The following is a 72,089-nucleotide window of genomic DNA, read 5'->3' on the forward strand; positions in this document are numbered from 1 at the left end:
GGATTGGTAGAAAAAAAGTAGGGAAACGACAAAAGACGGAGACGTACAAAAGCACAGTTCGCAATATGGGATCAGAAAATTTGGGCGTTGTAGTTCATAGTGTTTTTTTTCCATTGTTTAACCTAGGTAGGAGGATATTAGGCAGTATAGTAGCAAGAGCTTTGTGGCGCAACCCACCGCCCCGTTCCAAAGTCGACGCTCATAACATCCATCCATCCATCAATATACATGGCTGAAAAACTGTGTTTATCTCAACTTCTTATTGGGTGAACCTGTGGCCACAAAAGCAAGTTACACTCGAAGTAAAACGATAGCGACGAATACAGTCGGCAGTAGTCGAATTCTGATCTGCAGCGCAAGAGCGTCGGCTTTTACGCAACTGCCTGATTTTCGTTCCCAAAGATACGTTGGATGTCCGTAGAAAATTCGGAGCTAAAGGAAAGTTGCCGAAGCTCACGTTCTGAGTACAAGGAACTGTTCTGGAAAACGAATGTTAACGGCTTGGGGTCGATCACAGTGTAAAAGGTGTAGCCTTCAAGAAACAAAAAACGGAAATACTTGAGAGCGCATTAGATGGCCAACATCTTCCTCCCAAAGGTGATGTAGCGAGCTTCTGTGGGTTTGAGGAGCTTCGAAAAGAAGCCCAGCGTCCTCTACACTGTGCCATCGTGTTGCTGCAGTACTGCACCCACTGCCGTGGTCGACGCGTCTGCCATAAAGCGAGTTGGGTCGTCGGGTAACGGATTAATTAGCAACACTGCAGTCGCCAACCGTGTTTTGGCTTCCTGGAAGAAGTGTTCGTGCTCCGAGGACCAGTGGAAGGTAGGCAGTTTTTTGGAGTCGCGACGCAGGAGGTTAGTAAGTGGCTGAAGAACTTGCGCACACGATGATATGAAGCGCATGTGAAAATTTATGAGCCCCAGAAGCTCGCGCAACTTTCGAAAAGAGGCTGGAGAGGTAAAGTACTCGATTTCCAGCACCCGTGATTCCAGTGGCTTGATACCGCGCGGCTGTGGTGGCACCCTTGTCGGGCTGCCAGCTCACCTCCAAGAAAGAGAAGGGGGCAATGGACCTTACGCGGAGGCCAAACGAGGTATCTGGACTTCCCAGAAGCGGGGACAACATGTAGTGACGGACGGTTACTACAACTACATTACGAAGTGACATACCAAGTTACGTCGCTACAACTCCAGAACTCTCGAGAACCTACCAAGCAACGTTCGACTCTTTATGCCGACTTCTGTACCTGGACGTCGGGGGTGAAATGGCTTCCGCTTCGCGCTCGGCTTCAGAAGGTGGCCAAATCGACATCATGCTACCTTCGCAAACAAGGACTGGAGGTGACGTGAGAAAAGTGCGCAGCGGGGGCGTTTACCCGGAGGCCTATGTCTGCATACGGAGTGTCAGTCAACGGAGAAGTGATATCGTCCAGCAGAAGTCACAGGTTCTTGGGGGAAGTGACTGACAGGGATTTGTCCTGCACTTCTCACGTGAACCACGTGAAAAAGTGACGTATTGCTATTTGTCATCTGTTCACGTTCCTTGCAAAAAAACAACTGGGTACTGTCCACATCATCGATGTTACAGATGTACAGTATGTTGTTTGTTGGATTCCTCCGGTACAGCCTGCCGGTTTAATCCAAAACCTGCGAATCTAATTTGTGCAAGATTCCGAGCATTCAGGTCCAAGCTCTGAGCATATACCTTAGAATACCGCGCACAGCGCATAGGGCTGACACTGTTGTCATTGCTCAAGATTATTCAACCACGGCACAAATAGCGGTCGAGACAATGCGTGCACGTCAGGCACACTGCCCGAACCCCTTGCTACTACCTCGCTGCACTCACTGTGGGAGACCCCGCATGTCTTATATTACAACTGTCAGTGAATATCGTGCCTCACTTACATTGGGGTACAGGCCTGTGGCCAGGCTGGTGTCTCCTCCATGGTGTGTTTACCTTGTTGAAGTGCACCTCAGAATTCCAGGACTTCAGGAAAAGCCAAAACTAGAAAAATATACACTAAAACAATGCAGTTTACTCCAGTTGTACGGAGGATACTGTAGCAACGTACACGTCAATTTTGACTGATCGACTCTATCGACCAGTTCTGGTCGTGGTGTGTGTTTTTTATACCGACTAGAGGAATAACACTGCGATTCAAGGTGTCACATGTCATGGCATCCATGACTGCAGAACTCATGGCTTTTTGTTGATAGAGAGAGTCCGGGTACATGGGCCGTGTTTTCTGACTCGAGACAGGCCTTACAGTCAGTTCCCCGACGTGGAGCTCGCGAACAGCTAACGTACGAAATTGTCAAACTTCACCACGACGTCAAACAGAAAGGCCAAGGAATTATTTTCCATTGGCTACCTGGCTATTGCGGGATCAGTGGAAATGATCACGCAGACAAACCTACCCGAGAGTCCCATCAAAAACACAGCGTTGGCATTCCTCTTTCCAGGGCAGACGGTGCTACGCAGCTTTGTCACCTGGCACGCAAGTTCTCTTTAACAGAGCGGAATACCCCAAATATAAGGCGCACCAGGTTGTATCAACTGATCCCTTCGCTTGAACTCCAACCTCAACCCGGGCTTCACCGAAGTGAGGCATTGCTTCTTTGCCGGCTATGGTTGGGAGTGGCTGTCACGAAGGCTTGCACTGCTTTGGAATGACCGACAGTGCTGCGCGCGATGTCTGCGACGGCGAAGAGAACATAGAAAATTTCTTGTGCCACTCTGATTTCAGTCGGAAAGTTAAACATTATCGATCGTATTGCGACTACTCGACGGCCGGCCATTGTCTATGCAGCTGCTACTTGAAGACCGTCCCCATAGCTTTGATCAGTTTATTAAAAGGGATCGCCCGAACTGACACTGCCTCATGGGACGCCTCAAGCATAATGTGTCGTCAAGCTACAGACTTGCCTGCGGCTATCGCTACACCGCCGGGGGCGTTAGCCTCGTCAGGGTGTTTTTGGAAGAAGGTGCAATTACGAAGAAAGTTTGTAGCTGTAGGTTCCGGATGTGTCTGTCGAACACACAGCATCTTTAGATTATGCTTCTGTAGCAGTTATCTAATATCGTCGAGGTTAAAAATAAGTCCTCAAATATTCCGCTGTAGTATTTGTGTCTCCAGAACGACCAAGGTGTTTGCGTTGCGTGTTTAAGACATGAGAATATTTCGCGGTGCCCTTTCCAGGCGCCGTGACGCGATGTTTGTCTTTCTTAGAGCGGTTGAGAGATTTCCGCCGCTCTTCTGGCAATGACTGTGGCGTCTCAATGGGTGTTATGTAGATCGCGTATTGTGGGATCTACACAATGAGAGATTGTGTAGATCCCACAATACCAGGGTGCACAATACCACAATACCACAACGCCAGAGTCTCATCTTGAGACATGAGACCCTGGCGAATACCTAACCGTAGGTCGATGGACCTTCTTACACTGACGGTGAAGCAGCGCTGGCTGCTTTTGCCAAGCGGACTGGTGGCACAGCCTTAGCCACACTCTCTCTGGGCCGAGCCAACGCCGGAATCTGCGGCGACATGCCAACAACCCTGAGGTAGGAAAAAAAATCACATTTACACGCTTCTTGGAACGAGATATTTTCTTTTATTTTCAATGCGATTATATATTTTTCCTTTTTCCATGTGGGCCAAGTTCTAGCATACGCTGGGTGTCCACCGTCCCAGCTTGGACAGTGGAGCGTGTCACTACAGTTTTTGAATGCGTGTTCGTGTTCGCCTGATTTCGCACTGGTCATTCGGCCTCGGTAACTTTGCGAATTATGGCCCTACCTCTTATACTTGAAGTATCTTGGGGGATTTGGAAAGTAAGGTCTTCCTAGAATTTGGTGTATCCTGTTTCTACGGTTTCCAGTAGCTAACTTGACGCAAACGCGACAGTCAGATGTTTAGTTCTAATATCCTGGTTGTCTCGCTTGATCTTCATTCTTTCTACTTGAGTCACATCGTGTTCTTTCCAGCCCACCAGAAGCTCTTCCTCGCTTAGGCTCAACAGATAACCATCGCAGATGACTACTTTACTTGTGTTGAGTGATCGATGTGGGTCACAGTTAGAATGCTAAAATGATAGAATGGTCACAATGCTAGAAGCTTCGATAGTTTGCTGTGTTGAGTATCGCTCACCTCAAGCAGGAGGCGGGCGTTTCTCATTTTTGACACTTTGTAGCCAGCACGTAGTGTTTCAGTTAGACATTTAGGCACAATGAAAGGCAAAATAGTTCGAATGGTATTTTCTGGATCTTGAATATGTATAAAATGGAACGTGGAAGCGTGGGAATGTTTCTTTGCGCTGTCTGAAGAGTTCGAAAGTGTTTTGGTGCGACCTCTTTTGGAAAGAGAATGAGTGGGAAGAGCGGTGAACGTCTTAGACATACAGAATTCATTTCATTCCGGCAGCTACGCCAGCCGCCCAATAGCGAGCCCAACAAGGGGACGCTACGAGTCCCGAAGGAGGTGCAAATTCCAGCTACCTCATGAGGCTACCTAATACAAAATACCCAAGGTTGGTTAGGCTGCCCCAGGTTAAGCTTTGCTGCCTGTGAAATTGGAAGTAAAAAGAAGTGAAGAGCAGACAGGAAATAGGGAAAATTACAGAAAAAGAGAAAGGTTGGATGGAAAGACAGGAAAAGGCAACTACAGAGTAGGCCCGGGTGGGTCAGTCCGGGGGTGCTATCGACGTGAAGCGGAGGCGAAATAGGTATGCTGCCTCTGCCGAGGGCGCATGACCGGCCATACCTTGAGCAATGGCTGAACCCCCAGGATCTCCTTTTCTGCGGACGCGGCTAAGCCGCGACGGTGGCAAGCGCGAGGGTCCAACGCCCGTGTGCTCGGGTCCGCGGTGTCGCACCAAGCACACCAAACACTTGCTAAAGCAGACGCCCCTGCCTGGGGCGGCGCGAGGATTATGATGTAACCTCGACCATGGCATGACCACGAAAGAATTACCGTAGCAGCGTGATGTTGAAAGCATGCCAACGACTGAATGATTACGACTGAGTGACAAGAGCATGATAAATGAGTGACGATGACGAGGTAACCAAGGCGTCATAAGACTAATAATGAATGACGACGACGGGATGGCGTGAACGTAGTCAGGACGAATGACTATATCAAGTAGTGGTCGACAACCGGATAATGAAACAATGACGGCAACGACGTTGCAACGAAAGTCGAAAGCGCATACTCAGTGTACAATTATGCATAGTTGTGTACTAGGCTGAGCAGCAACAGCCAGCCCCACAAATGACTAAAGAAAAAGAATCCTCTATGTGGCTTGCATAACACCGCGTAAGATTGAACCGCGTATGAGACGCCCGCCGTATGCCGCACCCTTGCCGACCAGTTCCTCTATGGCAATGAAGTCCCCTCGGTGGCGAAGCTAAACCTCTTGGGCAGACGTGCTGTTAACGTGATTTTAAGCATGAAATGTTTTTAGCTCCTGTTGTCGGCGACCTTCAAGTCCCGTTGAGCCAGAGCCGTTATCCGGGCACTCAAAGGAGAACATGCGCGCAAGTTGCGAGAACAAAAATTCGCAGTTCCGCCGGAAAGGCGGAGCACCGATTGCAATAACAAATTAGTAGATAGCTGTATGAACTAAAGATAGTAGTTTTATCAGCCGTATAAACTTGTAAACATTCGTTTATTAACTAAATTATGAATGATAGGATATGTAAGCGCGACTCGACGAGGACGTAGAATGAAACACTCACAGAGACAGCGTTGTCCTTCTGTGTCTGCTTCTTTCTACGTCCTTGTTCAGTCGCACTTACACATTCTATCATAGATTCAAACCAACTAGCCCGTCAACGTGTTTTAACTAAATTAACCAGCATCGTGTCACGCGCGCACAGGTAAACATGAACACACATCGCTCAATGACAGCGAAAACTGTCCGTGAAAACGCTGGAGTTAGGAATCGCGGCAGGAGCCGCGAGCCAATGGACCTCCGAGCATCTGTCGCCTCAACGCGTAGGAAACGTTGAAAGCACAGCACATACGAAGCTACCGGCATTACGCGCACTCTGCAAATATCGCAGATCGAGGCCCACGCGGGGTCTCACTTTAGCCACGTCGCAGACCGCTTTCAAGGCATACGAGCGCCAGCAACGCGTCCCTGTGGCATCCGCGATTCGCGTGGCCAACGCCGTAGAAGACGCCGCGGTTGTCTCCACTCTGTACGGAGCTTGGGCGAGGAGGACGTCGAGACACCGTATCAGCCGTCGCTGAAGACCTCCTCTCTTCCCTTGCCTCACTGTTGCTTCGCGCGCCACAGGAGAGGGCACTCAACCGGGCCGCGTTCTTCGCTCGCGCACGCCAGGTTGAACCGCGTTCGCCGGTTCACCCTCACACGGTTTCACTCATACGGAACCTGACGGCAGAAATGCGCCTGAGGTGCCCATGTAATTGCTATCGCAATCAAACGACATCATCCGGGCAGCCAGTGAAGACATTAAAAAATGCGCTCTCTGTCCCCCAAGCTTTTGTGCCGGATCGCATTACATACGCTAGTTAATGCCAAACAAGTTATAACAAACATTGCCTCTTAGTTCGTCCTAATGTTTGTTCAAAATGTCGCTCAAGCTCTAACTGATGAACGCTGAAGTTTTATTTGTGATTAACAATAGCGACGTTCAAAAGGCAGATACAGGGCATTACACATTTCATCGTCATCTTTTGGCGCTGAGCGCTGAACGCCAGCGGCCCGAGAGTTCTGCGGCGCGGGTATTGTGTCACCTCGAGAGGTGGCGCCGTGGTGCGTGGCGCCTGTTTCAGGAGCTTCTACCTGCCGCTGTGCCTTGGTGTTGCGCTGCTAAGTACAAGGTCGCTGGATAAAATCCCGACCGCGACGCCCGAATTTCGATGGAGGCGAAATGAAAAAACACCCGTGACTCATGAATTCGGGCCACATTAAAGATCCCCTGGTGGTCAAAATTAATCCGGATCCCCCGCTACGGCGTGCCTCAATCAAATGGTGGTTTTGGCACGTAGAACCCCAGAATTCAATTCATTCTTCTTCTAGCTGGGCAGTGCGCTGAGTCCCTGGCGTCTTTCGCTGCCTGTCCTGCCGCATTCAGCCGGTTTTTTTTTTTTTACATTTAGCTAGGCATCGTCCACATGGACCAGTGCATAGTGGCGAAGTTCGGTGTGGTGTGGTGGGGTATGTCGTTGCGAACATGCACTACACGCATTTTAAGATTATGGCTAGTATCATCCCCAACCAAGCGGCTTTGTCGGTTGGGATTTCATGCTTACTCTCAATTACGGGAGAGTGAGCAGTTTTTTTTTGTGCGTGCGTGTGTGGGCGCGCGCGCGCGTGCGTGCGTGCGTGCGTGCGTGCGTGCGCGCGCGCGCAAGGCACATGTTACAGGACATTTGCGCGTCAGTTGACTAGTGCGCATCGAATTAGGTCGTGAGAACACGGTCTTGTCCATCAGGTTACGTCAAGCAATTTGTTCCATGTACCGTGGTGGTCCTGTACAGGATAGCCTTGTCGTGCGATAAAGTGTGAACAGGACAAACAGGCAGATGCGTTAACTAGAGCTTGCGGGAGCACTGCGCGTTTTTTTCAAAAGCAGTTCTAGCTCGCCCGTGGCTTCGTCGTGAGAAAAAGGTTAAATGCAGCCGTACACATGAATTCAGCGAAAGTGCAATATTGTATAAAAGCAGGGACCGAACAACCTGTAAAATAACAGAGGCTCGTTTCATTAAGAAACATAAAGGCACTTGCGTCAGCCAGGGATCGCTAAACTTACACCATACAGAATAACATAAACACTGATTAATCGCTATAGACCGTGTGCCCATTGACAGTTCCCCACGTGTGATTTTGTTGGCTCTTATCTTCACTGGACCCACCGTGGTTGCTCAGTGGCTATGGTGCTAGGCTGCTGAGCACGAGGTCGCGGGATCGAATCCCGACCACGGCGGCCGCATTTCGATGGGGGCGAAATGCGAAAACACCCGTGTACTTAGATTTAGGTGCACGTTAAAGAACCCCAGGTGGTCAAAATTTCCGGAGTCCCCCACTACGGCGTGCCTCATAATCAGAAAGTGGTTTTGGCACGTAAAACCCCATATATTATTATTGTTATCTTCATTGCGGCTAGGCTTTCTTTCTATTCTACGCCATTGTAGTTGACTATTTTATTGTTTCTGTATGTGTATACATTCCGGGTAGATACAAATAATGTACGAGTGCTCGTGTCGTTCTTTTCCTTCTTCCCCGCGTGTGCTATCGCTGTGTTTACGGCCATCAAGCTCCCTCCACCTCGGAAAGTAGCGACGCTCGCTTCGTCGAGCGCATGATTTCCTCCCCTCCAGAGTGCTGCGCACGGCACGCTTTGCCCTGCCTGCGGCCATCGTGCGCCTCCGGAAGAGTCAACACGCGCGCTCGTTGTTTTGACTGTTCGAAGAGTTATTGCGGGATTATCAGCTCTTGACGCGGTTACGACGTTGTCAAGGTGCCAACATTTTGTTCGCAGGAGTGCTTTTCAACCGAGGTTTTCTTTATGAGCCCTCACCCACTCACCTGGCCGTGGCTGCTGGCTCGCCGGGTGCTACTGCTGCTGTATCGCCGAATAGCTCACACAAAAATAAAGAAGTAAAAGGCAAAATGAACTACGTGTTCATTCTTGCCTTGGTTCCCAATGTAAAAGGATCTAGGTAACGGTACCGAAATTTCACTGTCACACACGTCCAGTCGCAGCCGTTTCCTTGGGACATTGCTCAAATATTATTTTGAATAACACAAGCTTGAAGAACGGCACGGCGCAGTCAACTTCCTTCATATGTTTATTTATTTATTTATTTACATGTACCTTACAGGCCTTCGAGAAGGCAATGTGTAAGGAGGGAAATATGGGAACATATTCGTATGGAATCGGGAAAAAAGACATCTTTACAATAAAAGGAATATTTACGCAACATGCAAAATTAATATGGCATTAGCAAATACAATATGAAGAGCAATAACAAAAATAGTAAATACAATTACATAATAGCATGATAACATTATAAACGCCTCTGCGTGTTTACAGTAATAAGTATAATGAAGGATTTGGATCACTGAAACTCTTTTATTAACTCGTAGAAAAATGCAGGAAAAAATTTAAAGAAGGCAAGCCATGTCAAACGGCTGAAACGGCATATTGATCGATTAGAAGACTTAGAAATGCACTGTGTTTCGATCGTCAAGCGATGTTATCTGTTATAGCGTTCCATAAACGGACCGCACGGGGCAAAGCTGAAGAATGCAAAACGTCTGTATTGCCATAAATTCAGGTGTAGCTGAACTAATTGTTCAGTCTGTGACGCCGAGGATGCTGTTTTAAGGTTTGATAAAGATAGGCCAACTATGTGAATGAATCTATGAAATATTAATACAAGAGAAATATCACGGCGGGTATTTACCGGTTACAACAACATATCGACTTTTATTTGGGTTACACTTGGCTGGTTACTATAATTTTTTGAAATTATAGTTGGAATCGGTTGGCACAGCACAGGGGCAATTGGAGATCACAGACCTTCGTCCTGCAGTGAACATAAAGCAGGCTGATGATGATGATGATTCAAGATAAGAATATATGTGGGATGCGTAATGTGTTTTAGCATTTTGCAGCAAATGCACGTTGGTGGTATAGGTAGGTAATTTTCGCTAGAACTCCTGCTGCCTTTCTTAAAGACAGGCACTACTTTTGCTATAATCCAGTCTGTGGGAAACATACCAGCTGTAAGGGATTGGATAAATAGGTGTAGCAGACTACTGTACGATGCTCGTATTATGGTTTTAGTATTTTAGAATTTATACCATCTATGCCAGCGGATGAAGGCATCTTAAGGTTATCTATAAGATCGACTACGCCTTTCATACTTCTGAACATGATAAAACTGACATGACATGGCACGAACTAAACTCCTGAAAATGATAGTGCACGTTCCATCGATCTTGCTGTCGCGCATCTTTCAACATTGGTTAGACTGCGGGAGCATCCCCGATTACTGGAAAATGGCTCATGCGATTCCGATATTCAAATCTAGTAATAGCAGAAGTCCTAATAATTACCGACCAATATCACTGACCTTTATTTGCAGCAAACTTTTAAAACACATTCTTTTCTCACACATTATGACACATTTAAATACAAATAACTTTCAGACAGGCAGAATTGCTTCAGGCACAAACAAATCTTGTGAAACACAATTGTTCGAACTAGTTACTGACCTTCACGACTACATACACGAGCAAACATACACAGACGCAATATTCATTGATTTTAGAAAAGCCTTTGATCGTGTTGCGCATAACCGATTGATTAAGATGGTCGATAACCTAGGATTAGATTCTAACACAACCCGTTGGATTGCCGAATTCCTAACTAATCGATATCAACGAGTTGTTCTTAAGGAACATACATCTGGAACCACGCATGCAATCTCAGGAGTAACACAAGGGTCAGTTCTGGGAATATTGCTTCTACTCATCTATATTACTGATATAACTGATAACACAGGTTGCCAAACGAAACTTTTTCGAATGACTGTGTCATTTACAGGCAGATATTAACTTCCGAGGATGTCACTGGCTTAGAAACGCACCTAGTACAACTCAGCCAGTGCTGTAAGGTCTGGCATATGGAGATAAACGTAGAAAAAAAAACAAAGCTTGTAACATTTTCTACACCAATAATACCCCTCTAAAGGTTTACACAACAAACGATACAGGTATAAAGATAGTGCAAAATGTCAAGTACCTGGGCGTCTATTTAACCACAGACCCAACTTGGGAGACACACATAGAATATATAACCCAGAAGGCAGTTAAGAAACTAGGATTAATCAAACATCGTTTGTATCCTGCCAACTCGGAAACGAAGCTCCACGCTGACACATCTCTCATCCGGCCTGTGATAGAATACGCATTTATAGTATGGCACCCAGGTACTATTACATTGAGGAACCGCATCGAGTCAGTACAGAATAAGCTGATAATGCTTTCAATAAGCTACAGAATGCTTTCCTCACATTCACCCTATATGAGCGTATCATTCTGAAAAAGCAGCATCAACAATTCCACTCTGAACACCTGACGCAAATATTCCCGTTTAACCTCCTTGCATTCTTTATACTACGGCAGGTCAACATTTGCAACCAATCGCATTAAACCGGCACACAACATTTCATCCAGGCGGGATCATGAACACAAAGTGCAACTCATATTTGCTCGTACACTAAGGTACCTATGTTCGCCAGTGCAATCCATAAACGAATGGAACGGGTTACCAGAAAGCATTGTCGCTTGCACTGATGCAGCTAGTTTTCAAATGAATGTTCTGGAGCATCTCCGTGAATAATGGCTATTTTCGTTTTTGTGTGTCTCTTAGAATTATATAATTTTTTTTGTTTACCCGTGCACATTTAAATTTATATGTATCACTCAACATTTATATTATACTAAAGTGCTTACCAATTCCGAGATTCATTTCCGTGTTCCTGTTATTTATGCGCATTCAAAATTGTCTAATATTTCTCTTGTTGCGCCTGATTTAAATATATATAGCATCCTGAAAGGCTCGTTAAACTTCCTTTATACCACGGTGTTTTCCTTTTACCCAACTCGTACCTTTCTTTTTCTTCGTGTTTGTTCAGGTGTTTCTACATTTCACACAATGGTGTCGTATTGCACTCTGCCTCTCCCCCCCCCCCCCCCCCCTATGCGATGTCCTTCGGGGCCTTTAGGGTAGATAAATAAATAAATCAATCAATAAAGTGATAGTGACGGGAGCCATGTACCAGAAATCAAAATCGGGTACAAAAAGTATGTCAGAACTCTGTATCTTCGCTTGTAAAGACGGATGTGAAAAATGCGTTGAATGCTGTCGGTCACTGACTGCCAGGAATAGGTGAGCTGTTTTTATCCTGCAATAAAATATTACTGCACTTGTTACTAGGGTTAACTATGTTCCAGAATTTTCTTGGATTACTTGTGAGGATTCCTGGTAGATCTATTGAGAAATATTTATCCTTGGCGATCAATAAAGCTCTGCAGTACTCTTTTCTGTAGTTTTTGTGTTTATCCCAAGCCAATGTTTGTACGCGCTTTGCGTTTTCATACAGGCATTTGTTCTTGTTTCACATTCTGTGAACAGTTTTAGTAAACCATGGATTAGAAGTATGGTTAGTTATATACCCTATCAATGGTGCCAGAAATATTGTTTGTAGCCACAAACATGTCGGGCAGCTTCTTGCCCATTGTCACCCAACACACAGTGCCCAAAAAAGGATGATCTAACTTCCCGGAATAATATAAATCCGTTGACCAGTTTATGCACAAATAGATGACAAAGTTGCCCCGTCCTTGATCTGCCGGAAGAAGTTCGCCCAGCTACACCTCTCCTAAATGGAGGCCCACACAAACGGTTGAATTGTTTAATGTTTAGCCGAAAACAACATACTATTCGCGTCGCATACTAAAACTTAATTATCAAATAAAACATACACTGTTGCTATGGCGAATACAAAAATGCAAGCCGCCTTCCATTTGTCAACCCTTTCACGTAGCTCTTACGCCTGTTGTTGGCAGTACCGATACCCATTTCGTGTTGGCAACATTTACCTGTAGTCGAAGGCAGCTGTCCGTGGCAATACCGTTGGTACTTTTCGCAATGAACAGGACTTTCAGAGATTTCAACGATTAGCTTAACAACCATTACTACTTCAAAGACAATTTCTTTGTTGACACAGAAAAGAGCTACGTAGTCTGCATACGTTAAGATTTTACCTTCTGAGAAGTGCAGCATAAACCGTTGAATAATATCAATGTGCAATACAGAGACACAGTGCGTGCCAAAGCACACACGAAACAACAACAACAACAACAAAAGCTGAGGGAGCAGCCCTCGCCTACTGTACCATCCCTGATTACGCCGTCGACGTTCATGTAATGCAGAATAGCAGCATGATAGGAATAAAAACAGAATGCCGACCAAAATGGGGTTGTCTAAAGTGCTTAAATGTTTCGGCTTCCACACGGAAGCCTTGTTCACTAAGCTGAGAGGCATAAAAACTTCAGATTTTAATTAAGAATAGCAAACAGAATCTCGGGAGAAACACAATCGAACGCTTTTGCAAGGTTTATTTGGAGTATTGCGGCACAACCTCGCGTAGCATTGCAGGCTTCGCAGCACTCGAGAACAGGCCTAGCCTTATGAATGTTGTTCACTCTGGAACGCCGTTTATTGCCACATGTTTGGTTGGCGGCGACCATTTGTCGCTCAACAGTCTGAAACCTGGCAGCAAGACTCTTCATTAAAGCTTTTAAAGCAAGGCTTTCATTGTCTCACTGCTTAGTCCGTGAACGCCGAAAACGCAGTGTAGGAAAGCCACCTTACACCCATCTGCGTACAACACTACAGTTTACATTCGCAGTGCCACGCCAGCGTCGACTGGCCGGCCGCTCATTGCCTGATAACGGCGCGAAGCGACGAGCTTAGCGAGAGTAGCGCATGCGCACGAAGTTCAATTGAAGCACAAGTTGCGTTTGCTAGGTATGACACCACTCCTGTGGCAATTAACTGAGTTTCCCTGCATGTCGGAGACAGCAAGTGCGCGAAAACACGGGCTCGTCTTGGGATCAGGAAAAAAAATACCCTATCTTAAAAAAGGTAATTCAACGCCACGCTACACTCTACACTTATAGAAAAATTTGCACCCTTCGGGGTTTATCTTGTCCCACAACAATAATCTTCATCTGTCTTGCCCGCGTTTCCTTCCTTAACGCTGCGAGCCTGGTACTTCCCAGTCACGAATGGCATGCGCGTTATCAGCGTGACGCATCATTCTCGACAGGAAAGTAGCGAGCGCCGAGTTTTCAGGAAAGGGAACGCAAGCAAGCCAGATGACGATTATTGTTGTGGGACAAATATACACCCCAAAAGGTGCAACCGTTTTAAGAGTGTAAGAAAAGTTTCCACCCTTTGAGTCGTATCTTGCCACACAACAATAAACGTAATCTGTCTTGCTCGCATTTCCTTTCTCTAACGCTGCGAGCCCGGTACTTCCCAGTAACGAACGGCATGCGCGTTATCAGCATGACATAGCAACCCCGACAGGAAAGTAGTGGACGCAGCGTTTTCAAGAGAGGAGGCGCAAGCAAGGCAGATGACGATTATCGTTGTGTGGCAGATATACACTCCAAAGGGTGCAGCCGCTTTAAGAGTGTTACACTCTTAGAAACATTTACACCCTTTGGGGCGTATCTTGTCCCACAACAATTATCGTCATCTGTCTTGCCTGCGCTTCCTTTCTTTAACGCTGCGAACCTGGTACTTTACAGTCACAAACGGCATGCGCGTTATCAGTGTGACGCAGCATTCTCGACAGGAAAGTAGCGAGCGCCGAGTTTTCAAGAAAGGAAACGCAAGCAGGGCAGATGACGATTGCTGTTGTGGGACAAATATACACCCCAAGGGGTGCAACCGTTTTAAGAGTGTAGACAAAGTTGCACCCTTTTGGGTGCATATCTGCCATCAACGATAATCGTCATCTGCCTTGCTTGCGCCTCCTTTCTCGAAAACGCTGCGGCCGCTACTTTACTGTCGGGGATGCTATGTCATGCTGATAACGCGCATGCCTTTCGTTACTGGGAAGCATCGGGCTCGCAGCGTTAAAGAAAGGAAATGCGAGCAAGACAGATGACGATTATTGTTGTGGGGCAGGATACGAGCCAAAGGGTGTAATTTTGTTTTAGAGTTTATATGTATGAATTGTATTACGGCGCGGCGCGCAATGCATTCCCGGCCGTCGCCATGGGTAGGCCGCGGGTGCAGAAGGCAGAAGGCGGCCGTACGCGAACGAAAGCGCGAGCGCGATCGTGCCCGTAAGGCCGATCCCGTGTGTCGGCAACGGCATCCAGAAGCCATGTGAGAGACGCTTGTGCAGTCGAGATGCCTACTGGTCTTGTGATCGTCAGCGTGTACATTAGACCGAACACGTCTCGTTGTGACGTGGAAGCGTTCCTGGCAGAAACGATGAAGGCCTTAAAGCCACATAGTACGCTGATCCTCGTGTGCGATGATTTTAACATCGATATGGCGGAAGAGCACGGGAAATGGATCGAGAGTTTCGCGCTAGATCGCTACTCGTTGAAACTGAAGACCCTACAGAGGCGTACGACGCAACACCGTTCCTGCATTGATCTCACGTTTGCAAGCAGGCTGTGTCACGTTAGGACGGCAGAGCCTCTGACCGTCCACCACAGTGATCACAAGGCAGTACTGTGCAAGTGTATAGTCGTCCGTGAAGGTGTCAGCGTGTGCGTGTAATCAACGATTTCATGATGTAAAATTATTGTTACGTAACTTAATCCGTCATCATTCAACTTCAAGGTTCAAAAAATACAATCCTAGACAAGAAATCAAATCACATATGCATAGCATCTAGTCTCTCAGCATTTCTTGGGTTCGTTGCAAGGTCGTTGGCCTTGGACTTTGATTGAGTTTGCATGGGGGGAAAGCTTCGCGTTCCCCCCATGTATTCGACGTTTGGTAATCAGACGGGCATGTAGCACGTGAGCAGTATTAACTTTTTCCATTTGGTCCGATTTAGTTTTTAGGGCGGTACGAGATGTGCTAGACGACTGTAGCAGAGCTTTCAGTTTCGCAATAACGAATGGCGGATGTTGTTTACGTATACGCCGAACGAAAACATTATGCCACTATCGCACGTAGACCTATATTGTGCCAACGCCAAATAGTTGTTTGAGATGATCGCCGCGTCTTTATTACGATGGTGATTCCTATACTACGACCCTTACCCACAACAAGAAATTCGCCAAAAGCTGGTGGTACTTCTAGAGTAAAAATGAAGAAATACAAGGCAATAAAAAGGTTCCGCATTGATTAGCACGTATGCGATAAAGCACATGCGCGGGCACCAGTTTTCTTCACTCCAAGGACGCAGAAAGGAAATGCGCACTTTTGTGGCATTTCATTAACGATTCGCGAAAGATTCGCTTCATGCAGATTCCGAAATTCACGTTGGATCTGAACAATTTTCTTTTTCAAAAAGGCTAAGAGATAAACCTGTAAACGTACTTTAAGAATGGGTTATTGAGGAGTGGTTAAGCAGCGTGCTCTTCCTGGGACTCTAATATCTATTCTAATCTGTTGTGCTTCCAGTCTGATAACGTGAAATTTCGGTAACCGTCGACGTATATAAGCATCGGGCGGTGACCTGCAGAGTTTGCTTTCAAAGGGAATATCGTTACCCATCTTGGCAAGCGTGTGCATATATCTTTTTTTTTGTCTAATGGCTGACAAGAGGCTAGAAGCACGCAGAAATGGGGAAGGGTTTCGGTTGGGGACAAGCTAGCGCAGTTAGAGTAGATAACCGGATGATGAGGGTGCTGCCGGGTCTGCGATTGGCCCGATTCCGCTTGCTTAGCTTGCAGTAACTGGTCGAAAACAGCGACGGCGTGCAAGGGAAGTGTAAAAGTGCCAGGAAAACCGGTCCTCAAAGAAAGAGAGTTGGCAGAGCGGCGTTGTATACGTGCGGAAGGGCCTCAACGACGTTATACTGTCACGTAAAACTTTTTATTACAGGCAAGTAAATTCATTGTTCCCGGCAGCTCCAAGTTCAAGTGCCAGAGCGAACGGTAGGTGTACAGCTTCTATCCTTTCGAAAGGGGGTAGGCTGCCGCTATTAAACATATTCGGTTTTGTTTCCCCTATTAATGCGTGTTTAATCCGCAAGCATCACTTTCACGGGTTGAGTTTTCGCGGTCATGTCGCGTGACCCAAAGGCGAAGTGGGCGCATGCAGCCCGCAAACATATCACTAATAGTGGGTGGCTAAAGGCGAAAACGGCGTTGAATCAGTAAGAACTCTCTTCTTTTGCTCGGGCTGATAATGCGTAATCAGTGGGTTCACGTCTTACCACATGGGCGAGTTTCCGCAGTTCTCCTGACGTCGCGTGACAGACAGGCGAAGTGGGCGCCACTGGGAAAATTTTCGACCAATTGTGGTGGTCATTGCAGAAACGGAATAGAAACAGCTTGGAATAGATTTGCGGTATAGCGCTCCTGGTGGCTCTTTGTATTTCTTTAGGCCGTCTCTAGCGAAACGAAATGCATATTCATCCCACGCATGCGTTGTATACTCGCGGTAAAAAAACGAGGACCTACAGAAAGGAAGCAAGAACATAATTCACAGTATTCTGACAGTGAGTCATTCTTTATCCAGTTGCGCCGATGTCATTGCGCCAAGCACAAGCTGGGTACCAGTGGCGTAGCCAGAAATTTCGTTCGGGGGGGCTGACGTTCCATGTCGGCCTCCTCCTTATACAATTTGTCGAGGGATAAAATACGTGAATAATAACTGCATTGCGACTGCCAAAGATGCTGCAAACGAACTCTTGAACGCGGTGCACTGTCAAGACAAGTAAAATATGTATTTTTTCATAAAAGAATGTACTCGTATGTCTCAAAAATTGTGCCCGAAATAACTGATATCAATGCTTCCTTAATTGCTGTCTATTTAGTAAATAAAGATAATATCACGCGAACTTTAGAACTATATCAGTTGGAAACCAGCAGCAAAGCAGTGCATATTCCGCTGATATGGAAAATGTAAAGGCTATGAAATGAGCAAGTTGAGGACGAATATTCTAATGAAACTTTGTCCTTCAAGAACTTTGTTTACAATTTTGTACATATGACACGGCCAGGGAAAAATCTCAATGACACTGTCCCTTGTTCCAGTTTATAGCGCAGGAGGAGCTATCACCGGTCGTGTATTGTGCGCTATTGCACCGGAATTATAGTCGCAAGAGAGAGCACATAGAAAGAGCAGGAGTTCTGCAATATATACAAGGGCGAGTAAAATGAAAGTGAGCGAATGCGAATATATGACAAACGGCCAGTACTATATTAAAAAGTGGTCTCCATGAACATTTATACGTTTGTACCACTGACTAACGAGTCGCGTGATTCCCCTGTCATAAAGCTCTGTGGGTTGCTGCTTGAAAAATTATGTAACTTACACTTTCAAGTCATCGTCCGACACGAATCTGGTTCCCTTGAGGTGTTTTCTTCGATGCCTTAAAATGTGGAAGTCCCAAGGCGACAGGTTTGGGCTGTATGGCGGATGTTGCGTCGTTTCGCTCTTGAACTTTGCCAGTTTATGTTAACCACATCAGCGACTTGGGAAAGGGCATTGTCGTAGCGCAAGATTACCTCATTCCTGAATTTTCCACGTCGTTTGTTCTTGATTGCGACACGCAGCCGATCCGGCGTTTCAACATATCGGAAACGATTGATAGTCTCTCAAGGTTTAGCACATTCGAGCAGTAATAGGCCCTGACGATCGAAAAAAAGGTCAACAACACCTTTCCGGCGGAAATGAGAGCCTTTGCTTTCTTTGGGGGCGGTGAATTGGAATGGTTCCACTGTAATCTTGGCCGTCGTGTTTCAGGCTCGTAGTAGTGGCACTATGATTCGTTCCCGATCATAAGTGCAGACAAGAAGTCGTCGCCCTCATTGTGACACCGGATCAGATGAGTCAAAGCACCGCCGAACTTCTCCGCCTTCTGGCGGTGGTTCAAAATGCTGGGCGTCCATTGCGCGCACAAGAGCCGATAATCGAGATGTTAATGAATCATGGTGTGAACCGAACCGTGACTTATGCTCACACGCTTTGCCAGTTCATCAATGCTTATCATCCGTTATTAGCTCATCAACCTTCGCAACTCTGTTGGGGGCGATTGCACGGTGGCTTTGGCCCAGTCTTCGATCGTCCTTGCAAATTTCAGGTGCTTCTTTGAACCGTTTGCTCCAACGCTTCACAGTGGCCAATGAAATGCGATGTTCAATTTACACGGCAGCCATACGGCGACTAATTTATTTTTAGTAAACAACTTCAGTTGTCAAGAGCCTCACGACACCACGGTGTTCAACTTTTGGAGTGTCCACTATTTCACGCAACCATGTTGAACCCAGTGAATGAGAGCATTAAAAAACCTTTATCCTCACACCTGCGTGTCACTTTTGTAAATGAGAGATGCCCCTGCGCTACGCGGATGCCTCACACATAAAGTACCGAACCATTATTGCGTGGGGTGGGTTAGCTCATTTGCATGACTCGTCCTCGTACATCAGAAATTAGAAGATACAATGGAATATACAAATGTGAAGATACAGCTTGATAAAGGGCAAAGGAGTGTCACGTGTAACGTGACACTCCTGTATACGTGTAACTTCACGTATACAGAAAACCTCGCAACAAGATAATTAATTCTATGCATAAATCTCCAGTTAATCTATCTATCTAAGAAAAAGTCACTGTGTATAATGCGTCAAACAAGGCAAGTAAACATGTAGCAAAATCAGGGATACAAAGATCACAGGACCCCCTCCTTCCACTCTCCTTGATGTATCGCGCGTGACAAAAGGCGGCGCGCTTCACCCCCGCTTTTCTCTCTTGCGCACACACGACTGAGCCACCATCGTCAGGTCACCCATGCCACCCCCCTGCCCTAGCTTTCACTCGCACGTACAGCATGCGGCGCGCGGTCACGATGCTATCGCCCTTGGACTGTATACGGAACATGACGGCGATGGCAGGAATGCGCCTGGAGTGTCCATATAACTGCTATCACAGCAATATGATAAGAGTGTCTGGCAACTGAACCGTCCCGGGGCCCATTACTTTCCGCAAAAGAAGAAGTAACAAAATCGAACTTTCACCATGCGACAATTTGTGGCACCGCAAGAATGTATCTTTTTTTTCTTTTGTGGGGGCGGGGGCACGGAAATAAAAAGCGCAAATGAAAGCATGTTGGCCACAATCGAATGCCTAATTTGGGAACCTAAATTGGCTACCAAAGGAATATCGAAGAAAACGTGAGACGCTTTGTCCACAGAGGCCCATGCGCATACTGCTCGGTATCCTACACCGGCGAGAGAAAATTGTATGGAGAGGTTGCGCTCAAGTGAACGCGTTGCATGCCTCGAGTCTCCGCAGTGATGGTGGTGAGCGACCATTGTTTGTTTTAGAGCGCAGCTCTTTGGCGTCCGTTCCTGGGTTTCGCGTCGTCGTCGGCGTTGTCGTCGGCCTCGTAACCAGCTCCGCCCCCCTTTCATCCCCCCAGCGCTAGCAGCGACCGACTGATACCGCTGGATGCCGCTGACGCCGCTAGAGAGTCAAGATAACGTGACTGCATAGAACACCGTCGCCGCCATGCAGAAAGAGGAGGAAAGGATCCCCCCCCCCCCTGTTCTTGTGTGGCGGATAGGGTGCTCTTCAGTTGCCGACGCGCCGGTTATTTCACGTAGGCCCCGGCACGTCGACGAATACGTGACCACCTTCCCACGGCTAGACCTGGTTCTTAGCGCTGCGGAAGCGAGGGTATCATATTGTTTGTGTCGGCATCGGCGGCGTTGTCCCTGAAACCAACTCCGCAGCTGGGGTTGACTCACTATCGGCGTCAGCGGCATCAGTCAGTCGCTGCTATCTCTTCCCTCCTCCCTTTATCGTGTTGTCCGCTTGCTGCGCGCGCTTCTGCCCCCATCGTTTGCCGCTGGGTGTACACGCCGCCCCCCTCCCCCCTCTTCCTGCGAGTCTCCGGTTGTCAAAGCGCCGGCTCGAACTTAATTCCTTTACTGTGCGTCGCAAAGTTGCCCAACGGCTTGCTGGTAGTAGCTGCCTACTTCGCCCCTACCGCACTCACGAAAGACGTCGTGCACTTCCTGAAACTCGCATTAACCGTCCATCGATCCACACCGATGTTAGTAGTGGGGGACTTTAATGTTGACATAAAGACAAACAGCGATTTCCTAACACTTATGCGGGAGAACATCCCGTTCCTCTCGCTCGTAACGCGTCCCACGGCTGTGACAACCTCGCGAGGCACTTGTATAGATCTCGTCTTTGAGAATCAAGCATTGGTGTACCAAGTCGAACATATATCAGTCTATTTCTCCGACCACAAAGCTTCCTTCATGACTGTCAAGAACTGTTAGTGGAGTCTTTGTTAAAGGAATACGTGTGAAAAATAAAAAAAAATTCTGTGATAGCGCATACATGTGTTGCTCGATTTCTTTGCCTCAATCTATCGAAAAACCCGCCGTGGTTGCTCAGTGGCTATGGTGTTGGGCTGCTGAGCACGAGGTCGCGGGATCGAATCCCGGCCACGGCGGCCGCATTTCGATGGGGGCGAAATGCGAAAACACCCGTGTGCTTATATTTAGGTGCACGTTAAAGAACCCCAGGTGGTCAAAATTTCCGGAGTCCTCCACTACGGCGTGCCTCATAATCAGAAAGTGGTTTTGGCACGTAAAACCCCAAATATTATTATTATTATTAATCTATCGAAAAGGTGAAACAGCTTATTTGCTGCGCTCAAATTTCGCATTAGGAAGTAACGTAATCGTCGGTAATTTTTTTTTCTCGTCTGCTCGCCAGAAAGCGTCTGAAACTCTGCCAGGCGAAAATCCACTCGGCCAGAGAAAAACGAATTCGCATCGAAGTGCTCCGCGCGGGCGTCGGGGCAACACGGGAAAAGCGCATGCGCTCTGGCTGACTCTGGTAGCCCCCGGCGGGTAGCCAGAAAAAAAAAATGAAGAGGCTCAATGTGTGCACGCGAATAAAAGTTAAAGTAGCAAAATAAGAACGTAGTTACCTTTCCTGGCTTTGGTTTCTTGACATGGATGCTTTGGCGCAGGTAAAAAAAATGTTGAAATTCTTTTCTGTGATATGACGGCAAAAATGAACCACCACAGTGCTTCGTCTCATCGGACCTCGCTGCGTGCTTTGTCACATTGTCTGATAGTGTGTTCGTATGGATTGTCTAGTCGTATGGTCTGATGTACGACTTTAAAAAAGTTAATCCGCCTTCGACGTCAAATGTTTTTAACATTAAACTCCTAATGTTCCGGAATTGAAAATATAAATAAAGCATGGCTTTGTAAATGTCAATGCAGTTTCGCATAAAAAGTTTATGAGAACTTTATACGCATTACGATTCGGAATTGAAATGAATGCGCTCGGTGAATTCCGCGGCCTCCGCTAGGTGACGCGACGAGCGCGCTCGCCATCAAAACGCCCTTGCAATTTTGCTCGGATGGGGCTCCGTGCGTTATGTGACTCCCGGTGCATGTTCGTTGCCGCGATATCCAGGTCAATTTAGCAATGTTCGCGCTGAAATGTCTTTTCGAGCGTGAAAAGGACATTCTGGACAAAATCCAGCGTGATTTCCGGCGCCGGGGGTTGTTTTGGTCGGCGGTGAATGACACCACGGAAAAATTTCGGTGAGGGGAGGAGCTGAAGCCCCATGAGCCCCCGCCCTGGCTACGCCCCTGCTGGGTACACGTGAAATCCAAACACTACAAGGGCTATTCCACCGGCCTGAAATGGTGGAATACAAACTCTTGTGATTGAAGCGGTGTAACAATTTGTTCAGTTATTTTCTGGAGTTGGCTGTCTCCTGTCTTCACTACCTCACATAATGACTACTCTTGCTTGGACGCCCTATAGATACGATACAAATACGCCTGTTCAAAAGACATTGCGAAGATAACCACGCGAAATTCTTCACCACCGCAACCGCTGCGCTACATCTCACCAGAAATGTTCATTGCTTATACAAAAATAATGATGAAATTGCATCGCCTAATAATAAACCAGCTGAATAAGAATATTTGCGTTTACGCACAATAAATCATTATATCATGCGCGCTCTCCAGTTCTCGGGATGTGATCCCCCACGGGTGTTAGATGCGAGTATTTAATGGGGCAAAACAGGGTGACATGGCCGTGATGCTACTATGTATGCCCAATCTGGCGAATAATTCGCTGTACTAACATCAATGAAGTGCTCGCGATTGGTAAGCGATTCACAAAAGCTAGTTTCTCTCGTAGTTTAGGCCAGCTTTAGCATCATTTCTCGCCAATAAGCGTTCGTTCATTGCAGAACTAAGAGAGATACTTCGATAACACAAACCTCCAGTGATGTGTCAGCGCGATTGTAATCGTTCCCATATAATACTAAATATGTGCGCAGTTCATTGTGCACAGCAATAAGTAAATACATGAAAGCTCAAAGCCTGTTTTGCAAAGTCAACAAACTTAAACAAACATATATTGAGTCTCGCAGAAAAATCAAGCAGTTGGAAGCATTAGAAACAATGTGGGTGATAACGATAATTTGAAAATGCGGCTCGACTGCATCAGGGACGCAGCGGGGTACGTGAAACGTCTTGTGCGTGCTGCGGGCGGTGTACGGGCACTAGATTACATGAATGATGTCGCCAAATGCCTATATAACATTTATTCACGTATTAGAAAGTGTACATGACTATGTTACACCTAGTGGGCGTCTTACGAGCGAAATTTGCAATCGTGCTCGGTCCCTAACGATACTGAAATACTGTTTGATACTGATACTGTTTTGCTGGGAGTGTTTTGTCATACGGTAAATGAACGATTCCACTACTGGTGGCGCCCGAGACTGCCCTGCGCCTCTCGAGCCCGCTGAACTCGAACATGGCTGGGGCACTGGCGCTTCCCTCACTATTCCTCGCTTGCGCTACCGAACACGTTTTGCCGTAGTCAAAGGGCATGATTATCGCTTTGTCCTGCTGCCCTAGTCACCTCGCGTCACTTGTGATGAATTTCATAAGTTATACCTAGGGTGGCATAGTTATCTCTCTCAAACGCGACAGTTTCTGCACGGATGGATAACCATACTACAGAGCTACGCCTCTTTAAACGCAGCACGCTAGTCTAAATTTAGATCCGATTGCGTCATGCTTGACGCGATAACGCTCCATCTGCTCACGGCCCTAATGCGTGATAAAATAATGGCTTCTTTCTTCGAGACCAGGACACCAAAGTAAAGCCTATGCCCTTCATTCACGCCTTAGTAAGCTTACCAGATTTTATGTTGTGACTCAGATAGGTGAGGTCCTACGGGGTAATCTTGTAATCGTGCTTGCTTCCTTCACGTAAAATGCTCAGCCGTGGTCAAAGACGTGGGCGCAGATTGGCGTCCCTCTGTCTTGCAGCCGGAGTTTATTCACACCATTTCCTGGACCCTGCGTGCTAGCTGAGCACGGGGGGTGCTATAACCGTGCACGTGTGAATTTTCTGATAATAATGGCACACTTGTAGGCCTTATAATCCCTGGTTAGCACTGGTTTGAGTTCGATGGATTATAGCCACGATAGCTCAGTGACCTCTCTTGAACTCAACCACTCGCAATTGGTTAGGCAGACATACTGCCGAGCTATGTTTCTCTGAACAGAGCGCGAAATGCTAAATTTTCCCCCGATTGCGTAATGCTGGTCGCGACAACAGCAACATGTCTGCGCGCGACCATGCATCACCATGCATCCGGACAGGCCGCCATTGGAATATGAACCTGGCAACGTTTAACGCTAGAACGTTATCTAGTGAGGCGAGTCTAGCAGTGCTATTGGGGGAATTAGAGGGCAGTAAATGGGATATAATAGGGCTCAATGAAGTTAGGAGGCCAAAAGAAGCATATACAGTGCTAAATAGCGGGCACGTCCTGTGCTACCGGGGCTTAGCGGAGAGAAGAGGACTGGGAGTCGGATTCCTGGTTAATAAGAATATAGCTCGTAACATACAGGAATTCTATAGCATTAACGGGAGGGTGGCAGGTCTTGTTGTGAAACTTAATAAGAGATACAAAATGAAGATTTTACAGGTCTACGCCCCTACATCCAATCATGATGACCAGGAAGTCGAAAGCTTCTATGAAGACGTGGAATCGGCGATGGGTAGAGTGAAAACTAAATACACCATACTAATGGGCGACTTTAATGCCAAGGTAGGCAAGAAACAGGCTGGAGACAAGGCAGTGGGCGAATATGGCATAGGCACTAGGAATAGCAGGGGAGAGTTATTAGTAGAGTTTGCGGAACAGAATAATATGAGGATAATGAATACCTTTTTCCGCAAGCGGGATAGCCGAAAGTGGACGTGGAGGAGCCCGAACGGCGAGACTAGAAATGAAATAGACTTCATACTCTGCGCTAACCCTGGCATCATACAAGATGTGGACGTGCTCGGCAAGGTGCGCTGCAGTGACCACAGGATGGTAAGAACTCGAATTAGCCTAGACCTGAGGAGGGAACGGAAGAAACTGGTACATAAGAAGCCGATTAATGAGTTAGCGGTAAGAGGGAAAATAGAGGAATTCCAGATCAAGTTACAGAACAGGTATTCAGCTTTAACTCGGGAAGAGGACCTTAGTGTTCAAGCAATGAACGACAATCTTGTGGGCATCATTAAGCAGTGTGCAATGGAAGTCGGTGGTAACTCCGTTAGGCAGGATACCAGCAAACTATCGCAGGAGACGAAAGATCTGATCAAGAAACGCCAATGTATGAAAGCATCTAACCCTACAGCTAGGATAGAACTGGCAGAACTTTCGAAGTTAATCAACAAGCGTAAGACAGCTGACATAAGGAAGTATAATATGGATAGAATTGAACATGCTCTCAGGAACGGAGGAAGCCTAAAAACAGTGAAAAAGAAACTAGGAATTGGCAAGAATGAGATGTATGCGTTAAGAGACAAAGCCGGCAATATCATTACTAATATGGATGAGATAGTTCAAGTGGCTGAGGAGTTCTATAGAGATTTATACAGTACCAGTGACACCCACGACGATAATGGGAGAGAAAATAGTCTAGAGGAATTCGAAATCCCGAAGGTAATGCCGAAAGAAGTAAAGAAAGCCTTAGGAGGGATGCAAAGGGGGAAGGCAGCTGGGGAGGATCAGGTAACAGCAGATTTGTTGAAGGATGGTGGACAGATTGTTCTAGAGAAACTGGCCACCCTGTATACGCAATGCCTCATGACCTCGAGCGTACCGGAATCATGGAAGAACGCTAACATAATCCTAATCCATAAAAAAGGGGACGCCAAAGACTTGAAGAATTATAGACCGATCAGCTTACTGTCCGTTGCCTACAAAGTATTTACTAAGGTAATTGCAAATAGAATCAGGAACGCCTTAGACTTCTGTCAACCAAAGGACCAGGCAGGATTCCGTAAAGGCTACTCAACAATAGACCATATTCACACTATCAATCAAGTGATAGAAAAATGTGCAGAATATAACCAACCCTTATATATAGCTTTCATTGATTACGAGAAAGCGTTTGATTCAGTCGAAACCTCAGCAGTCATGGACGCATTACGGAATCAGGGTGTAGATGAGCCATATGTAAAAATACTGGAAGATATCTATAGCGGCTCCACAGCCACCGTAGTCCTCCATAAAGCAAGCAACAAAATCCCAATAAAGAAAGACGTCAGGCAGGGAGATACGATATCTCCAATGCTATTCACAGCGTGTTTACAGGAGGTATTCAGAGACCTGGATTGGGAAGAATTGGGGATAAAAGTTAATGGAGAATACCTTAGTAACTTGCGATTAGCTGATGATATTGCCTTGCTTAGTAACTCAGGGGACCAATTGCAATGCATGCTCACTGACCTGGAGATGATGATGTGTGGTGTTTTTTGGCGCAAGGGCCAGGTTTGGCCAAAGAGCGCCATGACAAGTGGTAGTGTTAACGATGTATTATGGAGGATGTGACTTGGCTGTAAAGTGGCCTAAAAATAGTCGCTATAAAGTGCGTAAAATCCGTGTACTATAAAATTATGGCGATGACGAATGACTAATACTATGAACATTAAAATCCATCGTAAAAGGATGATGCAAAATAAAAATATATAGGATGGTAAAATTACTTGGAGCACTGCTGCCTCGCCAGAGCCCTTGAAACCCAAGGGCCTAGAGGCATGTGCTATACTAAAGAGCTATCGCAGCGGCATCCTCTGAAGAGAGGACCCGCTACGAACATGTGGGGCTAAAAACATGCAGGACAACATCTTTCAGGAAACTTAGGACTGCGTTGGTGTCAAATAAAGGTTCTGGGCCGAGTAGCATTACGGGATGTAGGGGGATGTGCTGCCGGTATGCTAGCGAAAAATGTTTCCTTCTTTCGGATTCGGCTGCCCGACACTCCAGGAGGACGTGGAGGACGGTCAGCCTCTCCCCGCGTCTACCGCAGGTTGGAGGATTATTTTCAGTGAGTAAATAGTTATGCGTGCCAAATGTGTGTCCTATTCTGAGGCGACAGAATAGGACATCTGTTCGCCGCGATTTTGTTACGGAGGGCCAAGAACCTAACTGTGGCTTTACTACGTGCAGTTTATTATTTACTTCTGCGTCCCACATACGTTGCCAGTGGTTTCGCAGTTTTCTTCTTAAGAAAGGCTTCAGGTCTGTGACAGCGACCGAAGCAGTAGGACTAACTGCATGCAATGAAATGGATGTGGCCATCTGGTCAGCTAGTACGTTTCCCTCAATGCCCCTATGACCCAGCATATAATCACATGTTGGTTAGATATATATGCTTTACACAGTGCGGAGTAGAGTTGATTAATTACCGGATTTTTGTGGCTACAGAAAGACATCAAGGCCTTCACAACACTAAGGGAGTCCGTATATATAACTGATTTCTGGAGTTTTGACTTATTTGTATGCTTTGCGACCGACAGCAGTGCGTAAGCCTCAGCCGTAAAGATACTAGTTTCCGGATGCAGTACATCGGTTTCAGAGAAGGATGGGTCGACGGCTGCATAGGACACCCCGTCGTGTGACTTCGATGCGTCTGTGAAGAACTCCGTGCAGGAGTATTTGTGCTGGAGTTCCCGGAAATGCATTTGGATTTCAATCTCTGGAGCATGTTTTGTAACTTGCATGAAGGATATATCACATTGTATCAGCTGCCACTCCCAAGGAGGTAGCAGCTTGGCTGGATGCATTGGGCAAAGCTCGAGGATTGGGACACGCATTTCGTCACTAAGTTCCCTCACACGCAGCGAGAAAGGCTGTCTTACGGAAGGACGATTATTAAATAGTGTAGCATATGTCGTATCGGTAATGATATTAAAACACGGATGTTGAGGATTGGATTGGATGTTGAGGATGTTGAGGACTTTCAAAAAATATGTTTGGCTGATGTATGTTCTCTGCAGATGAAGTGACCACTCATTTGATTCTGCATATAAGCTTTCAATAGGACTTGTTCTGAAAGCTCCAGTGGCCAGTCGGATTCCTAGATGGTGGACCGGATCTAGCATCTTTAGCGCGCTCGGGGCTGCAGAATGATAGATCACGGCACCGTAGTCCAACCGTGATCGGATGAGGCTCTTGTAAAGATTCATTAAACATTTTCTGTCGCTGCCCCATGTTGTGTGGGATAGCACTTTAAGTAAGTTCATTGTTTTTAAGCATTTGTCCTTGAGGTACTTTATGTGTGGGATAAACGTTAATTTGGAATCAAGTATGATGCCTAAGAACTTGTGTTCTTTTTCCACAGGAATTCGCTGACCATACATTTCGATAGTGGGTTCTGCAATGAGCCCTCTTTTTCTTGTGAAAAGCACACAAGAACTTTTGTTGGGGTTAACTTTAAATCCGTTTTCTTCTGCCCATTTGGACACTTTGTTCAAGCCCTGTTGAACTTGCCTCTCACATACAGTAAGGTTGCAGGATTTGAAACCCATCTGTATGTCGTCTACGTAAACAGAATAAAAAATGGCTGGTGGTAATGAAGCACGAAGGGTGTTCATTTTCACGATGAAGAGCGTGCAGCTAAGTACACCTCCTTGAGGTACACCAGTTTCCTGTATAAAAGGCCGCGACAATACATTGCCGACTTTCACGCGGAATGTACGGTTGGACAAATAGCTTTCTATTAGGACGAGCATATTGCCACGGATGCCAATTCCCGACAAGTCTCTCAAGATTCCATAGCGCCACGTAGTGTCGTACGCCTTCTCCATATCGAGGAATACGGATAGGAAATATTGTTTATGTAGAAAGGCGTCGCGAATGTTTCCCTCAATGCGCACAAGGTTATCGGTTGTGGACCTTCCTTCTCTGAAGCCACACTGAAAGGGATCGAGGATATTGTTAAGTTCAAGGAAATGTACAAGTCTGCGGTTAACCATTTTTTCAAAAAGCTTACAAAGACAATTTGTAAGAGCTATCGGAGGGTAGCTTGCCGCCAAGGAAGGGTCTTTACCCTGCTTAAGAACAGGCACCACAATCGCTTCTTTCCATGCGGATGGGAGGCATCCCGTAGCCCAAATGGCGTTGAAAAGCGTGAGTAGTGTAAGTTTGGTGTCAGTGTGTAAATTTCTGATCATTTCGTACATGACTCTATCAGGTCCCGGTGCAGAGCTTTTGCATGTGGTCAAAGCAGCTCTCAACTCTGCAATACTGAACGGCCGGTTATAAGGTTCATTCTGTCTGGATTTTTGTATTATTGGCTTACATTCTTCTATTCGTTTGTATTTAAAAAATGATTGCGAATAGTGGTTTGAACTCGACACGCTCTCAAAGTGTTCTCCAAGTGTGTCTGCCTGATCTTTCAGTGTTTCACCTTGTGTGTTCACCAAAGGAAGTGAATATGTTTGTCGCCCTTTTATCCTATTAACCCTGTTCCAGACTTTGGCCTCATCTGTATAGGAGTTGATACCAGATAAAAACTTCTGCCAACTCTCTCTTCTGGCTTGTCGGCGGGTTCGCCTGCCTTGGGATTTTACTTTTTTAAAATTGATAAGATTCTCCGCAGTGGGGGAGGCGCGTAGCATCCCCCACGCTTTGTTTTGTTTCTTACGAGCGATCCTACAATCGTCGTTCCACCACGGGACACGCCATTTGCATGCCAATCCATTTACTTGTGATATACATTTAGTTGCGGCATCTATTATGAAAGCTGTAAAATATTCCACGGCAGCATCAATTCCTAACGAGGACATGTCATCCCATGATATACTAGTTAAGTTTCGGAATTTCTCCCAGTCTGCTGTCTCAGTCTTCCACCTAGGACCCTGTGGTGGATATTCGTCTTCTTTAAGTGTTCTTAATAGTACGGGGAAGTGGTCGCTTCCGTAAGGATCGTTCGTAACTTCCCATTCTAGTTCAGGCAGTATGGACGGAGAAACTATGCTCAGATCAATTGAAGAAAAGGTATTGTTCGCAAGACAGTAATATGTGGGTTTCTTCTTATTCAGAAGGCACGCACCAGAAGAGAAAAGGAACTGTTCAACAAGACGACCTCGCGCATCTATACATCTATACAGAGTCGCCCCACAGAGAGCTGTGAGCATTGAAATCGCCAAGAACAACGTAAGGTTCTGGCAATTGGTCAATAAAGGATTGGAATTCATGCTTCGTTAATTTGTAATGTGGGGGTATGTAAAGAGAGCTAATGGTGATGAGTTTGTTTAGGAGTACAGCTCGAACCGCCACTGCTTCGAGAGGCGTTTGTAGCTGTAAAAGTTGACATGCAATGCTCTTATGGATAACAATGGCAACACCGCCCGATGATGCGACAGCACCATCGCGATCTTTGCGAAAAGTTATATACTGTCGGAGAAAGTTTGTGTGTTTGGGTTTTAAGTTTGTTTCTTGTAAACACAGCACTTTGGGATTGTGTTTGTGGATTAGTTCTTGAACATCATCAAGGTTTCTAAGGAGACCTCTGACGTTCCACTGAATTATCTGTGTATCCATATTGGAGGTCAATAAGTGCTGTGTGTACAGAAACAGAAGTAGTGATTATGAAAATTACAGAGATTAAATTACAGAGCCCTTTCGAGGCCCTGTAACGGGAGTTTTGTTCTTTCTGGAGCGTTCGAGGGAGCCTCGCCGCTCCTTAGGCGCTTCGTGCGCCTTGAGGATAAGTGTTGTGTCCATTGCCTCTACTGAGGCTCCGGACACGTGCTCTTGCGAGCGAGAAGTTTTCAGAGGGACTCCCGCCTTGGAGGGCAAGACCCCTGCGCCCACCACCCCGGAGGTCGGTGGGGCTCCCTGAGGGATTTGGCTGCGCCGGCTGTTGCCAGCGCTGGAAGGGGCCGGGGAGGTTGGGGCAGCCTCGGCTGCGCCCACCTTCGGGGTCGATGGTCCCTTCTGCTCGGTTGGCGGAGCAGCGCTAGCTGCAACCACCGTGGGGGCAGATGGCGTAACTGCCGACTCACTGCGTGTGGGTCGGACAGCCGCCGGAGGCCGTTGTGACGCTGCCCCCTGACGCGCCACTTCGGCAAAGCTTTTCTTTGGCAGGTATGCTACCCGCCTGCGTGCCTCTTTGAACGATATATTTTCCTTAACTTTGATTGTAACTATTTTTCTTTTTTCCATGATGGACAGGACCGCGAGTACGCGGCGTGTTCCCCATCACAGTTCACGCAGTGTGGATCATTCTCGCAATTTTCAGATGGGTGTTCTTGGGCACTACATTTCGCGCAAGTCTGGCGGCCTCGGCAGTTCTGTGAACTGTGGCCAAATCTTTGACACTTAAAGCATCGGAGAGGATTGGGGATGTACAGACTGACTCGGATCTTTATGTAGCCAGCCTCAATGGTCTCAGGTAGCATACTTGATGCAAAAGTAAGAATTAAGTGTTTTGTCTCAATCTCCTTGCCATCGCGCCTGATCTTTATTCTCTTGACATTGGTCACATTCTGATCGCTCCAGCCCTCCAGTAGTTCAGCTTCACTCAGTTCCATGAGATCGGCATCGGAAACGACTCCGCGGGTGGTGTTCATTGTGCGGTGTGGTGTGACCGTCACTGGAAGATTCCCAAAGGATACTAGTTTAGAGAGTTTCTCGTACTGTGTCTTATCACGCAGTTCTAAGAGGAGGTCACCACTTGCCATTTTAGAGACTTTATAACCTGGGCCAAAAGCTTCACTAAGTGTCTTTGCAACAAGAAAAGGTGAGATCATTCTCGCTGCCTTTTCTTTTTTCTCTGAATGTACTACATGAAATCTTGGAAAATTCTCATTATTTCGGCCAAAAAACTTGAAAACTTCTTCGGTGCGCCCTCGTTTGTGAGGGCGATCAGGAAGTGTTGGAAAAGAACTTGCCATAGATATGTGTGAAAATTCGGTAGCGCCGCCAGCCACCCACCATGGAGCCCAACAAGGGGACGCTGCAGGACCGCGAAAAGACGGCCTGCATGCGCCAGCTGTACGACACTACTATAACCAAATCTGTTATAACCAAGGTTGGCTATCCCACACAAGGTTAACCCTTGCCGCCGAGGAGAATGAAGTAAATGGAAGAGAGGAGAAGACAGGAAAGGTCAAAAAGTAAGAGATAAAGACGAAGATTCGAGAGGAAGAGATAGGAAGAGGCGACTGCCGATTTCCCACGGGTGGGTCAGTCCGGGGGTGCCGTCTACGTGAAGCCGAGGCCAAAGGGGTGTGTTGCCGCCGCCGAGGGGCCGTAAAGGTCCAAACACCCGGCATTGGCTCAACCCCCAGGATCCCCTTTTCCCCGGACACGGCTAAGCCGCGCACGGCTACACGCGGGAGGGTCCAACCCTCGTGTGCTCGGGTCCGTGGTGTCGCAACACACCAAACGCCTGCTTGCGCAGACGCCCCTGCGGGGTCACTGACCTGGAGAGGCAAAGCAGAAGAGTGGGTCTAAAATTTACTCTGCAGAAAACTAAAGTAATGCATAACAGTCTCGGGAGAGAACAGCAATTTACAATAGGCAGTGAGGCACTGGAAGTCGTAAGGGAATACATCTACTTAGGGCAGGTAGTGACGGCGGATCCGGATCATGAGACGGAAATAATCGGAAGAATAAGAATGGGCTGGGGTGCGTTTGGCAGGCATTCCCAAATCATGAACAGCAGGTTGTCATTATCCCTCAAGAGAAAAGTATATAATAGCTGTGTCTTACCAGTACTCACCTACGGGGCAGAAACCTGGAGGCTTACGAAAAGGGTTCGAATTGAGGACGACACAACGAGCTATGGAAAGAAGAATGATAGGTGTAACGTTAAGGGATAAGAAAAGAGCAGATTGGGTGAGGGAACAAACGCGAGTTAATGACATCTTAGTTGAAATCAAGAAAAAGAAATGGGCATGGGCAGGACATGTAATGAGGAGGGAAGATAACTGATGGTCATTAAGGGTTACGGACTGGATCCCAAGGGAAGGGAAGCGTAGCAGGGGGCGGCAGAAAGTTAGGTGGGTGGATGAGATTAAGAAGTTTGCAGGCACGGCATGGCCACAATTAGTACATGACCGGGGTTGTTGGAGAAGCTTGGGAGAGGCCTTTGCCCTGCAGTGGGCGCAACCAGGCTGATGATGATATATATATATATATATATATATATATATATATATATATATATATATATATATATATCAACAAATGCATCTCCCGAGTTACTGGCCCATCAAGAGTACGCAGCAGCCAGGCCAAAGCCGGGAAAGTAGGCAAAGAAAGCACACAAGTACAACAAAGTGCCGCGCGTCTAGTCGTTCTGCATTTTATGGGCTTTCTTTTAGGCTTCTAAAGAACTTTTATGTAACACGCATTGAGGTAGAGAAAGCTATATCGAGAAATTCTGATTGTTGGCGGAATCAACGGGAGGATAAGGAGAAATCAACGAGATGCGCTTTCTACTCACATTATGGGGGTACGTATCATTAATATTTTTGGCGTTAAGCTGAAGGTTTGTTGCACAAACAGTGCCAAAAAACATGAAATCAAAGAGGGTTGATCTACAAAATGCCGGCAACCTTTAGTTTGACTGACTGCAGGCATTAGCGTGACCATGGCTAGCCAGTGAGGAAGAACTAGTGGGTAAATTTTTTTCAAGCAATTTTGCTGGTTGATAACGTATTACGACATATTGACTACACCTTTTGTGCAGAGCCTTAGTTCTAGCTTTTTACATACCCATGTCTTGCTATTTTTCTCTCAAAATCGCCCATTTGTTCAGAATCAAAAGGAAGCATCTAGCTCTCATATATAATATGTGCCGCTGCCATGCTACTGGTGTTGGCACAGCATTTCTGTTCCGGTTTAGGCTTTTGTATACGCAAGCCGCTTGCATCGCTAAACATAAAGCTACTTCAATAGTCGAACAATTCCGCCTGTTCACACCAATGTCCACATGACACAAATGAGGGCTATACTCGAAACTTTCATTCATTGCAGCAGTGTGCGTGAGAGTGTCTACACTTAACGACAGCGCTATCTTAAGGAATTCAACGTGAAACTGTTCCCTGGATTCATCTCAGCCTTACGAGTGAAAAAGTGAAAATGCACTACTGAACTTTTGGGACAAGCGATACGCGCACGAAGCAGAAAAGCTCGATTTAATAATGCTCACCTATCGAGATGAATAGTAGCAGTGACACACAGACATTTTCGATTGCGATCAATCCCGATACGGATTAAAATTCTGACTAGTGATAGGTCCCCTTCCTCAGCTTGCACGAAGGGGCCAATCGCGACCGAGAAATTTGATTCCGATCACGTACGATCGCTATCGAATGTTCACCGTGTGACGCCCGTAGTGGAAAACGTCGCACGTTTCATTTCAGAGCACGCGCACATCGCGCAAGACGAGTAATTTTCCGCCAAGCACCTCTGCGACACATCGTCCAGAGATATCACGATTGCTATCTTGTCAAGACACCTTGTAACAGCAAGAACACGAAGACTTGGACGGCTCGGATGGGACGCGGCCACCGCTGAGCTTCGCAGCCGGCAAGGAAGCTCACACGCAGTAGCGCAGGAAAAATTACAGCGATAACGAGCCAATAAAACTCATTGCTACTTATCCTATCATCACTTCTGAAACTTCTGGAGTACTTGCGTTCAGCAACAACACAAACAGACACGTACGTACACACTTCGCAGCGATGAACCGCGATACACACACAAATCGTGTGCGCTGAGTCGGGCAATCGACATTTTTCATTTTGGTGCGCACTGCACACGTATCGTGCTGAGAATGGACGTGTAAATGATGGATTTCTCTGTTGCAATGCACACGTGAAGCATGTCACAAAAAAACACGAAATCAATGGCTTTAACTATTACTTCCATGACGCTTGTGTAAACACTACATACTTCCTGCAGTGAGATTACTTCCATCTACGAAAAGGCGAAATTTATAGTTTACACAGACGACAAAAGTGTTTTCATATCGTCCGCTTCATGCACCAATTTAATGACTATGGCAAATGACTTCTTGTGTAGCCTATCCTATTGATCCACAGAGAACTATCTGAAAGTAAATACGGCGAAAACAAAGGCCGTAATTTTTCATGCCAAAGGCATGAGTCTTCCTTCAGATGTAACATTAGCGCATAGATCCACAAATATAGAACTTGCTATTTCTGCAAAGGTGTTAGGGCTACACTTCACAAGTACTATGCAATGGGATGACCATGTAAGCTTTGTACTCCAAAACCTTAGCTGCATAACAGGTGTTTTAAATCGCTACAGATATACTTTACCCGTCCCTGTAAAATTATTAATGTATAATGCCTTATTTGTGTCTCACAAGCACTATGGGCATCTTGTATGGGGCACCACAAATGAATGTAACTTGAGTAAATTATTTCGTATACAGAAGAAAATATTACGTGTCATCGCTAATGTACCGTTTGCCGCCCATACTGAAAACCTCTTTGAGAAATCCACCATTGCTACAGTCCATTATATCCATAACTGCAGACTATCACGTGGCTATTACTTTAGCACCAAACGTAACAATACTTGCAGAACATGCAAAGCTATCCGTCAATTCATGCCGTTATTCAACTCGTACACTTGAAGTATGGAAGGTTCCGCGCTCCAGAACTAACTACGCTTGTCAAACATTGTGTAGCAACCTTCCAAGATTACTGAATCATATGATAGAGCAGGCTACAATTTACAGAATTTATCGCTGTCGGAATTTAAACCTCTATTGCTTTCAGCTCTTTAGAGCGCGTTTGTGAATCATTAATAATGTATGTTATTTTTTTGTCTATGTTACCAAGTGTATATCACTTAATTATTTCAATGCCGCAGTATGTTTTGCATTGTTATTACTTGTGAAAATATTTCACTGTGTTTCATATATTGTATAACTACAATGTTTTATGGCCACTATATAAATGTAATTTATATGGCTCTTGATATTTTACCCCATGCAGCCATATTGTACCTAAGGGGGTGAAGTTACCTCAAGCCGCATCTATGATGCTTTTTTCCCTCATCCACCTCCATTTACCACTCCTCTGTACACGTGTGTGCGTGTAAATGGAAGTCAATAAATCAAATCAAATCAAATCATTGCCGCGTAATCGTTTTGATGCCGTCGTAGATGTTATCGCCATCACTTCTGCTTCGTCATTGGACTCTTGCCATGCCGTTGTCGTCACACCATTGTCGTCATACTGTCTTCGCGATAAAGTTGTGATGCCATTATCGTCACAACTTGTGGGAGTGCCCTGCCAACTCCATCTGGCGAAAGACAATACTTTCTAAGCTACTACACAACCAGCGTCCCACGGCAGCTGGGAGGAGTGCGCCCCAATGAAAGTTTGCAAAGCTATGGTGGCCGCTTCTGTTGCAGCAAGGCAAGAACGTGCTGGGTCAGCAGGCAGGAGCCTACAAGGAGGTCCGGACTTGGACTTTGGTTGCTTTAGTACTAATAAATGTTATTTCTCTCTCTCTCTTATTAACTCGTCGTCATCACACTGAGCTCATACCACCGCCATGCAATCGTCGTCTTTGTGTCATCATTTCGTAATGGTCGTGCATTTGTCATACCGTTGCCTCGGTGCGATAGTGGTTGTTCTATCAGCGTCATTCTAACTTCGTCATCCCACTCTCGCCATGCCATCATTGTCACGCCATCGTTGTCACGCCAGGGTTGTCGAACAATCGTCGCCATACAATTGTCGCCACGACCGCCGCGTCACGGTGTGGTTTTAGTCATCACTTCAGGAACGCCATTTTTTTGCCACGCGGACATCGTCATACTGCCTTCGTCGTTCCGTCAACATCATTCCTTCTTTTTTGTAGTGTAATCGTGGTCTTCATTCAATTGTTTTTATGCCGCCTTTGTCATGCCATCTTCGTCATTGCGTCGTTCTCAAACTGTCACACTCATGCATCCGCTGTCATGCTACCGTGGCCGCGCCATAACTGTCAACCCAGCTTCGTCATCCAGTTGTCTTCAGACACTCGTCGCCATCCCATGACCCTCTGCCGTCGTTGCCACGCTGTCTTCGTTATTCTATCGTCATCAATCCAGAATTCTCATCTTATTGCAGTCATGTCGATATTGTCATATCGCCTTGGTCATTCCACTGAAGGCATTCCTGCGTTATTGTATCATAACTTTGTCGTCATCATGCCGCCATAGTGATGGGTGACCTTGGCATGCGAGTGCCATACCAAAGTGGACCCACACTGGAGAAGTCTATGTCCCATATGGCCGGAGCAACAGAATTCCCAGAAGGATCAGTATATATTTTAAATGAACTCGACTTCAACAATACTGCGTGTCACCACATTGCTTGATTGTTCATCGCGTCACCAACGACAGTCATAGTAAGATGGGTTGTGCCGGTATACTTGTTATGGTGTTCGAAAACGCCTACGCTGTCTAACATTTGCTCGAAAGCTCTAGCAACAATTTTAGTGACTTAGCAGCAATATTTAGCCAAAACTGAGTCACTTTTTCGTTTCGCTTGTGCCGCACACTTAAAAAATTAGAGTAAATCTGGGCCTCTTCGATTTTCGTTGTTTGGCCAGCCAGACGGCACTTCTCTCACAGGAAATGACGTGAAGCTGGAATAGCGGTCACCTGTGGGCAAAAGCCTCCGAGAAGTATCGGGCAGCGCAAGGCGCCCGAGGTCACCCAAGGCTCGCAAAATCCCATAGCCAGCAGCTGGTGCTATCGTGCTGACGCGGCCCTTCCCTCAGTGTCTTCTGCTTGTGTGAGATGGCGGCTTCGGCGGACAGGATTATCGTGCTACTTCAAGCAGTAACCTAACTGTTGCACGCATACGATGCTGTTGAATAGGAACGCGATGAAGAGGACGAGTGTGTCATGAACCTCTCGCTAGCCCGACTCGCGAGACAGGATCGGCACGTAGTTCCCCTATACGTGGCGCGGGTTGTGCCAGGGTATTGGTCATCGTGTCAAAGATGTTTCGACTCCCCAGAAGCACAGCTGCGGCTGTTGTCGAAGAAGTTGAGAGGTCTGAATACAAGCACCGATATTCCTCTACCCGTAGCTTATACCGGAAAGGAAAACAGGGAACTAGACAGCGAAATTATGGAATCTGAAGAACGTGCTGTCCTAAACAACATCAAAACAACAGCGGCGGCTGGCGAGGACCGCATCACCAATAAAATGCTACGGAACCTAGATGATCAGTCGGTTACTGAAATCACCAATCCTTTCAACATCCACTGGAAAGAGGGAACTATACCCACCAGCTGGAAACATGCAAACGTAATTTTCATACCCAAACCAGGCAAGAAGCTGGAGCTAGAGAATCTCCGCCCTATCTCCTTAACCTCTTGCCTGGGGAAGGTTATGGAACACGTCATTCTTAAGAGGCTAAACGAGTACACTGAAGGCAATGGGCTGCTGCCCCATACGTTGATAGGCTTCAGATCAAATCTGTCCACTCAAGACATTATGTGACAAATTCATCAAGATATCCTACATTCGGGCCCTATAAGAGCCACCCGTACAATTCTAAGGCTGGACGTGAGTAAAGCGTTCGACAATGTGTCACATGCTTCAATACTCACAAATCTAGCCCAAATGAATGTCGGGAAGCGCACTTATAGCTATATTACAAGCTTTCTCAAGGATCGCACTGCAGAAATACATTTTGGGGACATTAAAAGCGGACAATTTCAATTAGGTACAAGGGGCATCCCCCAGGGTGCGGTCCTCTCCCCCTTCCTTTTCAATGTGACCATGCGAAACCTGCCTCTGTTACTGGAAATGATCCCGCATATCAAACACTCCATCTATGCCGCTGACATCACCATCTGGACAAATAGCGGTTCCGATGGAGAAAACACTGAAGCATTACAAGCGGCCGCGGTTACCGTACAAAATTTTGTGCGACAGAATGGTCTAGCGTGCTCGCCGACAAAATCGGAGCTTCTCGTCATCCGTGATAAATCAAACAAACACCCCACCGAAAGGGACGCCCCCTCCCCTATACGAGTCAGTATGGAAGACGGCCCAGTTCCGCCCGTACTGACTATAAGAGTCCTGGGCACGTTAATTCAACATAACACCCATAATTCTGAGGCGATTGTCCGATTACGGACGACAGCCCGCCAAATATGTGGCCTAATCAGTCGAGTAGCCACACGACACCGCGGTATGAAGGAGGCTGATACCTGCCATTTGACCCAGGCTTTCCTGATCAGTCGCGTCGTGTATTAATTCCCTTACTACCACCTACGCCTTTCTGACAAGGAAAAGGTTAACAGCGTCATTCGCACAGCTCATAAAGCTGCCCTTGGTCTCCCGAGGTATGCCAACACTGAACGATTACTTCAGCTAGGTATATACAGTACCCTAGACGAACTCGTGGAGGCCCATAAAACAGCCCAACGTGAACGACTCTCCCGCACCGCAACTGGCAGGGTTATTCTAAGTAAACTCGGGCTGAATCCCGTCATGAATTCAGCAGGAAGAACAACATTACTCGGTGCGGTCAAAAGCCATTTGGTTATAAAACCGTTACCCAAGAACATGCTCTCTGGGAGACACGACAAGAGGCGGTCTGCCAGAGCCAAGGCCCCTCAAGAAACGTACCAAAGCAACCAGCACACCGCTTACGTCGATGCGGCAAAGCAAAATCACCAAACTTACGTAGTGAGCGTCGTGACCGGAGAGGGAAGTATCCTCAACGCCGCGACCATAAAAACAGCGTCCACCGTGGAAGCGGAAGAGACTGCCATTGCTTTGGCCATCATGAATCCCTCCGTGCAAACTATTATAAGCGACTCCAAAAGGGCAATAGTCAACTTTTCCAGAGGCAGCATAGGCGTCTGTGCAGCGCGAGTCCTACGGGACTTTAATAATGAAAACACTGTTGAACTCGTACGGGTCCCTGCCCATTCGGGGAATCAAGGGAATGAGGAGGCGCACTGGGTAGCCCGAGGTCTAATCAACCGGGAGATGTGCCCCTCAGACTCGGATCCCATGGATGAGGGACCGACGACATACCACGAAATAACAAACTATTACAAGCAAAAAAGACAAATCTACCCGCCTCCAAACGCAAGCCTCACGCCAGCGCAAGCCTCGATCCTGCGTCGAATCCAAACTAAATCGTTCCCCAGCCCACATTGGCTAGCCATAATTACGAACGGGCAATGGAACCCAATATGTCAAAATTGCACAAATCAAACATTGGCTACCCAAAATCACATTATTTGGGGGTGCGAGGGCTTAGCCACTCCCAGGTCGCTCCTGCCAGCTCCCTCACAACAGACGTGGGAAGAGCTGCGCAGAACGCCGGATGAAAAAGTACAAAAAGCCCTCGTTGCCTGGGCCGAAAGGGTCGCTCCTCGTGAGGGGCCATTCTAGGACTCGGGCCTGCCAGATCATAACTGAGCAGAGTCTCAATAAAGTTGTTACCACCACCAGGTCCGAAATTTACCCTGAGCGCTAGCGCGGATGGTAGGAGTTGTCCGCTGAGGTGGCGGCGCTGATAACGCTCACATACCACGACATGCAAACTACAATCTACGCGATTGCTGCCAAGTTTTATGTATGTGAGTCGAGTGTACACACAACAATGCGGCGTGTTCTCACCTTTCTATTGTGTGTCAGCGCGAGGTAGATGAAGTGGCCCGACAGCAACGATGTCGCACGGAACAAGAGGGCATTTCGAGCGCTCTATCGCAGCGGGGTTGTGCAAGCCAAGAGCCTGCCAGACGTCATTGTGGATGGCGACGGAGGCCACGTTGGCATAATAAAACCCTCCGAGTCATGAGAATGATGCTTCAATAGAAATAGGTTCCATTCAGTAATCTTACAGGGAGTCTGCAAGGCCAACGTGATGTTCACCCACGTCTTCATCAGCTTTTCTGGCTGCGCGCACGATAATTGTGTTTCGCAGGAAAGCTCTATTTTCCAAGATGCAAGAACGAACTGCGATGGTAAGAAAAAGTTATCTGTATAGTTAGCTAACCGCAAATAAATTGCGCCGTAGCGAATGATAAGTAGTGGCACAGGGGAGGCCTCTAACTTTGTTAGATGATTTCATGATCTCTTGAACAATTCCCATTGCAATATACGTCTGGTCGAGCTGATGCCAGATAATGAACTCTTGCAGGACCGTGCCTGATCGCTGATTGTGCCTATCCATCGCAGCCCTGGCTGCAGATCCCATACCGACTATGCGGAGCGTGTTGGCACCCAAGGATGGAGACTTTCAACGCTACCCACTGCAAGCAGCGGGTCGCCATCGAGGGACCTCTCGACCTGTTAAAAGCCCGCTTCGGACAGCTTGCGTATGTTGACGCCTCTACAATCCCGGAAGCTGTGAGCAACGTGATGGCGGCCTGCGTTCTCCACAATATTGCCAGCAGCAGTGGTGATGCCGTGGTTGACGAGGAACCAATGGACAGCGGAACAAATGTTTCATCTAATGACCCAGACAGCGGGGTAGAAGCATAGGTCCTTGCAACAACTCTCCGTGACCCCATTGCTTAGGCCTTGTAGTTTTTCCTGACGGAGCATTCAGGAAATTTGATTTGTTTTGCTTGAATTTATGACTGCTCCTTTGGGCATCTGATTAGCTTTTCTTTTATTTTACGCTAAACATAATCGGTGGTTAATCAGTGTTCGTGTCATCGTTATTCATATTGTTACGCGCAAACTGTTTGCTTAAAAATGCAAGGCAGATCAAGGGAGACGGTTGCCGTTTATTCCGGGAGCGGTCCAGAGGTAGCTCGCCGTACGTCGTCGTCCTCTTTCTCTCCCCTCCGTCTTTTTGTCATTCCCGCTCCTTCTGCCCTTAGTTACGAGAGCTCGTGACATTTCCCTGTTGGCTGACGAAGCCAGCCGGGCAAGTCAGTCATTCGCTCGCGGATTTTAAGGCTGCAGGCGGGCCACGTGCGTGACTTCGGTTTGGGCCGAGTGTCGTCCACTGTTTGTGAGGTGTGCAATGCGGTAGTTGACATCGCTGAGGCGTTCGTCTATAATGTAAGGTCCAACATAGTGGGCCAAGAACGTCTGGCAGAAGCCGCGCTTCTGTAATGGCGTCCAGAGCCACACAACGCCACAATGATCGAAATATACATGTAGGCGAAGGCCGTCGTAGCGGATCTTTGATAGGTCCTGCGAAGTCAGGGTACATAGGCGAGTAAGGCGTCGCGCTTCTTCTGCTCGACGAAGTAATAGAGTCATTGTCATGAGCGAAGTATGGAAACATGGTGTCGAGCGTATAGCGAGGCGGCCGAGCAGAAAGAATAAAAAACGGTGAGTAACCCGCAGTCTCGTGTCTTGCGTTGCTGAATGCACAGGTGACAAAATGCAAGACACTGTCCCAGTTCTTATGTGCGGAATCGACATACATTGATAGCATCTTGGCAAGCGTTCTGTTTGTACGTTCAACCAGACCATTATTTGTGGGTGGTATGGCGTCGAATGCCGGAAGCTGAATACAGACGAAGGGTCTCTTCAACAACGTCTGTGGTAAATTGTCTCCCTTGATCGCTGATTATAATGCGAGGAGGCCCGTGTCGGAGAACGATGGAATATAATAGCAAAAAAGAGACTTCTGCTGCTGTTGCCGATCGCACCTCTGCCGTTTCACAATAACTGGCTAGGTGGTGTACACACACAATAGATCTATTCCCAGCGGATCTATACGAACTTGTTGGAAAGGGGCGCTGCTGATGTCAATATTCGACATGTCGACATTCGGCTGAAGTCGACATGAAGTCGCTGGCATTCGGTGCAGCTGGCGACGTACCGTTTGGTATACTGACGCATCTTGGGCCAGTAAAAGCGCTCTCGAGCATGGGAGAGCGTTCTTGTCGAGCCAAGATGGCCCGAGGTTGGATCTTCGTGCATGGCGCATTGTACATGAATACGGAGGCTCTTTGGGAAAAATAAAAGGTAGCGCGCGCCAGTGGTCGCGTAGCTCTTCTTATACAGGATGGCGTCACGTAGGCGAAAGCGACTATTTCCTGAAGGCTCCTGTGCGTTCGCGAAGAGTGGTTGTAAACCGTCGTCCTTCTGCTGTTTGGATATGAAGGTACTCATATCAGAAAATTCCGGAGATACAAAAGCGATGTATTGATCGATGTCGCCAGCGTCGCATTCAGTCGTTGGAAGAGGCATCCGAGAGAGGCATTCAGCATCAGCGTGACCGCTCTTGTACGAAATAACCAAATCGTGCTCTTGTTGACGTAGACCCTAACGCGGAAGTCGACCAGAAGGTTCCCGAAGATTCACGAGCCAGCACAGTGAATGATGATCCGTGACCGCCGTGAGGGGAAGCCCATAGAAGTAATAACGAGACCGTTGCACCGCGAAGATCACTGCCAAGCAATCTTGCTCGGTCATTGTATAATTCTGCTCGGAGCGACTCAAGGAGCCGCCAGCGTACGAGGTCACGTGCTCAATTCCGCCGATGTGCTGAACAAGCACAGCGCCGATGCCAACGCCTCTCGCGTCGGTGTGAACCTCTGTTGCTGAGGGACCGAAGTGGCGAAGAATAGGCTGCGACGTTAAGAGGAATTTTAATTGATGAAGCGAGGTGTGGCACTCTGTAGTCCACTCAAAAGGAACGCCTTTCTGGAGAAGCCGCGTAAGAGGGTGGGCCACATCGGCAAATATAGGAATTATTCGGCGAAAGTAAGAGCATAAGCCTAAAAAGCTTCGTAGCTGCTTCCCACCGTGGGGTTCCTTAAATGCATTTATAGCCGCAGTCTTGTGTGGATATGGTGGTATGCCGTATTTATTGACCTGATGTCCCAGCACAAGAGCTTGTCGTGCACAAAATGGCACTTCGAATTCAGGACAAGGCCAGTTTTCTCCAAACAGTTCAGCACCAACTCCAGACGCTTGTTATGCTCACTAAATGTTCGCCCGAAGGTAACAACGTCTTCCAGGTAGCACATGCAAAATTCCCATTTCAAGCCGCACAGTATAGTGTCCATGAACCTTTGGAACGTTGCGGGCACGTTCAACAGCCCAAAAGGCATAACGTTAAACTCAAATATTCCGTCAGGTGTTACAAATGCAGTTTCTTGCGTATTCTCACTGTGCGTAGGAATTTGCCAGTAACCTGACCGCAGATCAACAGAAGTAAAAGTGCGCAAGAAGGCAGTCGATCGCGTCGTCAATTCGGGGAAGCGGTTACACGTCTTTTTTAGTAATGGAGTTTAGGCGTCGGTAATCAACGCAAAATCGCCATGTACCATCTTTTTTTTTCCACCAATATCACTGGTGCTGCCCAAGGGCTAGATGATTCTTGGATGATTTCTTTGCTTAGCATTTCTTCGACTTGATCGCTTACTATATTGCGCTCTGCCGGAGGCACACGATAGCGTTTTTTGTGGAATCGGTTGGGCAGACCCTGTGTTGATGCAGTGGCGAGTTCTAGACACAGGGATCGATGGCGGGCTGTCGTTCTGCGCGAAGTCAAATACTGAGGATTGTTTTGCAAGGAGGGCCACCAACGCCCCACGCTTATAGACACTGAGTGATTTAGCGACCATGCAAAGCATCTTTGAGTCCAGAGAGCGCATATCACTGGCTTTTCCTGTGTCCGCAAGTTCTGTAAACGGGCCTTCTTGAAATGTCGCAAGCTTTAGGCCTTGAGGCAGCACCGTCTGTTGAGACGCCCAGCCCTGTGCATCCATTCAGCACAGATAGGATGCAATGTGGAAGCAACACATTTTTCTTTAGGCAGTTCACATGTACAGGATCCACTGCAGCATAAGGGCACATTCACACTGGCGAATTCAGGAGGTCGCGCGACCGTTTGCGACTCGCAATCAAAAAGCGACCGAAGGCGACTGATGTTCACACCGGCAAGCCCGGCTGAGCGCGACCCGCAGTCGCAATCCCGGAGATTATCGTTCTCAGCGAGAACTCTCGGAATCTACGCGGAAATTGAATGCGACGCCGGAGGAGGCCGGATGTAGACACACGAAAGATCACTTCCGGTGCGCCGCTGATTGGTTTATCAGTTTTGCGACCACGGTCGCGCGACTGAAAAATCGCGCAGAGAGCGACTCGCCCAAAATGGTCGCTTTTGGAGAAAGGTGACCGTTTGCAACCATTTGCGACTGGTCGCAAAGCGACCAACTTGGTCGCGCGACCTCCTCAAGTCGCCGGTGTGAATGTGCCCTAAAACGGCTTGCAAGTTAAACAAACAACAGAAACTCGGAGCACTCATAAAGTGGGCACAACTGCCATCGTCGGAAACACAAAACACACTTTCTTGGCTGGGCGCGGCCTCACTGAGTTCGCCCGCTCGGCAGTCAACATTGGCACCACACAATTGCTAAAGGTCTATCCCTAAAATGACGTCGTGAGTGGAACGAGGAAGAAGAGCAAACTCAGAGTTAAAAACTCGGCCGCTCAAGGACACATCCACATTGCAAACGCCAACCGGGTATAACGAGTCACGGCTCACTCTACGAAAACTAGTGATCTGGTCCCAACGAAGCATAACCTTGCGCCCCAGAAGACTTAAACGGCAGACTCATGAACGAAACATTTGCGCCCGTGTCGACTAAAGGCATGGTGGAGACGCCGTCAACAAGCACACGAACCATATTCTTCAGCATAAAAATAGTTGGTGGCATACCAGTCGGCAGCGAAGGTTTTCCAGCGACCTCACCTCAATCGGCCGCGCTGGCTTGTTCTCCCGCGGGGGTGACGTGAATCGGTGCCGTGGAGATGATGACGTAATGCACCATCGGGGACACGTTGAATAGTAAGCTCCTAATGCTGGTGGTGGTGACTGAGTGCGATCGGAAGCAGGCGAATGGTTTCGGGTTCTTCCTTCTCCAGAGCAGCTTCTTAGAGGGAAATTACGTGGCCTGTCTTCTCAGAAGTGGCCTCCTAGAGCGGAGTTCCCTGGCCGCTGTGTGTCCAAGCTGCGACCACTATGCCACGTAGACAGCATCGATTGCCAATCGCCCGATGCTCGGCGTTGGTTACAGTACCTGGCTATGTGACCTAGTGTGCCACAACAGTAGCACACTGACAAAGGGCGAACTTCGGAATGCTGATGACAATATTCTGCCGTGGTCGTGCGTGGAGAGTAACGAATATTCTCGCCTTTTAAGTGATAGGCAAAAGCTGGTCGTTGAAAACGAACTTAGCTTGGGCAGTGATCAAGGCTTCGGATAAAAGGATCGTTGTAAGATGGTTCACTCCGGTAATAATGCGGGCCGTCTCTATAGCCACCAAAACCCGCAGCGTTGATCGAGTGCTGCCAAGGAGTCGAGGGGGCTGCACAAACGGCGTCTCGGAAAGCGCAGGAGCTGCAATGTGGCGCCACACAACGTGCTTGTTCTTCGTGTCGAAGGAGCTCCTCACGGACAATCTAACGAATGGTGGATGATGAGTCTGTTGGAGAACTCGTGTCCACACTGGCCACAGTCGCCACGTTAGCTAGCCGTTTAAATTTCGGTGTAATTAGATGAGTCTTCAGTGCTTCGAAGGTACCGCAGTGCCGTATCACGTCCGATACGGTTTCAAGTTTTTTCTAATGAGAAAGTTATATACGTCTTCCGCGATTCCCCTTTACAAGGTGTTCCACCTTATCTTCTGAGATTCGAGGGTTTACGGTCTTGCACAGTTTCAGAACTTCCTCGATGAAGGTGGTGCATGTCTCTCCAGGGAACTGAAATTTATGAGCTAATGTTAATTCCACTCCTTTCTTCTTAGCATCCGAATCGCCAAAACACTTTTTTTTTCTTTTTTTTAATGCGAGGGTAAATGCCTCAGCGCATACAGGGGTATGGGATGGGGGTGAATCATCCTTATTCACCGCCAAAACACTTCTTGATCTCCTCAACGAAACATGCCCAGTTAGTTAGCGCGTCCGCGTGATCGTCGTACCAAACCGTCGCCGTGTCGGTCAAAAGGAAGGCAGCGTTGCTTAGTTGGGAAGGATCGTTCCAGTTATTGTACTAGCTTAACCGCTCATAATGGGTGAGCTACTCGTCGGCATCTTTCCCTGCCTTTGCGGAGAACGTACGTGGCTCTCGGTAGTGTTAAATCGGGGCTGGTCCTGCCGATGCAGTACTGGAGCATCTTCGTCTTGAGGCATGATTGTGGCCGAGGGCAAAAGTAGGGCAAGGCGGCGGCGTCTACGAATGTCTTGTAGTGACGGCTCCGTTGTCGGTAGGGGGAGTCACCCCGTACAGCTCCACCAAATGTTACGCGCGAACCGTTTACTTAAAAATGCAAGGCAGATAAAGGGAGACGGTTGGCGTTTATTCCGGAAGTGGTCCAAAAGTAACCCGCTGAACGTCGCTGTCCTCTTTTTCTCCCCTCCGCCTTTTTATCATTCCAGCTCCTTCTACCCTTTGTTACGAGAGTTCCTGACAATATACATACATGCTGCAATGACAAAAAGCTTTTGTACAAAACGTTCATACAGGCACTTTGTATACAGTACTGCACCCATTGCGCATGGTACGTATAACACTCCCCACCATGGTCTTAGACGACAAACAAATGACTCGAAAGGAAGTTTAATGAATAAAGAATTTTTACACGTCACGAAAATACATGAAAGTGATGTTTGTGTATACACATAGCCCGTACTTCAAAGTGAGGATCGCACTTTGTTCTCACGTTTATATCGGGCATTTTCACAGTTGATATTGTTACCATACAACAGTTGAAATTGGGGTTAAACCAAAATTAAAAGTAGTTAGCTATCTGAAAGTAATGACGAGCAAGAATAAAGGAGCACAGGGTAGAGTAATAGATGTGCAGAGCAACGGGATTGCCATTTTAAACATAGAAAATTAAGCAAAGGGCCCTTTATACCTATAATTTGAAACAAACAATGAAACAGATTTCGAATGTCTATTGCATGAATACAGGAAACTATGTAGTATATACGAGAAAACGAGACTGAGCTTCTTGAAGGAATGCAATGAAGAATAAAGCATATACATTTACTGCACACAAAAATGTCAAATATACATACGGTGACAGTTCTTGCTGACTTGATACAAAAACAAGGGAGATTCATTACAAAAATAAGGCCTCGTCATCAACTGGCTGCGGAAAACTGAGCACAACGTTCTGTAGCAGCCACAAGCTTTTCATATAGAGCATCATGCCGGGGCCGACTGGCCATTGCTTCTCTGTGTCGTTCCTCCCGATTTTTCCCCATTCGTATAAACATGAGAGAAGCTCACGTTTACATGTTTCTTTTTTCCTTGCGGGATCTCTTGATCGGTGGCTTGCAGTCGGTCTATTGCGCCGAAGAAGGAACGTCATTGACCAACTCGTTGACGTAGGAAGCATTTCAGGTATCGTTCGCGGAGACTGGCTGAGGTTGAGTGCTGAAATGAATGGACTGTGTAATCAGTGCAAGGTAGATTACAAAAAAAACATACTTGCGCAAGAGCACGTGTGAACATTCACCACTGTATGCAACAGATAGTCTGCCCAAGAACACGATATGCCAACTTACCGTCATTCATAATTTATTATGTATGCATGAAGTACCTAGACGTCTGCAGGCAGCAAGCGTGAAACATAGATGATGATTTTTTTACTAATTAACTAGTGGCAAAAGCGAAATGCCTAACTCCTTGTTATTTCTCACTTATAGCTATTCATGCTGGAATGAGCAAATCAAGTGCATTTCATAAGGAGGTATGCCTTGAAATGCAAGATATCGAAGCAGTCTCTGCCTATCCTTCTACAGATGTAAATAGATGCCATGAGCTGACATTTTGTTTCAGTCATAGGTATAGCCAGAGTGCCACTGTGCTTTAGCAGGGAAGAGGTTTGGGCGTGTTGGTGAGATACATACAGACTCGGAAACATCGCGCAACAAATGACACAGGGACAAGCAGGAACGCTCGTCAGGACGTTAGCGCTCGTCCTGTGTTCCTGTTTGTCCCTGTGTCATTTGTTGCGCTATGTTTCCGAGTCTCTATGCCACTGTGCCTCTAGTCATAGACATTTTGGAACGTATTCTTCGGATATGCTAAGAGATTTATTAGCAACGGGCGCTAACGGGTAGCTGTCACAAGCGTTCGGCAAAGGACAGCAAGCACGAGATCATGCCGGTAGTGATGGTGCTCTGGCGCAGGCATGCTACTTACTCTTCTTCGTTACAATCGCCCTCCGCAGAAAAAGGCGCCATCGTGGTGGCTTAAGGCGAAGAAAATATATGGAAAATAGGCGAAGAATATGCGAAGAAGAAAATACAAGGAACGGGTACGAAGGCGAATGCGAATACGAAGGCGAAGAAAATACAAGGAACGGGTAGCAGTCGCAAGCGTTCGGCGAAGGACAGCAACCACGAGCTCATGTCGGTAGCGATGGCGCTGTGGCGCAGGCAGGCTACTCTTCTTCGTTACAAATAGCATAAGTAAAAAGAAAGAAACACTGCAGTGAACGCTGCTATATAAATTCATGCATGCATACCGTTGGCATGCTCGCCTTACAACTGAGACTTACTCATCGCTTCTCGAGGCTCCACCAGGTACGTTAGGTTGAAAACGTGGTTTTTACAGCGAAAGCTTTACTGGCCGCGAACTTGCGATTTCGCCGTGGCGGTGCTTCGAGCAGGCACATGACGCCACGACGCGCGCCTCGCCGCGGATGTTCCTCTCTCTCTCGCTCCCTAGTCACTACTGCGCATGCGCCACTATAGCACTGAGCCACAGGCGTTCCGCCGCTGCGCAGCGCCATGCTTTTCCGCCTCCGCCGTTCGGTATGACGTCACACAACGTTCCTCGTCGTTACAGTCGCCTCCGCTTGCTTCGCCAGCTGCGTCGCATCCCTGATAACATGTCGGAGGATTGAAAAGGAGAGCTCGCGTGCGCCGCAACCACAGTTGAGGGGCAGTATGGACGGCGACAATTCTGATAAGCAGGAGGAGGCCTGGGGCCGAATCTGATAACGGTTTGGCTGGGGAACCGTTCCTTTGGCCTCACCTGATTGGTCAAAATTTCGGTTACGTCACAGGTCGTCAGAGGCAGCGGGGCGGTACCGCAATTTATGACTACGTCACCCATCTGTCAATCATCTTCAAAGCGAACCGGTCGTAGGAACCCGCGAAGGGGTAGTCCGCTTTGGGTTCCGTTAGTGTGGCTCGGCTGTTGGCTTGCGACTCTGGCCGCGCGCGCCGGCCATGCCGCCTCGGGGACTCGCGGGCGGTGCGCGCGCGCGCGTTGGTTATCTCTAACGTACGTTAAACATGGCGGCGCCTCTCGTCCTTTGCCTCGGGTTGCTCTCCCGGTCCCGCCAATGACTGGAGGTGTGGGACGCGTTTTAAGAGCTCACAGAGGAGGAGTTTCGGCGTCACTATCGTCTTTCGAAGCGAACCGTCCGATGGCTGTGCGGCGAACTGGAGGAGACTGTAGGGTGCCACCGATCTAGTGGCTTCTCCACAGAGAGGAAAGTCCTCTGTGCGCTCCCTTTTCTTGCCACCGGCAGCTTCCAGAAGTGTGTGGGTGCCGAAGTGTTCATCGGGATGGTCCAGTCTTCACGACACGATTCACGAAGTTGCTCGTGCTATCACTGTCGTTGGCCAGCAGAAAGGATGGGTCAGCTTTTCTATGACCTCGGCTGCCAAAGCCAGCGCCAAGGCGACGTTCGCTAGCAGAGGGCGAATTTCGGGTGTTGTCGCCTGCGTGGATGGCACGCTGATCGCCATCCAACAACCGAAAGGGCTCAACCCAGGGGTGACCCAGAGCTTCATGACCCGGAAAGGGTACTATGCGCTCAACACCATGGTCGTAAGTACTCATTGTGTTTACCATTTCTTACTCGTTTAATTTCTCAAACCGGCCAGCCTTGGCATCTAGCACGGCTATTTATGTATGTAGACAGCAACGAACAGGTCAGTGTGTAGTCTAGCAAAATGTGATGCTTTTTGCCAGTGTCCATTTGTGTTCTCAGTGCAATTTTATTGAAGGCGTCACGTGATGTGCGCTACGTTTCAAAATGCATGTTTTCTGTTTGTTTTTTTGGTAAGGCTAAGTTCAAGTTTTCCTTCCGTTGTGAGTAGCTTTGATTGAGGCTGCTGATCGCATACTCCAGATGGGCAAGTTATATTGTAACGAACTGCCGCAACAATTTATTTCATTTAGCTTTTTCAGTTTAAAAAAAATTATGGGGTTTTACGTGCCAAAACCACTTTCTGATTATGAGGCATGCCGTAGTGGAGGACACCGGAAATTTCGACCACCTGGGGTTCTTTAACGTGCACCTAAATCTAAGTACACAGGTGTTTTCGCATTTCGCCCCCATCGAAATGCGGCCGCCGTAGCCGGGATTCGATCCCGCGACCTCGTGCTCAGCAGCCTAACACCATAGCCACTGAGCAACCGCGACGGGTTAGGTTTTTCAGTTAGTATCGTGGCGCAGGTAGATTCATTGCGTGATTTGCTATACTTACTCAGAGTTCTTTTTTTTTCACCACGTTGCTTCACATATGGCACTGAAGGTGTGTGATGGCGACATGAAGATCTTGGACATCGACCCCCGTTTCCCGGGGTCATGCCAGGACTCCTTTGTCTGGCGGCACACTCCGCTGCGCAGCCGCCTTGAAACTGTCCTGAGACCTGGGGAAATCGTGCTTGGTGAGTACTGCCAATCCAGAGACTCAGATATTTGGACATCAACAACACCGCACCATGCAACTGTAGTCGATCCTGCAGGCTTGTCTTGCATGTGTATGAGAGAGATACGTAATTTATTAGAAAGGCATGAGGTCGACCTGAACTAGCGTGCTCTAGCTTGCTGCTGTACACAGTGGAAAAAGGAAAGGGGACAGAAAACAGTGATGAAAGATGATGAGTGCATGAAGAAGGAGTGCATACATGCACTAACACAGTGGCTTTCTTAATGCCTTGCGTATAGTCCAGTGATCTTCAAACACTCCAGAGCAGCCCTTGCAGCTGTTTATGCTTCTGTATGATCACACATTGCGGACAAAGTAGTACTTTCAGATAATGTTTGCCTGCCAGTGTCTTCTGCTGTGATGCATAGAGCACATAGTCACAAGACAGATGTCGTCTGAGACGCTTGGCTGCATTCACAGTTGGGCTTTCCACACCGCCGATCAACTGTGCGCAGCATTGAGTGAAGGCGACGCCCAAACAAAAAGTCCTGCCAGAGTCTATTTCCCGCAGGTGCCTGTACCGGCTGATAATCTGGTCGAGCCTATTTGATTTCATTTCATTGCATTTTTATTTGGACCCACTTACAAGCATTAATGTGCTGTACAATCGCACGTGAGCACAGCCGACGATGACTTGCATTGCTTTGACAGTATGGAATCTTTATGTCGACAGCTTTAGAGTTCTTGCTTGCACATCATATAGCTCATTGCCGGCCAAGCCACAGTGACAAGGAACTCATTTGAAGGTAATTGAGTGACGTTTCCTTTGAACAAGACAAATTTTTGTAGGATGCCTAATGCTAGCATGTAAATAAAATACTGGCGTCTTGAGAGAGAATGTATGGCTTGCAGCGCTGATTTTGTCTCAGAAAGTGTAGTCTATGTACATGGTGTCAGGCAGGAGACAAAACGGACATCTTTCATGTGTGTGAGGACATTAAGGGCACATGTTGGATGCATTCCTCACATGCATGTATCGGTGCCTTTTGCACTTTCCAAAAATGAATATTATGTTCCCAGTAGACACTGCATGGTAGATGCAATGTCTCACACAGATCATATACATTGTGTGCACACTTAGTGTACACGTGGAAGTGCAGTGTGTTTTTCCTTTCCCTATGCCCTCTGCCAGGCACAAGTGACACATTGAAGTTGAAGTTTTGAGGCAGGTTGTGTCAGTATGTATACAATGCAAGCTGTACATAGCTGTGCACGTGATAGGTTCACAATATAATTTAAACATGCTGTGACAGTTACTTCTCTCAACAAGAAACTAGAAAATGAACTCTCTTGGAAGACCACTGATGTGTCAGCACTACAAAGTCTACATGAAATATTCTTGGTATGACCATAGCATGATGTCCAAACATTTGTGCCCGACGCCTCTATTTGTCCCACACACAGTATGCTTATAAGGCATTAGTTTCTGGTACTAAATGACATTAGTACCTGTCACATTTTCATCTTGCAGGAGACTCGGGCTATCCCCTGGAGCCCTTGATTCTAACGCCTGTCCCAGGAATCCAAGCTACAGACACACCAGAGGGGCGGTACAAGAGGGCGCATACCTCCATGCGGAATGTTGTAGGAAGGTGTATTGGGCTTCTCAAGAGCAGGTTTCGATGCCTTCAACGGTACCCGACCCTACTCCACAGCCCTGAGAAAGCAGCTGTGTTAGTGGCAACCTGTGCAGCTCTGCACAACATTGCGTTGGAGGCAGGCGAGCCATGTGTTGTTGATGATGATGATGACAAAGACGATGACGATGTTTTACAAGTCCTACTGCAGCCGCACCAGAGCACGAGTGGAGAGTTGCCATCGGAATCAAGGCGCCCACCACAACCACACGACTTGCTCTTGAGAGGAAGACTGCAACGGAACCTTGTGGTCAACCTTTTCAGAGGACGACAGGCACCATACACTGCCTACCTGCAAATGGTACGGCGTCGCCTGCGCCAATCCAGTGGCCACTACTAGGAGATGGAGACATACTTTTCCATGAGGCACACCTCCCATGTGCTTGCCTGGTGAACTGTCTTGCTCAATTTATTTATGTAACAAGTGCGAAAACAGCCCCTCCCTAAAGTTTTGCCTGATTGGTGACAAGACTACACTAAAAATGCATAAGGCCCACATTGCGGTGAACATGTCCATTAGTTGATTTGATGTGGTCATAACGGCTGATTTGCACTACAGAATCATTTATACCCTGAAAAAGTGTATTGACATTTTGGCGGCCTTTATAACATTTAGCATTCTTGCACAGTAAGCAGACAATGAAAAGCAAATTTCGCAGGACCAATGCAGCCAAAAGTGATTGAAGTAATAAATTTACTGATACTGTTAGATTCATAATGGCCCCAAGTGCATAATGTTTAGCAAATAGACTATCATTTATAAAGCGAACAATGCCCAATACAGACAGTCACTACAGTTTTAAATGCTAGCATTTAAGGAAAAACAGAGAAGGGCATGATGAATGCTAAGTGCTTGTTTCAAATAAGTTTGCAGAGCAGCCATGAATAACTTGCGGCAAAGTTACATCCTATCTACACGGCTTTGGAAGCTCAAAGAGGAAATCAACCTTTATGTGATAGTGGAGTGCGATTGGAGTGTTGTGTACCCTTTGAAATTGTTATGCACTCTACCTCTATGTCATTTACACCATTTCAGTTTGACTCTTAGCAAATGCTGTCTAGTGAAGTGCTACGCATGCTCGCTGGTGCATTACAACAACTTACTGGCAACAACAAGCTAGCTAACAATATCTAAAGCAGCAAGTGGTCTTTCTTTCCCAAACAGAGGGTATTGAAATGAGTCGATAGAAAAATGAAACATGGCGCATTGCAAAGGTGCACGTAGTGACAGCTGGTGCTTCGTTTGCCATCATGCAGTTATTCCTTCCTGCGCAAGCGAAGCCAGCAAGTGCACTCGTGCTGCAGAGCTTCCACAGCACCTCAACAGCCCGGCCTAGCACTCTGTGGATGTGTGACACCTGTACATAGTTGCAATCAAACTTCACGTGCAGTGCTGCGTAAGGCGCGTGCACAGTTGCCTATTTTGTATCTTTTTGTGCTTGCAAGTAGCGAGGAATTGTGAAGCACTGAGGCCTTACCGTTAATGTGTGGTTTATCTGTAATTCGCGCAGAAACATTTGTATTATTCAACACTGGTTTGTGCAAGGATGCAAACACATTACTTGGACTGATATCATCCTTGTTGCAGTCTTGTGTTGTTCTACGTATTTCGCCTGCAAATACATCTTGTGAATGTTCATCCCTGTTGCGTATGTGCTTAATTTGCAAAGGCTCCAATTGTGCTCTTCCACAACTCTTTGTTTTGTTGTCAGGCAATCACGGTGCGGTAAAAGGAAATTGCACAATGTGAATAGAAATGCTTAAAGTCTTCACAGACGTGTGCTTTATGACGTATACAGAAGTTCGTGTTTGTTTTTGCAGTGAATACAGGCAAAAATATTGTGCTTCTTTTCAAAGGTCATGTCAGACATCTCATATGTCCGTGATATAGCAATGCAGTGGCATCTATAGAAATAACGTTAGCCTGTCTTGTCCAATGAAGCATTTTGGACACTAAGATGGTAAACGCTAGGGATGGATGTAGTACTGTACGTGCAGGAGAAAGCAACTATTGTAGGCGCATTTGCTTTGCTATGTAATACTGTTCTCCAAGCAAGCACTTTATGTTGAACAATTGGCTGGGGTAAATGCATTGCCTTGCATAAAGCCACAATACAGCGAAAACTTTGCAACCGAAGATACACTACAGCAATGACAAACGCCAATAAGAGGTATGACGTTTGCACTGACTCACCAACGCGCATACAGTGACAGAAGCCACAAGTATCTGTGCTCCACAGAAAAGGGCTTTGTATCTGCATTGTAAACATTTTACATGCTCCACACCCAACACCTGATTCACGTATCTTCCAGCTGCATTCGCATCTTCAATGTTGAAAAACAGCGCTTGTCCTTCATGACTATATTCACATGTTCGCAGTAATATTCATATCGTAAACAACTGACAAATGCATCCTGTAAATAGGAGTGTACATGAGAATGCGAGATCTGTGCAGGTGCCCATGAGATATTGTGCTCTGTCGTACGAATGTGGCAACAATGTGGTGCTACAAACACATGTAAGATGGCTGTACAGGTGGTGTAAAGATATGTATAATTAGATAAGTACATTCATTTGAATGTGTGTATTGTTTTGATTGCAAAGTAATTTCATGTTACATAGCATTTCAAAACTTCTTTCTTTTGAGCTTTTATGTTCGGCTTTCTGTGAACAACAAAATGTGCATGTAAGGAGGTGTCACACAGGGCACTCTTAAAATGTATATATACCCGCCACGGTTGCTCAGTGGTTATGGCGTTGGGCTGCTGAGCGTGGAGGTCGAGAGATGGAATCCCTGCAACAGCGGCCGCATTTCGATGGGGGCGAAATGCAAAAGCACCTGTGTACTTACATTTAGGTGCACAATAAAGAACCTCAGGTGGCCGAAATTTCCGGAGCCCTCCACTACGGCATGCCTCAAAATAAGAAAGTGGTTTTTGCACGTAAAATCCGATAAAATAATTTTTTAAATGTATATGTGGACATTTGCATAAAGAACTTGGCAGTGGCTGGCTTGAGTAGGTATCGTACCGAAGTACAATTGCGTAAATGTATGCGACATTAATGGTTTAAGTGAAGCAATCTGCAGTGTCACATTCCAACTTTCAAGGAATGTGTTAGCATTTATGAGTATGTCGCAACACCTTCTCATTTCTTTTTTTTTGTATATCGAACGTAAGGGCTGTATATCTTTCAGCTTGAAATTGCTTCAGTAGTATGTAATTCACATCCCTTTTGACACTGTGTGCTCATTTGTGCATGCCAAGACAATACCAAAGGCTATAACTGTATTTAGAACATCACAAACGCTTTGAAACAATTGTGATTATACGTGTGCTACAGGTTTGAATAAAATGTGCCATTCGCTTCATTAACGCGATTTTTTTAGCAATACTGTAAGCCTTTACAGGCTCATACAGGAGTGCGTCAGAAACAAAACAAAACTGGAGAAAGCAATGAAATGTGGTAATTATTACTGTGATAGGAGTTTGGACTGTTTGAATGTCGCGGCCGAATGCGCGTGATTGCTGTGCGGCGGCGACGGACGAAGAGGAAGAGAAAGAGCCGGTGTCTGTGCGGAGACGGCAGCCATGCGATCTGCCTGAGCTGCCTGGGCTTGCCTTCCGAACGAGCCGAGCAGTCATCTACCCAAGGCCGGTGTTCCTGGGTGTGCTGGCAGAACAGGCCGGGCTGTCCTTGGTCTTCAACCGGCCTGCTCCACTGCTGGGCGAGCATCCGACACCGGTATGTTCCGGTGCAGCTAAGCCTTCCGAACGGTCTACCCTGTGGCGGGCCGACGTGCCGACCCTGCTGTCGCGAGAGTGGCTCGTCGTGTGCCGGGCACCCGCCCCGGCCTCCAGCACCTGCGCCACTCGCCGCTCGAGATTTATCTCTGCGCCTCTTCGTGCCGTGAGTGTGGATACCGACGCGCTATCGGACGCCTTCCTACATTGACGCTGAGCGTGACGATACTTACGCGACAGACATTTATGAAAGGAACTGTGTGTGTGTTATCGTGTACGTTATCCTAGTCCCGTCCCCGTGTCATTAAAGCCTCTCTGTGTTCATTGTGCCATCCCTGTGTGCTTGCGGCCTGGGCCCACATCCTCCTATCACAAATTTTGGCGAGCCTGCCAGGATATTCAAACGCACAGGAAGAGAGATGGAGATCGAGAGGTCGTACGCCATAGGGAAAGAGCTAGGAATGACAGGAGCGGAGTTAAAGCGTTGTATTGATAGAGAAATCGTGAGGGAACGCGACCAGCGCGCCCAACATCGGGAAGACGCGAAAGCGCAGGCGCTGGAGGCCGAAGCGCAGGCAGAACAAGGGCGTGTACGATTAGAAGCGGAAGAACGAGTGCTAAAGCTCAAGATCGAGCTCCAGGAAAAGACTGCTGGCGTAGAAAGCGCACAGAGTGACAGCACTACGGAACAGTCGGTTACCAGGGCGGCTCCTGAGCTATTCAGTCCTCATAAGTTGATCCCGCCTTTTAACGAAGCCCGGGATGATTTAGACGCTTACTTGCAACGTTTTGAGCGAGTGGCAACAAGTCAGGAATGGCCCCGCGCAAAATGGGCGCTCTCCCTCAGCCTCTGCCTGACAGGAGAAGCGTTGACGGTCATAGGACGGCTTGATTCTAATGCAGCCCTAGACTACGACCAGCTGAAGGCTACTCTCCTTCAGCGCTTTCGGTGCACTGCTGAGGGATACCGAGAAAAGTTTCGAAACGCAAGGCCCGAAGACAATGAGACTGGCCTACAATATGCAGGTAGAATATCGGGCTACTTTGACCACTGGCTTGAAATGTCCCATATTGAGAGGACCTTCGACTCCCTCAGGGACACCATGATTGCTGAACAGTTTTTGAGAAGATGTTCTGCGTCACTGCGAGTGTTCCTGAAAGAAAGGAACTGTAAGACCCTCGCTATGTTGTCAAAGAATGCCGATTGTTTTATAGAGGGACAAAACTTAACCAATCTAGGTAGAGAAAAGTTATCCAAGGAGGTCGTGTTAGACTCTGCTCGCAAGAATGAACCTCCAACAGCTATGCCACGTGCAACTAATCGGTGCTTCCTCTGTGATAAAGCGGGACATCGAGCTTCGGAGTGCTGGTCCCGGACTAAAGAGAACGCTACTGGTCGCGGATGGTCCGGCAGAAAGGGACAAGGAGCTGAAACCTCAAGAAGGAAAAATCAAGGACAAGCTTCGTGTATTCTGGCTCCATCGCAAGCCGAAAAGCCGACAGAAGAGAGTGGCGGATACGTAGTGCTTCAAGGTGGCGAAACGGTCCCAATAGTCAACATGACGTTAATGCGACAAGGTCCCAGATGTGACAGTGGAAATCTGCCAGTGAGAAGAGGCTTTCTCGAATTACAACCGGTGTCTGTCTTACGAGACACTGGCTGCAATACCGTGGTCGTGCGACTCTCTTTGGTACCTGAGGACAAAATGACAGGAACAAAAAGTCCAGTGTTCATGCTGGACCGTACAATCCACTACTTACCGGAAGCCATAGTATACTTAGACAGTCCTTTCTTTACCGGCGTCGCGCGAGGTAAATGTATGCAAGATCCCCTGTATGATGTGGTACTGCGAAACATTGAAGGTGCCCGTGCACCTGATGACCCGACCAATTCATGGTCTCCGCTGAAACATAACAGCGACAAGATGAGTTACCCTGCCAACAGGATGTCATCCACCGCTCAAGCAGAGCTACCAGACGTAGAGGGCCAAACGCTGACCACAGCAGCTAAAAACGCAGCCGGATCCTCGAGACATAACGAAGACTACTAATCTGGTACCGAGCTCGTTGCTGTGACAAAAGAAACGAAGATACGGTCCCTGCCTACACTGCCTGTCCCGCAACTCGCAGTCACTGGCATAGAGCAAGGCAAACTAAAAGCTTTACAGAGAGACGATGGGTCTCTGAGGACATGCTTCGAAAAGGTCGGCAAGATGATGGTCGCGGATGGCCGCGCAAGCGAATATTACCTACAGAACGACATTTTATACAGGAAGCACACAGTGCAAGGTGGGAAAATACTAGATCAGCTAGTGGTGCCAAAAGCCCTCAGGGAGATGGTGATGAAGTTGGCTCATGAAGGGATCCTCGCCGGTCATCAGGGTATGACGAGAACGGTGGACCGAATTGTTGCTGAATTTTACTGGCCAGGGGTCCAGTCGGAGACGAAACGGTTTGTTAAGTCGTGCGACGTCTGTCAACGAACGGTGCCGCGCCATTTAGTCGGACGCGCTCCACTGGGTACGATGCCTGTAATTGAGACTCCCTTTGCTCGCGTAGGCATCGATATTATTGGTCCTTTATCCCCAACTTCAGATAAAGGCAACCGTTACATCCTCACTATGGTTGACTTCGCCACCAGATACCCTGACGCTGTCGCCCTGCCATCAACCGAGTCGAGAACTGTTGCGGAAGGCCTCGTCGAAATGTTTTCCCGAGTAGGCTTAACGCGGGAGATTGTCAGCGACCGCGGATCCTATTTCATGTCAGCTGTGATGAAGGAGTTCAGTCGTCTCTTGTCAATTAAGCAATTGCCCACCACGCCGTACCACCCCATGGCAAATGGATTAGTGGAACGCGCGCTCGGACGGATGTGCCAAGAGCGACCTAAATGTTGGGACCGCTATCTCGGCCCGCTACTCTTCGCGTACCGAGAAGTGCCACAGAGCAGCATCGGTTACTCGCCATTTGAACTGTTGTATGGGCGCTATGTCCGTGGTCCGATGGCTGTGCTAAAGGAATTGTGGATAAATCCCCGTTTGGATTACGACACGAAATCTTCTTACGAATACATCATGGAACTGCGTCAACGGCTAGAGCGTACGTGCCCATCGCCATGCAAGAGCTCACGAAAGCGAAAAAGCAACAGAAAACGTATTATGACAGGAAAGCCAAGATGCCAGAGCTCAATCCAGGAGACAAAGTACTTGTTCTCCTGCCTGGGGAAAGGAATAAATTGATACTTATGTGGAAGGGACCTTTCAACGTTGTAGAAAGGAAAAGTCCGTTGGACTATGCTGTTGACCTTGGGAGCAGAACAAAGGTATTTCATATAAATATGCGAACAAACAAAGCGAACAAATAAGGTGCAGACATTCGGAATAGTACATAGAAAACAGTGCAAGGCAGATAATACAGGCAAGTGGGAACAGCTGCGAAAAGTGCAGACGTTTTGCTGAAAAATGGAAACAGTTGCGCAGCACAGCGTTGTAGCAGATCATTTTGACAGTAGGTAGCAGTGTTTCCCTTTGGTACAAACATTTCATGTGAATGAATGGGCGCTTTGCAAACTTTGAAGACATGATGCAGCTGATGCTCTAGTACCTATCTTTCCAGCTGGCAGTTCCTGTGTGGAGTATTATGTAAACTTGAGAAAATTCCCTGAAATGTTGAAAGTTCTTTAAAAAGCAGTATGATTTTCATGGTTCTGATGATGTAAAAGCTCTTATGAAACTACATTTTCAATGGGCAGAATGAAGTGGTGGCTCATTAGCTGTTGCTAGCTAGGTACCCAAAACAAACTATAGCACTCATTTTCAGTGATACATTAGAGGCTCAAGTGATCACATTACACCACTATAAGACATGGCAGTGTCTTGTAAATGAGTGGTCATGGTAACTGCATAGGCACACTAGTCGTGGTTGACAAAGAAAATGTCCTCACCTATTATACCCTCGCGAACGCATAAACGAGGAAGAAATGTAAAGAAAAAATGTACTTATCAACTGACTAGGAGCAACCACTAGTTGCTCACATACAGATTCATAAAAGAACCACACATCATGATGACTGTTATGAATTTCCATAACATTGTTGCGTGGGACAATATACATTACATGAAGCCACAAATATCAGGCCCACACAAGAAGTTAAAAACAAACTTTCAAAATAAACATTCATCACATGACTGGAGCAACCAACAGGTGTTAAGATCAAACCAAATTACAAAGCCTAAGTAAACATTCAAAGTACATATAACATAAATAATGCACTGTTCATAAAACAACATATCATACCACATTCATAATTCAACATATCACATCACAATTCATATCACATGAAATATGACTGTTTGATGCAGCATTTCAAGGTAACTTCACCTATCAAAATGAACACACTCTGGGAGTCTAAAAATATAAACTTTTTCATCATCTGATTAGTAATGACCGCCAGGAAGTCAGATGGCAACAAAGTACACAAAATAATTGAGCTGTCATGTAGTGAGAGGTATTGTTATGGCTTTCCATGGCATGAAATAAAAATGTGCATTGCAACATTTTGCGTCACGTTCATCCATCGCGACAGCTTTTCTGTTGTAGAACCACTTAACATCTCCTCTGGATTACGTTGGCAGCATGCACACGAGTAGACGCCCTCTAGAAAAAAAACTTTGGCAAAACATCGATGGACTGTTCATTTTACTGCGATAGCAACTATATGGATACTGCAGGTGCATCTAGTTTTTCGTATATTCAGACAAAGCAGTTTTGTTAGGTGAATTCACTACACTCGAACATGTTTATAGTAAGATATTTGGGGCCTCCAAAATAATTGATTATACAGATCACTTCATTGTAAAAGTCACACAACACACAGCTCACAATAGAAGTGGGACAGATTAATTCTTTTGTTACAAAGGTCATTTTATCGTAGAGTTGCTCTACTTTACAAAATATAAAAAACAACTCCACGCTTTAGCAGTTCTTTGCGAAAGGGACTTTGCACAACAGTCAAGGGCAAAATAGACGCCGACCAGAAACCTTAAAAGAAAAAAAAAACCTGCACTACACTTGATGGCAAACTGCAACATAAATGGCAAATAAATTAGTTAATCTGAATTTTGTCGTCCTTGCTGCTCGGCAGCTGCAGCAGTCCGCTCGGCAGCTGCAGCATTTCTTTCCATAACAGCGGCCATCTGCTGCACTGCTGGGACTAGCTGACGTAACATCTGCAGATACATACGTGACTTGCGAGATCACAATCTGCTATGCTGTGTTGTCAAATTTAGGTGTCCACTTGTGATGAATCGATTGCAACATTTATAAATTTCTAATGTGAAACCTACACCTGGTAAGCGCTGCACAGAAATGAGGCATAAACATTCCTATGAATAAGGCTATCTCCTGGATCTTGCGACCAAGTTTGTCATTGTCTTGACTTTGACAAAAATATTGCACTCATTTCGTAACGGCAGTGAACACAGTGCCAAAGTAGTGTCGCAATTCCACGGGCAAGAGAGAATCCCTTCCCCTCCTATATTAAGAGTACTTAAAAGGCACTGTCTTAGCCATAGCTGCACTTGATGGCGACGAGCTGAAAAATAATATGTTTTCTTGCTCCTAGAGTCTATTTTTGTGAAACATAATTCATGAAATGTAACTTGAAAACACATACTACATTGAAAGTATTTTACACTCTTGCATCTGACATTTCCAGAGACAGCTTGCCGTTGATACCAGCTTCTTGCAGCCTTTCCGAAATTTCTTAATTGGTCCTATAGCTATAACTGCGACAGCCACAGCGTTGACATAGAAATGCATAATTTTGTTTTGTAGCAAACAGTTAACACAATAACTGCAGTGATACTTGTCACATGTGGTGGTAATCAACCACGAGAAGTTGTGCACTTTTAATTTCCATGGATTGTTTAACAGCGCACAAAGTAAGATGGCATAGTGCGCACAAAATTTTAGAACGGTACATCGATTCCAACATTTCATTACTTGCAGATATCTATGTGACAGTGCACAATAGACATACCTGGTTATTCTCCTCATGCAGCCTCACCGACTGCACGTGGTTGTCCACGACCTCACCCATTACCTCCTCGACAATTACACGAGGTCCGCAATTAGGACGACGTGCCTGGCCTGTAGGTGCTGTGAACATGGAAATGGTACTTTCTAGAACACTCTACAAACCATTACGGAAATACACTGACTTACAGCAAGCACAATTAGGAAAACCCTGGCAGCATAGGAAATTGTGGATGGACATTCATAGCACTACTATAAACTAAACAATGGGCTATTCAGAAAACGTCTCAAGACACATCGTAAAACAGGAACATTTTATGTATTTAGTAATGCAGGTAACAATGCAGTGTAGAAGCAGACACCTACCACCATTTTGTCCTTGTTGATTTGTCAATTCCTGCTCCTGAACACATAACTCACCTAAACACCTGTGACTAGTCTGGCTTAAGCTGAACATATTTCTTATGAGCTTGCTAATGCCAGATAAAAATGGAGCAGCCTCAACCTATTCATTGTGGCACAGTGACTTATGCTGCCATTCATGATGCTTCGCTGTTCTACTGATCAACACACCATGTAGGGCTCACATGTATCAATATGTAAGATATCTTAGGTGTGAGCAATGTAGACAGAAGGCACTAAAAAAAGGGAGAAGGGACACTGCTTTACTGCATATTTTTTGTAAAACAAGCTTTTTGGTCAAAACAGCATGGATGGTGACTCCACGTATGACGTGCATCCAGGACTCCTTTATAAATGCATGATCACACATTAGAACAAAATAGCAACTGTTAAGCAACAATAAACAGCTACTGATACATAGTAATAGCACACATTCAAGGTTTGTGTGGAATATTTTGTGCAAGTATGCTTCTTCTATCCTTACTTTGCATAGCAGTGCGTACTTCACAAAACGTTGTACGACTGCCTTGTATTTTAACAGTTATGTCTGTTGAAGGAAAAGTTATTAACCGCATTTTTATTACTTATAAAGGGATAACCCGACAGGCAAGAAGGTTTTCCTGTCGTTTTCTTTCACACCCACATTTTCTGCATAGTGGCAGGGTGATAGTGGCTGCACCTAGAATCTAAGAAAAATAAAAGTGACACGATACTAAGGATCACACAAGGCGCATTCCACAGAAGTACCACTATGCAACATCATACTGTGCAGTTCACCTTCACGTGCAAAGGTGCAAAATTAATGAGCAAAGTAATAAGTACATTTCGTGAGCAATGACTAGTAATAACTGTGATAATAACACAGTACTACATTTAGCACTGAAAGTCACTCAGTGCTCCAATTCAGTAAGTATACTCGACAAAACCCTCTTCAGTGTTACCTGGCCTAGTCGGTGGCTCCGCACAATATTCATGGTCCAGCAAGCTGGCTGCAGGTTGTGCTAGCTCCTGAGGCGGCTGAAGCTGCTGCGGCTCCTGGCGCTGCTACGGCTCCCGATGCTGCTGCTGCTGCTGTTGCGGCTCACCACCTGAGATGTGTTTGTAGAAATGATTACTATATGTACAACGCAGCTTCATTTAACATAAAGGTACATCCTACAGGGAAGGGATAACATATATATAGTGCGCAATGCGAATGAACAAAGGGGCTGCCAGAATGAGCAAAATTTGCTTACGTGCGACACCACTCGTTCCAGGTCTGGTCCCGACGGTCATGCGAGCTACGCGGGGCACACCGATAATAGAATGCGGCTCCTGCGTTAAAGACGTTTCAAAATACATGCTGTCCCCAAAATAGCGACTGTTATGTCGCACGAACTGGCGCGGTGGCTCATTTTGTTGGATAGGTGCAGGCGGAAGTTATAGCTACAAATCGCGCGAAAACAATGGACGCGTAGCTTAACATGAACCTACCTGCTCGGTGCCAATATGTAGGCTGTGATTTTGATTCTCACCTGCTCTGGTGGAACGAAAAATAGCGCACACAGGCCGGTCGCGCTACTGCGGCCCACCAATGCAAGAATGCGGCCGCGAAGCCCTTGCAGGCGCCCTCCACCACTTCTCCTGCAATGAGCGCATACATGAAATGCATATCACTGTTTCATCTCAATGAGCGGAACTCCAGTACTTACTGTTGCTCGGCTGATAAGACAGCGGCGTCATGACGGGAACTGTAGGTTTCTTTCTTCCGGTACTGCCGCCACTGGGCCGCTGTCCTAAGTGCCGGGCCTTTCATGTTGACCAAGGCCGCCAGCTCGTTCCACAGTTCGCTTCTCCGCGCCACGGTAAGCGCAGGCCCCAGCACGCACGACGCCTTCACCAAGCAGGGGTGCTCCTCCATGAAGGAGACGAGCAGCTCCCTTTGTCGGTGAGACACGCGTGGCCCGAGGACGACGTCTCGGTGCGAAGACATCTTCGAACTTTAACGTAATGGCCGTACCAAGAAATATTCAAAATTGGCGCGACTGATAGTGATGATGGCATGGCTATTTCTTTTGAATCGAGTCGTTACGATGTTTAGCGCGTGGATTGCCACCTGGCGACGAATAGTTAAACAAACGGTAATATTATATTTCCAAATGTGCAATAAAAAATATGTCAACGCGCGATGATACCTGAAAGCTTTTAACACAATATTTAAATAATAGCTCACATTTATTGTGCAAGCAGAAACATTCTGCAGTTCCTCGATTAGTTCGTCATGTGATGACGTGCACTTCAGAGGCGGCACCTTCCCGTCTGTTGCTCGCGTCCTCCCCTTCTTCCACCTCCGCCTTGGGCGTCGCCCATTTAGTGACGTAAGCGGCGAAGCGAACGGTTCGTATTCCGAACCGTTACAAGATTCGGCCCCTGAATGCTACATCGGAACGAGATGAAGAGGAAACGAATCTCCCAGGAAACAGACGAACAACGCGCCAAACGACTGGCTAAACGCTGCAACGTAGCTTAGCTCAGCATAGCCGAGCTAAGCCACTGCCAATTTTTGTTCAAACACCTCGCTGAGCTCCCTGGGGTTACAACGTATACAGCTTTTCTGGACACCAGGGTTTCCTTCACGTAGGTGCCGCCACGTGGCGTACTGACCTTAAACTTTCAAACCTTCCCGCGGGGACATACTGATGACGTCATCAAAACAAAACTAAAATAATTAAAAGCTATCACTGTGCGCTGAACTGCGCCACAATGGTTGTCCCGCCGGCGTAATCAGCGTTCTTGATAAAGTGTGCCCGCTCGTCGGCTGGAAATGACTTATCATCCTAGGAGCCTTTAGTCGCGACGAGCGATGATTAACTCTGGGATTTTAATAGGCTTCCCGAAACGCAGCCACGATTCCTTCTTTTTCTTGATGCTACGGAGTAAACAAACTAAGATAATCGTAGGAAGCACTCCGCGGCAGCCTTTCTCCAGTCGGCACACATTCTTAACGTCCGAACATCGCACAGCGTCTGCGAAAGCCGCCGTTTCGGACTGCTTTTGATTTCGACGTATGAATTTCGTTAAGGTTCCCTCAACCATTTCCCTATCGACTGCTATCCGCACTCACGGGCTGACGCTGCAGCTGCAAATTGAGACGTGCTTTTTCAGATGGATACATGGATAAGTTGGTTTTGCACCTTGAGGCAGAAGGCAGGACACAAGAATTCTGCAAACTGTCTGTGTCATCGTCAGTTAGTATGCTATGGCCGAAGCTACTCGCAGTTTTGCGTCACATTTACTGGCCAGCGGGCCAGGTACACTTTGGGTATGACATAAGTAGTACTTGCAGTTCTCAGAGTAGTGTCCTATTAGGGTTATGCCGGTGCATACAGAAAAACTATTAAATTTATTGTGCAGTAACATATGCGGGATTTGTCTCTTCTCCATAGTCTACCATGTTGCCGTTCCGCGTTTATTATATAGCCGCGACGTAGACTAGCAAGTACCGAACACCACCATAAAGGCTACTCACACACTCAAAGGCCTCGCGCACAACTCCTGACACTTGCGTTCAAGAGTTGTGCGACGGCCAAGGACATCCTTAAGGAATGTTCAATAATAAATTATGAGTTTTTACCTGCCAGAACCACGATAGGATTATGACGCGCACCGTAGTGGGGGACTCCAGAACAATTTGGAACAGCTGTGGTCCTTTAATGTGCACCTAAATATAAGTACGCAGGTGTTTTCTCATTTTACCCCCATCGTAATAGGCCGCTGTGGCTGGGATTCAATTCCGCAACCCCGTGCTTAGCAGCCCAACACCATAGCCACTAAGCAACCGTGGTGGGTGAACCTCACCTATATCGTTGCCTTTTAACTTGCTAATGACTTAAACTTTAATGCCATTCGCGGGGAGCCGCACGAACATGCTTAGTGTCATTAAAGCTTAATGCTTTTCGCGACGTAACGTAACTCACTTGGCCATCAAATGCGTACTCCCGTTTTCAATGTCTCCACATTCTGACGAGGCTAAACGAATTCTTAGTGAACAACAATTATTATATTCTTCACTTTCTTTAAATAAAAACTTTTTTTCGGCGTACAGTGCGTTCCTACAATTATTGAAACTCACCTGGTCATCGAATGCGTACTGTCGTTTCCAATGTTCCCGCCGTGGCCGTAGTGACCACATTGTGACGATATTAAACTTATAGATAAAAACGACTAATATATTCTTCATTTTGTTCAAAAGGAGCTCTTTATTTTCGTAGCGATCAGCTTGCCATCTTGCCGCTATGCACAGCTACATCACTAATCGTGAGCACGCTAGCCAAGAGAAGCAGTTCAATTGCACGGCGGCGACTCCTTGCCTTGTTGGGTTCATACTAAAGCCTTCGAATTTCCCCACGATGTTTAGCTCGAAGAAGCACTTACGCCGCAAGAAACTGGAGTGCACGGTCAGAATATTCAGGACTGCTGTTTGAGAGCTCTGAAGCTGTGAGCGCCATTTACCCAAGTTTAATCCTTTGGCTACGCTGTGGATTGGCCGTTCGGCTAGCTTCGGTTTCAAAAAGTTTACGGCTGGGTGCAACAATCACATTCCTTAAATAAGCTACATAAAATACTCCTATTAATGTTTCTCCCTCAATTTCGTAAAATACGTTCCCTAAATAACTGTTTATTCTATTACGATTGGTAAGCAAACTTAACCGTTTCACTGCAACTATCGTCATCGCGACGTTTAATGTCATTAAGTATGCGCATGTAGCAGTGACCAAAATATAATAGCATAAAGAAACTTAAGGTCTTACACTTATGATGACATTAACTGCACTGTGTAGCACGGGTATTAGATACAAAATCGGGATCTTAAGACTAGGCAACTTAGTTCGATGAGGGCTGCCCGCGACCAGTCCAGTTAGAACATGGTTAGAACATGGCTCCATCAAGGCGGCAACCAACTACGCCATCTAAATCTCATAATCGCAGGTCAGCTAGGCTTCGTTCGCGACGTACGTCGCCCTAGGGTAGTGGCGGCCGTCCATCGAAAAAAAAAAACAGCTTTATATATATATATATATATATATATATATATATATATATATATATATATATATATATATATATATATATATAAACGAGAAGAAAGGGGGATAACCGAGGGACCCGATTTTTATTAGTAATATAATGAGAAGCCAACAAACACTGACACCAAGGACAACATAGAGGAAATTGCATGTGCTTAATAAATGAAATAAAGTTACGATAAATTAATGGAAATTAAAGTGGATGAAAAAACAACTTGCCGCAGGTGGGAACCGAACCCACAACCTTCGCATGTCGCGTGCGATGCTCTACCAATTGAGCTACCGCGGCGGCGTTTCCCCATCCACTTTCTTGGGTATTTATGTGTACTAGTAGAACCCTGGGAGTGTTAGCCAGCGCCACCACTCACAGACCTTGGCGGCGGACGTGGAACGTCTTTTTTTTTCGCCTGCGGCAAAAAAGACGTTCCACGTCCGCCGCCAAGGTCTGTGAGTGGTGGCGCTGGCTAACACTCCCAGGGTTCTACTAGTACACATAAATACCCAAGAAAGTGGATGGGGAAACGCCGCCGCGGTAGCTCAATTGGTAGAGCATCGCACGCGACATGCGAAGGTTGTGGGTTCGGTTCCCACCTGCGGCAAGTTGTTTTTTCATCCACTTTAATTTCCATTAATTTATCGTAACTTTATTTCATTTATTAAGCACATGCAATTTCCTCTATGTTGTCCTTGGTGTCAGTGTTTGTTGGCTTCTCATTATATTACTAATATATATATATATATATATATATATTCCTAAACATTTACAGGAAAACAAATTATTAGTGTAGAAACGGGAACTAACGCTAAAACGCAGATAGCCGCAGGGCTTTGTTTATCCTTAGAGCGAAGTGCCGTATTAAATTAAGGTTCAAGGGCGAGTGCTGGCGTATTTACCGCTGTCTGCGAGAACAGCGTCGTCGCCCATAACATCCGCCAAGGTTATTGGACAAGCATCAAATCAGAAAGTTCCACGACATAAATTAACACGGCAAAGCCTTACGCGGATTGCGCGGTGATGCAACACGCGACTTCGAAGCCCGCTCGCTTGGCGCGCCTGCCCAACCGCGCCTTTCGTGTTACTCACTCAAGGTTGCGATTGATACGTCTTGACCAATAACTGAGCTATAAATCCGGCAATGAAAAACGGCGCAAAAGGCATACTGGCAACGCGCAACTCGCCACTTTCGCTTGAGTGGCGATAGGCGGAAAAATATTTTGCTGTTAAAAGCTCTCTGAACGCGCAACTGACGCAGAAAAAGAACGTCTGTATCGTCAAGCTGACCGCACCTAGCCTTTTCTGATTTTGTCATGAATAGTATGGCTCCTTGAGCATGTTCCTTCTGATCAGCCCACTTTCGAATTTTATACGCGCTGTTTTTTTTTTCGAAGCAAGCAGTTTAAAGCTTTAATGTCAATATAGCAGCGAGCGTGTGTCGCCGCAAGCTTGCTTGGTCGCAGAAGCGATGCATGACGCATTGATGGCGCACATTTAGCACGTCGCTGGCATCAAGACAATGCGCTGCCGCCGAGGGCACGCTCACGACGAAAGTGAAGAGCTCGGTAGGTGCTCATGCAGCCGTGCCCATGGTGACAGTGCCGTCATGACGAAATCTAAGAGCGGCGATATTGACGACTCAGGCACTTCTTTGCGTTGATTTCGCTTTCAGAAACAGATAGTGCTATAAATGCACTCTCATTCGTTCTTGTCTCGGAGATTTAAATATACGTGTAAATAAACTGTATACTGCATTCGTCCGCGAGGTAGGTGTGTGCAGGGAAATGCTCGCTGGCTCGCTCACACACACATACACAAACACGCACGCACACACGAACATACAAACACGCACACAGAGATACGACACATGTTCGCCCACATGCACATTTACACGCGCCCACGTATGCACACACACGAAAATGTATGCACGCACGCACACGCATACACGCACTCGTGCGCACGCATATTCAAATACGGAGATACAAACGCGCGCACACGTAAATGCAAGTACACAGGCACGCACGCTCAAGGCATGCACACGCATATACACTCTCTCTCTCTCCCTCTCTGCGGTCTCACAAAAACATGCGCCTGCAAACAGACTGAAGAACAATCGCTCTGCAATTACACTTCAAACTCCAGCTGTAATAAATCGCGTTATGGTTTAAATTTGGCGCTTCTTCAAGTCACTCTGCCCTCTGCCGAGAGGGTGCAACACCATTTGCACCTGTCGTGTGACATAACCGCCCATCCCTCACCAAACAGTCTAATGCACCACTAATGTTCGAAGTGCCATCAATGCATATATTAAGAAGGATTTCATACATATGCATATCTATATCATATCTATATCATATGCATATCTTAAAAGGGGAATCATTACGCTACCTCTCAGCGCAGTCAACTGAAACTTGTTGATGCTCGGCCGATGTATAGAAATAAAGAGAGAGAGAGAGAATCAACTTTTGTGCTGAGCCCTTAGTGACGGTTGGTGCGCGCTGGCACCAGATGGGGTGGAACCTTATTCTCAGGTCCCATATGTGTCCAGCAGTTCCTGGCCCCTAGCCGCCAGCGCGAGCTGGGTCGGTAGGTCGGGGCTGGACAACAAGGTCTCCCATCGCTCGGGGGGGTTGGGGCTGGGGAGGGTGGGGGGTAGGGATGGTGGGGGGTTCTTGAGCTTAGTGCACTCTGCAAGGATGTGTGCTAGAGTGCCTTTTGACCGTCTGCAAAAAGGGCATGAAGTGTCATGCTCTGTCGGGAACATCTTATGCAAGAGCACTGGATTCGCTAGCGACCCCGCTTGCGTGCGGCGCACGATCGTTTGCTGAATTCGGTTGAGTTGCGGATGCGGACGGGGAAGCCTACATCTGCTGCTTCTGTACATTTGCGTGATTTCCTTGTAGCTTGTCACGGGGTGCGGTAGCCCTGGCTCGTCCTCGGCCCGGATCGATAGTTCTCGGGCATAGTGGTCGGCGAGTGCGTTGCCTTCCACTTGCGAGTGAGCCGGGACCCACACGAGCTCAACGGCCCGCCCCGGTGATTTGCATTTGTTGAGGATCGCTAGTGCAACGGAAGAGATGTTGCCCTTGCGGTAGCTTGCGTAGGCGGTCTGGGAGTCTGTGACAACGGTCCTCACTCCCGGTTGTGCGAGTGCGAGGGCCACGGCCACTTCTTCTGCTTCGGCTGTATTCGTCGTCCGTATCGACGCGCCTGTGACAAGTTTATCGATGGTGGTGACGACCGCCGTTGCTCTGGTTCCGTGTTTGGGAAGTGAGGCGTCCGCGTAGAGGACCTCGGGGTCCTCTTCCAGCTGTCGAGCCAGTGCCTTGGCCCGCGCAGAGCGTCTCTCGTTGTTCCTCCCCGGCTGCATGTTCCGGGGGAGGGGCTTGGTCTTAATAATGTCTCTCCACGTTGTGGGGAGCGGCTCCGTT

At 47.0% G+C, this 72,089-nt stretch overlaps 1 protein-coding gene and 1 long non-coding RNA gene across 2 annotated transcripts; both read left to right on the plus strand.

Moving 5' to 3' along the window:
• Nucleotides 1-16,531: 16,531 nt before the first annotated feature.
• On the plus strand, nucleotides 16,532-41,770 carry LOC139059579 (uncharacterized). Its single transcript, XR_011514213.1, has 2 exons — nucleotides 16,532-16,680; nucleotides 41,261-41,770. It is a non-coding gene; the product is annotated as an uncharacterized lncRNA (long non-coding RNA).
• Nucleotides 41,771-51,589: 9,819 nt separating this feature from the next.
• Nucleotides 51,590-53,755, plus strand: LOC139054545 (putative nuclease HARBI1). The gene is made up of 2 exons (XM_070531659.1): nucleotides 51,590-51,737; nucleotides 53,250-53,755. The coding sequence occupies exons 1-2, from the start codon at nucleotides 51,590-51,592 to the stop codon at nucleotides 53,753-53,755; spliced, it is 654 nt and encodes a 217-aa protein (XP_070387760.1).
• Nucleotides 53,756-72,089: the final 18,334 nt, after the last annotated feature.

The sequence above is a fragment of the Dermacentor albipictus genome, chromosome 1, assembly GCF_038994185.2.
Source record: "Dermacentor albipictus isolate Rhodes 1998 colony chromosome 1, USDA_Dalb.pri_finalv2, whole genome shotgun sequence".
Classification (NCBI taxonomy): Eukaryota; Metazoa; Arthropoda; class Arachnida; order Ixodida; family Ixodidae; genus Dermacentor; species Dermacentor albipictus.

Excerpts from the sequence above, each read along its gene's own strand:
- LOC139054545 (XM_070531659.1), top strand. The coding sequence starts at position 51,590 with ATGGCACTGAAGGTGTGTGATGGCGACATGAAGATCTTGGACATCGAC. Across the intron at positions 51,738-53,249 it reads ACCTGGGGAAATCGTGCTTG|GAGACTCGGGCTATCCCCTG; the intron begins GTGAGTACTGCC and ends TTCATCTTGCAG.